This window comes from Psammomys obesus, unplaced genomic scaffold (assembly GCF_907164565.1).
Source record: "Psammomys obesus unplaced genomic scaffold, mPsaObe1.curated_primary_1811, whole genome shotgun sequence".
NCBI classification, from domain to species: domain Eukaryota; kingdom Metazoa; phylum Chordata; class Mammalia; order Rodentia; family Muridae; genus Psammomys; species Psammomys obesus.
In genome coordinates, this window is record NW_026595981.1 from 18,674,132 (window position 1) to 18,745,704 (window position 71,573).

The 71,573-nt window shown below is 44.4% G+C and overlaps 3 protein-coding genes across 4 annotated transcripts in view; 2 read left to right on the forward strand and 1 right to left on the reverse strand.

The window, feature by feature from the left end:
• The first annotated feature begins 24,612 nt into the window (after window positions 1–24,612).
• Window positions 24,613–30,389, forward strand: Ankrd40cl (ANKRD40 C-terminal like). 2 transcript variants are annotated; one of them, XM_055619757.1, is made up of 5 exons: window positions 24,613–24,752; window positions 25,579–25,704; window positions 25,919–25,993; window positions 26,752–26,927; window positions 27,858–30,389. In XM_055619757.1, the coding sequence occupies exons 2-5, from the start codon at window positions 25,644–25,646 to the stop codon at window positions 28,002–28,004; spliced, it is 459 nt and encodes a 152-aa protein (XP_055475732.1). In that variant the 5' UTR covers window positions 24,613–24,752; window positions 25,579–25,643; the 3' UTR covers window positions 28,005–30,389. The 2 variants fall into 2 exon arrangements, with proteins under 2 accessions (XP_055475732.1, XP_055475733.1); XM_055619758.1 differs by lacking the exon at window positions 25,579–25,704.
• A 2,935-nt stretch (window positions 30,390–33,324) lies between these two features.
• Luc7l3 (LUC7 like 3 pre-mRNA splicing factor) lies at window positions 33,325–59,196 on the reverse strand. The gene is given in 12 exon segments (XM_055619756.1): window positions 33,325–35,080; window positions 35,082–35,224; window positions 35,330–35,470; window positions 38,256–38,416; window positions 39,274–39,557; window positions 40,116–40,277; window positions 42,190–42,294; window positions 43,833–43,907; window positions 46,107–46,251; window positions 48,518–48,557; window positions 49,913–49,979; window positions 58,943–59,196. Coding segments are annotated over 12 exon segments (1,470 nt in total). The 5' UTR covers window positions 59,042–59,196; the 3' UTR covers window positions 33,325–35,032.
• A 5,751-nt stretch (window positions 59,197–64,947) lies between these two features.
• Ankrd40 (ankyrin repeat domain 40) overlaps window positions 64,948–71,573 on the forward strand; it is a 14,034-nt gene continuing 7,408 nt past the window's right edge. Inside the window, exons 1-3 of the mRNA XM_055619824.1 lie at window positions 64,948–65,324; window positions 71,042–71,190; window positions 71,517–71,573. The exon at window positions 71,517–71,573 is cut by the window's right edge and continues 426 nt beyond it. Coding sequence (XP_055475799.1) covers window positions 65,191–65,324; window positions 71,042–71,190; window positions 71,517–71,573 — 340 coding nt within the window. The 5' untranslated portion in view covers window positions 64,948–65,190. The remainder of the gene's footprint in view (window positions 65,325–71,041; window positions 71,191–71,516) is intronic.

Here is a 71,573-nt window from a genome sequence, read left to right on the forward strand (position 1 = left end):
AAGTCACAGGAGACCACCACAGCCCTAACCACCTGCCATCCTCAGAGGAATGTGTGTATGTGCGTGTGCAAATTTACTGACACACTCCTTTTTTGACCCCTTTCCTGCCGCCCAGACCTTGTCCACGGGGAACATGAAGGCTGAATCCTTGCTCACTCTCTTCTTGCTCCTCCTGACCTCCCACCACAAGCAGAGGCCTCAACTACCATTTGCTGTACGTTAGAGTCAACAAGAAAAGTTACTAAAAATTTTTAAAAAAAAATGCCAGCACCTGAGTGCCCTGTTTCCACCCTCCCCCAATTAAACCAGGGCCCTGGAGGGTCAGCCAGATGTGGCAGACCTAAAAAGCCCCCAGATGATTCTTATAAGCTGCAGCAGCTTGAGCCACTGCCTTCCTTTAAGTGTACAGATCGTGAGACATTCAAAAAAAGGCAATGTTCCCATCCCTGCGTTTTCTTCTCGGCTTTCTTGTGAGCCATTCCACAGCTCAGCACTGAAGTCATGAGGTGCCCCCCTAATCTGAATATAATCTGCATACTCATTTTCATAAAACACTGAGGAGCAGCGGTTCTGAGGCCTTAGCGGGATTCCAGAGCGAGTTCATTTCTTTTGAGACACATCCTAGGGTCCGGCTACACATCCTAGACTGGCTTGGAACCTGCCATCCTCCTGTCCCAGCCTCCCAGGTGCTGCGATCACAGGTGTAGGCCTCCACACTCAGCAACGTGGCTCTTTTTATTTTTATTTTTTTAACCTCTCTGGACTGCTGAACCATCTTGGCACCAGCTGTATTCTGAGCAAGTCTTCTTCACTCAGAAACCGTAGTATATGCAGAGGCAGCTGGGGAGGCAGCAGTGTGGCCAGGTGGAGGAGATTCACAAGGCAGCTCTGGAGAAGATGAACCAGGTCTGCCCAGGTTCCCACGGCTGGGTGGCAGGGAAGCTCCCCAGGACCACACAGGCAGTTGTGCTGTGGATGAAGGGGCCGGGCTCCTCCGCTCCACAGAACCTCCCTTGCTGGATGAGGCCTCCATTCTCCCATGGGAGGTTTTGAAGAAGCCACTTGATTCTCACCCACCATGAGCGTCCACTGTAAACCCTGTCCAGTGCTCTGTCAGCATCTCACTGCTGCAGCATCCGGAAGCCTCACCACGGGTTTGGGGAAACAGAAGAGGGACAGTAGGTATCTCCAGATCTGCACCATCATGGCTGCCTGTACGAGATCTCCGAGCACACACACATCTCCCTACGGTGGAAACTGAACCGCCTTCCAGCTCACTCGAAAACAGTGTGGAAATGTGACACGGCCACACAGTGAAAAAGGTTATTGAGCTATGGAAAAGGATACAATTCACGACCCAAAGATGCCATAGGAATGAGCCTCGAAAGCATGCTGAGTGAAAGCAGCCGTGGGTCATCTGCTTGCTTTTGTCTGAAATGTCTGGAAAAGGGTAAAACCAAAAGAACAGGCAGCAGAGGGGTGGACGTCAGGCCCTGTGAGGAGGGAATTGGTGACTGCTAACAGGGGACAGGTTTCCTTTTGAGGGCCCCAATCACAGGACCTGCAGGCCCCTTCCCCTTTTCCATAGGGGGTTGCCCTGGGAGGACGGAAGTGACCAGGAGTCTGGGTACATTGTCTCTCACTCCACCTCCATCGGAGACCTACCCACGGAGAGGGCAGTCCAGGTTTGCCTCCTCAGCAGGCATTACATGAAGAGGGGGAAGCCTTTCTCAAGGGCTTTTATCAAGCCCTCTTCCTTCCCAGAGCGATGGGGTGCTAATACTCAGCTCCCTCAGGCTGGAGGAGCCCCAGAGCTGGGATCTGCAGGTGCCAAGCCTTTTTGGGATTACAGGCGTGAGCCACCACGCCCAGCTTCCTGGTCCCAAATTGAACCAGCAAGAAGCAAATAACAGATTTATTGGTTATCACGTCTCTACTTACAAATCCCCATTCCTCTCCAGAATACTTGTATTGGCTCCCTTGATCTGTATATGCCATCGTGGCCCACCTTCCCCATAGCTGGAGAAGGATCTGGGTCTACGCAGACTCTGGGCAGCAAGGCTCAGCCCTCGGCAGACCAAAGTGTCCACTCTGATCACCACATGTGCCTCTCCCAGAAGGTGAGCTATTCCAGGCACTCTAGTCACACCCGCCCCTTAGTTTCCTCTTTGTCACATCATTCTGCCCCAACTTTACCACAGACCAGGACCATGATGCGCTTCTTGGCTCCTCTCTAAGGACTGTTGTGATTCAAGTGCCACTCAGCGCTGTCACACTTAGATGCTGACGACCTCCTCCTGTACCAGAAAGAGGGAATGGTGTTTTTCTTATTAAATAAACAGCTTTGGTGATGGCAGGGAGGAGGGCGCTCAGGGAGACCAGGCTACTGTGCAGAGCAAGTCTGTGGGTAGTCCATATTTCTACCTCAGCCGTGGTGTTTGCTTTCAACAATCTATTCCTATTCTCATGGACATCTTCCTGTTCAGTCTTCCCTGTATCTAAGATGGACTGTACTTCTGTGAAGGTAATAAATGCTCAAGACCTGTGTCTTCCCAATTATTCTACTGCACACCGGGAATGAAAAATGAAAGCATCGCGCAGGAAGTCAGGGCTCTGCGCTTGGAAATGAGGTCCCTGATGGTAGATGTTAGCACAACACCGAGGGCCTGCCTGCGAGGCTGCTCCTGTACCTCCTGATGCCTCCTTCCCACCCCGTTCCCCTGGAGCACAGCTGATAAGCACAGCTAAGCCATCCTGATAGCCTTCAGTCCCTGGCAAGTGCCACACCATCCTTCACACCTGCCATTTGTCGGTCTTATTCTCTCGCCAGCTTGTTCCTTCTTATTGACGGCTGCGTCTTGACGCAAACACCCCTTTCAGGAAGTCCTTTCTGGCCCTTTTTAGGATTCTTAAAAATGAGTTATTTGTTTGTTTATTTTTACGTGTATGAATAGTGTATGTGCACCATGCGTGTGCCTGGTGCCTGAGGAGGCCAGAAGAGAGCATCAGTAACTCTGGGGCTGGAATTGCAAACAGCTGTCAGCCACCACCTGGGAGCTAGGAACCTAACTTGGGTCTCAGGTCTTCTGCAAGAGTAGCAGGTGCTCTTGACCACTGAACCATCGCTGCACCCTTTCTATAGGTAGTTTGCACACTCTTGGCAAGGGTGCTGACACACTCCTGTAATCCCAGCCCTGGGAGGGCTGGAGGATCTCATGTTGAAGGCCGGAAATCCTTTGTCAAAAAAACAAAAACAAAAAAAAACAATTCAGGGCTTCAGGGCTGGGAATGTAGAGTAGGTTAGGCTGCTTTCCTAATAATCATGGAGCCTTAGAGCCTGTCTCCAATCCTATATAAACTATACATGGTGGCTCTTGTGTCTAATCTCAGCACTATAGAGGCAGGAGGATCAGGAGTTCAAGGTCCTCTTCAGCTCCACAAAGACTTTAAGCCTGGGCTACAGGGATTATGTAGACTTGAGAGAACCCGTGTTTTTCCCATCCGACAAATCTCCTGTCTAACAAATTGTCCTCTATCACCTAATTTGCACAAGTTTTGCCATTCATTTGCATTTCCCTGTCTGTGACCGTGTGTGCCTCTAAGACGGTTTTAACAGTGTATGAATCAAAGTCCACGTATCTTTTCGCTGGAGAAAAGGGAGATATTTTTGCCGGGTAGGGGTGGTGAAGCTCACATAACAGAATTAACCATTCTGAAGTGACCAGTGTCCCGGCATTTGTGGCTGTAGTGTTCTTCGGCTGTGAAGAGACACCACGACCGCCACAACTCTTACAAAAAAACGCGTTTAATTGGGACTGGCTTACAGTTCCAGAAGTTTAGTCCATTATCATCATGGCAGAAAGCATGGTATCCCACAGGCAGGCCTGGTGATGGGGACGGAGCTTAGAGCTACATCAGGATCCAAAGGCAGCGGTAAGAGAGAGACTCTGGGCTTGACACGGCTTTCAAAAACCTTAAAGCCCACCCCCAGTGACAAACCTCCTTCAACAACACCACACCTAATCCTTTCAAATTCTCCTCTCCCTGGTGACTAAGCATTAGGAGCCTGTGGGAGCCATTTTCATTCAAACCACCTCAGCACTGTTCAGTTCTGAACATAATCATCACCCCAAAAGGAACCCTAATCCCTACCTTCCTCTTACTGGTCTCTGGCAGGCTCTGATTGGCTGTGAAATTATTTATGTTTTTGTGTTTGTTTTGTTTTTGAAACAGGGTCTCATTTAACCCAGGCTGGCCTTGAACTCACTATGTAGCCATGGAGGACCCTGAACTCCTAATCCTCCTGCCTTCATCTCCTGTGTTCTGGGGTTGCATGTATGCACCAGAACAACTAGTTCTATTTATTTATCTTGGAGTCAAGGCACTGTGCTATAGCCCAAAAAGTCGACCTGGATCTCACAATCCTCAGGCCTCTGCTTCCCCAACGCCATGATTACGAGTGTGTGTTCCCACACTCTGTTTTCTTTTTTGTAGTTGTTGGGGTTTGTTGTTGCTGCCCTTTTCAAGACAGGATTTCTCTGTGTAGCTCTGGAACTAGCTCTGTAGACCAGACTGGCCTCAAACTCACAGAGATCTGCCTGCCTCTGCCTATCCAAGTGTTGGGCTCATTTTTATTTAAGAATTTTTAAACAAACTCGAGTAATCTGCGAATGAGTCTGTGGGGAAGCAATTCCCTTTGGACAGGCCGGCATCATCTCAATGGTACCCCCACTTTTTCAAGGCACACACTGAGCAGCTGAGGCCCAGGCCCATTTGATCTTCACCTTGTTAAGCCTCGCAATCTTTCCTCAAAGCCTCCAGCAGGGCCAGCAGATCTGGCCCTGGTCTTCTTGGAGAGCTGAGGCTTCTGAACTGGAGGATATCTTAGTCGCTGTCCTATTGCTCTGAGAGACACCATGACCAAGGCAACTATTATAAAAGAAAGCACTTAATTGTGGGGCTTGCTTCCAGTTTCAGTGGGTCAATCCATTATCATCATGGCAGTGGGCATGGTGCTGGAGCAGCAGTTGAGAGCTACATCCTGATCCACAGGCAGAGAGAGTGAATCTGGGTCTGGTATGAGCTTTTGAAAGCTCAAGGCCCACCCTCAGTGACATATCTTCCAACAAGGCCACACCTCCCCATCCTTATAATCCTTTCACACAGGTCCACTCCCTGGTGATTGAGTATTCAAATATATATGCCCATTGGAACCATTCTTATTCAAACCATCACAGAGGTAGCTCATGGTTCCGGGGAGGCCTCAGATCATCACAAATGAAGTATAACCAACAAAGGCTGATCTGGGTGGTCCTCCCTGCTTTAGGATGGACCAAGCCTGGCTCTCATTAGCCATGAAGTGTGAGCTGGGGGCAGAAGGGAGAATCCAGGCCAAGAAGTATTGAGTCAGAAGACTGCCCCTAGGACCTATCTCTTGGGGCTACAACACAAATCCTTCCTCAGCACTGGGCCTTATGGCACCCTTCCTCTGAGGGAAATGGGTATTGAGGATGAAGTCATGTGCATGCCAGGCCGGAGCTCTGCACTGAGCCACCTCCAGCCCTCGTAACCCCCGCCTCCATACACCATGCCCCAAGTTGTACTCTGGCTTTCATCAAGTTCCAGGCTTCTCTCTTTCTGGCCTGGCTTTTAGCAAACTTCAGGGACTGGATGAAAGTGAAGGCAGGGAATAGAGGGACAGAGAGTGTGATGAGGGCATTCCCACTGTCCCTCCACTCTTCTGAGAGAATGTTGGGGTGGCTGGAAAACGGTCGAGCCAGCCAAGCCCTACACTGCTCTAGGCCTGGCTGGAACCTCTTCCCGGGATTGTTCCCAAGTGAGGTTACCAGCAGGCTGTCCCCAAGGAGACAGACAGACACACACACACACACACACATACACACACAGATACACACATACACACACAGATACACACACACACACACACACACACACAAGCACCATTCACACAGACTTCAATTTGATTTCCTGTCACAGTGGCGAGGATCCTGTTTTGTTTTGTCTTGCTTTGTTTTGTTTGAGACAGGGTTTCTCTGTGTAGCCTTGGCTGTCCTTGCCTCACTTTGTAGACCAGGCTGGTCTCGAACTCCCAGAGACCCGCCTGCCTCTACCTCCCCGAATGCTGGGATCACAGGCGTGGGCCGTTGCACCCGGCCATATATTCTGTTATAGCAACAGGTGTAGTGCCTTTACTTTCGGCATCTACTGTGACAAATGACAACAGACCAGAATTTGTTCATATTTATTCTCTTAAAGGCCTAAAGAATGGAATTCCAAAGTTAGTTTCCCAGGACCAAAGTTGGAGCTGGGCTGTGCCTTCTGGGGTCTCTAAAAGAATTTAGTGAGGTCCTGTGGTGGCCAGCATGGGCTCCATGAGGCCTTGCCTCAAAACAAACAAACAAACAAACAAACAGAAGATTCAGTGATCAGGTTGAGCTGTCCTCTTCCTTCCTAGAGTGTTGTTCTCCTCCCCCCCCCTTGAATGAAGTGGCAGTCAAGCAAAGCCCCTCAAACTTCTCGAAGTGTTTGGGTGTTTCGCCTGCATGTATGTCTATGTGCGTGTGTGTGTGTGCCTGGTGCCAGAGTAGGCCCGAGTCGTTGCTGGTTCCAGACGTTTCCGACCATCCTGAAATGAAAACCCGGACTCTAATGTGTTTGTTCTTAGCAACCTCAAACCTGCTTTCTGTCTCCGTGGGTTTTTCTTTCCTGGGTGTTTCACATCAATGGAATTTAACAGTCTTGCCCTCCTAGGTCTGGCTTCTTTCACCCAGTGAAATGTGTTTGAGGGTCAGCCACGATGGAGCGTGAATAGGTACTTTGTGGCTTTTTATGGATGAATGATATTCTTCTTCATCCATTCATCACTTGGTGGAGCCTGGATTGTTTCTTCCTTGGGCTGTTTCTCATTGAAACCCACAGCCCCATCTCCAGCCCTAACTTTCATCACATCATATCACGTTCTGTACAGCACTGAGCGTGCAGCACGCCAGCAGCCTGCCTTCTGTCCAAGGGAGAGCAGCCTGGAGCAAAGGGGATCCTAAATGTCCATCCTCAGACCTGGCTCAGGATCTGCCTGCAAAACAGATTCTCTGTCTTTGGGCTTTCTCTTTTGGAGGTTTTGTGTGGTTTGATCTCTCCTTCCCTCCCTCCCTCTCTCCTTCCCCCCTCACTCTCTCTCTTTCTCTCTCACTGTTGCTCCACTTTTGAGACAAGGTCTCACTTGCTGTCCTGGGTGGCCTGGAACTCACTATGTAGACCAGGTTGGCCTGGTGCTATCTGAGATCTGCCTGCCTCTGCCTACCAAGTACTGGAATTCAAAGTGAATGCCACCACCCCTGACTTGGTTTCCTTTTTTAAAAAACAAACAAACAAACAAACAAACAAACAAGCAAGAAAAAAAAAAAAACCCAAAGTCTCATCAATGAGACTCATGATCCTTCAAACTCATGGTCCTTCTGCCTCAGTTTCATGAGTAGCTGAAATTTACACGGCCATACCCAGCGGCAAAAATCGATTCTTTTTTCATGGATACTTTACAGTTTTGAAAATGTCTGTGTGTAAGGGATGCGCCTGTGCCACGGTGAGAGAGTGGGGGTCAGAGGACAACTCATGGTTGGTGGTTCTCTCCTTCCACCACGGGGGTCCCAGGGATTGACGTGGGTCATTAGAAGCAGCAGCAAGTGCCTTTACCGGCTGTGGCAGCCTGTCACCTCGCAAAACAGATTCCATTATAGTGTTCCGAGTCCAGCTTGCCAAGTGTCCTCACTGCTCCTTGCAGGCAAGATTCCAGCAGACCCCCAAACAAGTTCCACCCAGTGAAACACACCACGGAAACCACGATGTTTGCGTTGCAGGGGTCTGCCTGGATCCAGCCCACTTAAGGCAGGAGAGCCTGAGGGTGCTCCCAGGGTTTTCAGAAAAATCAAAACAGATCCTCTGGCTAGGAACAAAATAAAGAAGGTCCTGGAGCAGTGCCACAGCGGTCAAGCGGGCATCCGGAGCCGCTGTCTGCAAGGGTGCCTTTTCCACCGGCCACAGGGTGCAGGGAGGGAGGAAGCAGGAAGAACTGAGCAGTCTCTTTCCACACCGACAAGAGCGCTCCTGCGAGGCACCTACCGATCTACCCGACTGCTTCCCTGCAGAAGGATGTCAAGGGCCCTTAGAAAGGGCACACATAAAACCCAAAGCAGAGAAAGAAAGAGTTAATTAATTAAGCTTTCGGTTTTTAAGTTGTTCACCTTCTCCTTCGCCTTCTCAGTAGACAGCTGCCTTTTTTTAAATTTCTCTTGACTAACAGTAGATAGATAGTAAATAGGTAGTTTCCTCTCCCGATACCAAACGCCTCTTCTTCCTGAACCCCATTCTGAGTGATTATTTGTTTGTTTGTTTGTTTGTTTACTGAGATAAGGTATGATAGTTAGCTCTGTCAGCTTGAATAACTTAAGAGCATTCCAGTGAGGGACTGTATATGTTGGCTTGGCCTGTGGGCTTGTCTGTGGGAGGTTGCTTTAGTTGTTGAGTGATGTAAGAAGAGTCAGCCTACTGTGGGTGGCACCATTCCCTAAGTAGGGGGGGTCCTAAACAGTGAGCACAAGCAAGCAAGCCAGCTGAGCCTGCACGCCCTTGTTTCTCTCTCATCCTGATCTCGGATATGACACAACCAGATATTTTAGCCTCCTGCCACCTGTACTCCCTTGCTGTGATGGACTAAAAGCTGGAATATCGAACTAAAATAAACCTTCTCTCCCCTACAGTTTCAGGATTTTTGTTCTGTTCTGTTTTTATTTGTTTTGAGTGATATATGTCATCACAGCAACAGAAATGAATATAGGACTCAAGGTCTTGAATGGAAATCCCCATCTTCAGGTAGCTGAAGATGGCCTTGAACCAGCTCCGGATCCCCCTGCCTCCACATCCCAAGCAATGGGGTGACAGGTTTGGGCCAGCACACCCAGTTTTATGCAGCGCTGGGGCTTAAACCCAGAGTTCTGAGCATCTTAAGCCAGCGTTCTACCAACAGAGCCACACCCTCACCCCTCTAGCCTACCTTCCATTTCCCCTTCCCATCCTCCTTTGCTGTAACACCCTGCTGCCTGCCACCTCTCACCTCCCTGCAGTGTCCATGCTCCCCAGCACCTGTCCTCTCCCTGATACAACCGCTCTGTTCTCACAGCTTTCTCTGTGCAGCCCTGGCTGTCCTGGAACTCACTCTGTAGACCAGGCTGGCCTCCAACTCAGAGATCTGCCTGCCTCTGCCTCCTGAGTGCTGGGATTAAAGGTGCGCTCCAGCACCATCCAGCTAAAGTCTGTTTCTTTATGAACTCTCCAACTGGTCTTGTTCCACAGTCAGGACAGGCATCTTTGACGTGGCTTCCAGGCTGGACCTGGGCAGCTACCTCCAGCCAGCAGTCTGGAGAGACCAAGGCGGACACTATGTGCAGTGGGTTTCCTGATGGACACGTGATAGGTTTTATTTCCATGTTGCTCCTCTGGTGGGACACTGGTTAACTTTGGTGAGTCATTTGCCAGTCTCTGCCACAGGCTGCCCAAGGTCTCCCAGAGAGCCTCTCACACACAGGGAGCATGCTCACTGCCCAAAGACGAGTTCCTCTCCACGCTGTTCCCTGGCACCTCCACCTCAGGCTGGGCCCTCCCGCAGCTGGGCGGCTCTCTTTCCTCCATGCCTCCCACAGAGCCTTGAAATCTGGGACAGCTGAGGCCCTTCCTCCCTATGCCTGCACAGGTGCTTCAGACAGGAAAACCACAGCTCCTATCATCCTCAGAAGAGCGAACAGGAAACGAGGCCCCAGGGCTATCTTTCTCTGCCAGGAATGTCACCATTCCATTCTCTGTGGCTCCGAGTCCGACCCTCCAGATCTCACCACTCCTGTCCAAGGCCACCTCTGAGGTGGCTGGCCTCCCCAACTAGTGCTCAGCTCATCTGTTGCAGCCCACAGTTCCTGCTGGCAGAGGTTTCAAGGCCCCGAAGGTGGTCTGAAGACCCAAGGGGTCAAATAGATTTTTCTGTTTCTAGTTCTGGCTCATGGCTTATTTGATGGCGTGGTTCGCTTGAAACCCGAAAAAGGCATCTTATCTATATGTTCCCAGTCATTCTAGATGCTAGCAACCACACACAAAAATGCACTTTTTGGACGTAATTTTCCAGCCCATGTGTTGCTCCCTATCCTCGGGGCCATCTCTTCTCCATGGAAAGTGGGCAACACCGGGCCCCGGGGAAGGACACTGGTTATTCTGACCTTGTGCAAAGATAAGGCTTAACGGCTCTTTGCTGATCAAGGGCCTCCCCCTCCCCCATACCATTTATTTATTCTTTTAAAAATACTGTGTGTGTGTGTGTGATGTGTAATCTGATGTCTGAAGAGACCAGAGAGGGTGTCAGATCCCTGAGACCTGGAATTACAGCTCTGAGTTACCTATCCTGAGTACTAGGTCCCAGAGGCGGAGCTCCAGTCCTCTGGAAGACTAGCAGGTACCTTTAATCACTGAGCCATCTCTTCAGCCTCCTGTTTATTTATTCTTACTTCATTTTATTTTTCATGCAAGTGATTGAACTCGAGGTCTGGAACGTTCTAAGCATGTGATCACTGCGCCACACCCCCACCTCTGGGTTCTAAAGCTTTCACAATACAGTCTCCTCACGGGTGACACCTAGAAAGAGTTGCTCTTCCTAACCAAGAGCCTGGGTTCTGCATGATGTCTTTCTTTCATTTCAGTTTTCCTTGCAAACCAGTCAGTTCTTGCCTGAGCCTGTCTTATTCTTATAAGGCCTTGTCAGATATTGCCAGTAACAACCTCCCTTGGGTGGAGGAGCAGTTCTCCAGGGAGCAGGTGGAAGGCGTGGAGACACCTTACCTGCTCTGCTGTCTGTGTGTTCAAAACTGACCATGCCCAATAAAGATGGTCTTAATGTCCATCCAGTTCCCGATGTAAGTGCTATAAAAGGCCACTGGGCAGGGCGGCACAGAACGGTCTCTCCCCTGAAGCCCTTCCCACTCCGGGGAGTTCTTTCAGTAAGTGTGCATTTGCTTGACTCACTCCTGTCTGTGTTTCCTTTTCCTTCTTGGGCTTGAGACAATAAGCTGGGAAGCTACTGGCTTGGGTGGCTGTGGTGGCCATTGAATGTCTTTTTTGTCAGTGTACTATTGCTGTGAAGAGACACCATGACCATGGCAACTCTTATTCTCTCTCTATAGATATAGATATAGATATAGATATAGATATTGTTTGTTTGTTTTTTGTTTTGTGTAGCCCTGGCTGTCCTGGAACTTGCTGTATAGGCTGATCTATAGAACTCAGGGATCCACCTGCCTCTGCCTCCCGGAGTGCTGAGATTAAAGGCTTGTGCCACCACTACCTGGCTAGGAATCCACTTAATTGGGTTTGCTTACAGTTCCGAGCTTTAGTTCATTATCATCACGGCAGGAAGCATGGCAGAATGCAGGCAGACATGGTGCTGGAGAGGTAGCTGAGAGCTTTACATCTGGATTTGCAGGCAGCAGGAAAAAAGAGACATGGGCCAGGCTGGAGCATTTGAAACCCCAAAACACTTCCTCCATCAAGGCCACACCTAATCCATCTCAAGTACCACCATGCCCTAAAGACCAAGCATTCAAAGATCTGAGCCTATGACGGCCATTTCTCTACAAACCACCACCGTGTCTGGCCACAGCTCTTCTAGTTAAGGTCATCAAGGTCCAAGAAAAGACCTGTTGCTCTCAAAGAACCCACATAACCCTGCTAACTTCTATTCTGAGCTAAAGTAACATGAACTTATATAAGAGATAAGTTCCCAAATTTCAGTTGCCGGACACTATGTGAGTTTATTTTTCACTTTGAAACAGGAGATACAGCCAGATGGCTCATCGTTAAAGGGACACCCTGCCAAGCCTGATGACCTGAGTCCCACCCCAGAACACACATGGCGAAAGGACGAACCAACTCCTGCAAGCTGTTTTTCTCACCTTCACAGTCACCCCTCCCCCAGGCTGGTACACAAAATCAAAACAAGTAAAACATAATTTTTCTTTTTCTTTTTTTTTTTTGAAACAAAAGACGAATAAGAAAAGCTGACCCATCAGGGCCTTATTGCTTCATCATTAGGGAGATGGAGATTTGCTGCGGCTTTGCCATCGTCAATACTTGGCCTGTGAATGAGATCTGGACCTAAGAATCCAGGCAATTGATAGAAAAGAAAATAATACGAACTTGGCCATGATGGTCACACACAGTAACCCCTCCCTTAATTGGTAAGAGCAATCAGTGCTCTTAACCTCGGAGCCATCTCTCCAGCGCCACCATGCCTGGTTTTTATAAATTTACATCCTGCTGATATATGCCTCAGCTTCATAGTGAGTTCAAGCCACTATGAGCATGTGGACCCTGTGATTAATTCTCCCAGGAGGCTAAATCAGGAGGGTGGTCACAAGTTCAAGGCTACCTTGGCCTACAGAGAGAGTACTAGTCTAGCATGAGCTATAGAGTAAGACCCTACAGAATGTAAAGAGAGAGAGAGAGAGAGAGAGAGAGAGAGAGAGAGAAAACAAACATGCTATCCAGTCAAGGATGACCTTGAATCTCTAATCCTCCTGCTTCCATCTCTTGAGAGCTAGTTTTCACTAAGACTGTTTTTTGTTTGTTTGTTGCTTTAACAATTTATTTTTATTTTATGTGCACTGGTGTTTTGCCTGTATGAATGTCTGTGTGGGAGTATCAGATCTTAGATCTTCGATCTTCCCAGCATGTGGGTGCTGGGAAGTCAACTAGGGCCCTCTGGAAGAGCAGTCAGTGCTCTTAACCGCCGAGCCCTCTCTCCAGCGCCACCCTGCCTGGTTTTTATAAATTTACATCCTGCCTATGGCTGTCCTCAGATGGCATTAGAGCTGTGATGGTCCCGAAGCCTCAGGACATGACTTCCTGGTCCTTACAGAGGAAATCACCAAGCCCTAGAGAGGAGGACTGGCCGGCTCAAGGTAGAGTTTCATGACCTAGAAGGAACATTATGGTGCTCCTTCCATCACAGGGGGCGGAAGGGCTCAGCCATCTGTCTCTGTTCTCCACCCTGCCGCCTTCCACTCTTCCTTGCACGGCGGTTTCCACCCTGTATACTCTGCTGCACACCCCACCCAGGCCCCAGTGACTTGGTTCAGCATCTTTAGATCCGATGTCCTTCCCATACTCCACATCTAGCAGTGGGTGGAACCTCTCACACTGCAGGCTCTGAGGAATAACCCGATCCATCCACCAAACCTTCCCTGTCTCATGAATCGGTGAACAGGGCATTCTCTCAAACGCCCAGTCTGTAAATCCCAGCAACGGCCACGGCGGTCGCCTCCACACAGCCTCCTCGAATCACTTGAATCTCCCACATCGTTCTGCCTCCACCCTGTACCCTGACTCAGTCCAGCCCAGATTCCTGCGTGAGCCTCCTCTCTTATCCCAGTGACCCCCCCATCTCTCCTGGAGCTGGTCCACAAGTGCTTGAGTGTGCCTCTCCAAACCCCAGTCTAATGAAATCGCCGTGGTGCTGAGCGCGCTGCTGGGACGTAAACACATTTCTCGAGGTCACCCATCTGCGCCGTGGCAGGACTGAGGTGCGGGCTTTGGTTTATGAGCCTTCAGAGACCCGTGATTCCACTCCCCATTCCTTGCAGGATAAAGCACCAGAAAGCACAAAGAAAATTCTTCGCATAGCAGAAACCCTCAAAAGAGCGCGGGGCCGGCAACCCCCTTTGCACACACTCAGAATCCTGCAGTGGGGTTGAGCAGCTTTGCTCGCAGGGCCCCAGGGCCCCCCCTCCCCCACACACCTTTTCCGGTCCACCGAGATTCCTGATCCCCAGAGCTTGGTAACCAGGCCGTTTTCACAAGAGAAGCCATGCTTCGGGAGGCTGTTCTTCCAAGGCGATCCTTTCCCAAAGATTCCAGAGGGTCACGACGGTCCACTCTGCCACGAGGGAGCCGCTTTGTGAAAACGAATTGGGTTGAGAGGAGTCTGGGGGTTTGGTCTTTGAGGCTGCCTGGGAGACCCTCCTGTCCAATCCTGTTTCCCCTAGGCACTCCCTCACGCACCTTACTGTAAGATGCATTTCTCTCCATGTTTGTTTGTTTTGAGACAAGGTATCGTCTTACTGCTCAGTCCAGGCTGGTCTTGAACTTACAATCCTGCCTCTACTTCCTGTTATGTCGGTGTGCAGGCAATTCAACCGGCCTGCCCTCAGGGGCCTTTAGGGTCCTGACAACGCCTATGTCGCCACCTGCGCCAGGAACGAGGGATGTAACCCGCCTGCCACCCCATCCCCCACCCCGCTCTCACACTGTTTCTCTCTGACTTTCTTTCCTAGGATCCATCTATCCCCTTCCCTTTCTGCTACGCTCCCACTGTCTGTCTCTCTGTCTCTAATAAACTTCTTTGCATCAGACCTGTTGCACAGTGTATAATTTATGTTACTACACTTTCGTTATTGTTGTTTTTGAGACAGGGTTTCTGTGTGTACCCTTGGCTGTCCTGGACTCACTTTGTAGACCAGGCTGGCCTCGAACTCCGAGAGATCCTCCTGCCTCTGCCTCCTTGAGTGCTAGGATCACAGGCGTTATTACACTTTCTATAATGGGATGATTAGGGTATAGCACTCTGCCCGCCTTAAAGTAGTCCCTTTTACAAGTATCAGCTTACTGCCTACCTGGCCCCTGACCGAAAGGGCAGGACACAGATTAGAAAGTAGAAAAGCAAGGCTGCTGTGTTTCCAGAAAGCTAGGAGGCACTGTCTCAAGAAAGCAAGGCAACACTGTCTCTTTGGGTGTCTCCTCTTTCCACGGAGTACAGGCAAGTGTCTCTCCAGTGCCCCCTCAAGTCTTGAAGAGTGGAGGAATGGGCACCATGCTGGGCGCATCTGTGAGGCAGTGAGCGCTATTCTGCTTTCTCTTGCTTCCCCAACACCATGGAAGGGCTCCCCAAGTCCCGTGCTCGCTCACCAGGAAGCCTCTGCCTCTAGGGTCTAGGAGTCCTCTCCTCTCAGCAGGATTAGTGGATCTGCCCGTCTATCTTTTTTTTTTTCTCCAAATTTGTGTTTATGTACATGAGTGTTCTATCTGCATGTACACCTGCAGGCCAGAAGATTGTATCAGATCTCACTATAGATGGCTGGGAGCCACCATGTGATTGCTGGGACTTGAACTCAGGACCTCTGGAAGAGCTGGCAGCTCTTAACCGCTGAGCCATCTCCCCAGCCCCAAACTAGTGAATCTAAAACAGTGCCTACCAGGTCTGCAAGGAGCAGTTCCAGTGTCTCACATGTTCAGGTTCACAGTATTAGCCACACCCCATTCCTGTCTCCTGTCCTCCTCCGCACGGGCGACCACCAGGGTAACAGTCAAAGCATTTCCTGATGGCCACCTCCCAGCTTAACCTTGGTGATGGCAACATTTCCTAACTGGGCTCCTGCTTCCCTTCCCTCCACGGTCCATCCTTCCTTTGCAGACAGGAACCTTCTGACAGACTCAGAGTGCCTCTCCGTGGTGCCCCTATTGGCTGCTCCTGACAGCTCTTCTTACCCTTGGAATAGAGTTCACCAGATGCGACAGCACCCAAACACACACACACACGCATGCACACACCCTCTCATTCACTCTGTTCTGACCATCTGTTGCTCAAACACATGTTGCATCTCCAGGACTTTGGCACTTTGCACTGACCTGGAACTTTCTTTCCCACCTGTGAGCTTGGCTCAACTCTCCTTGGTTACATAGCAGTTCAGACATGCCAGCAAACCCTTTCCTGTCTACCTCATCAAAGAAGGAACATCATTTGCTCTTTCTTTCTTTCTTTCTTTCTTTCTTTCTTTCTTTCTTTCTTCCTTCCTTCCTTCCTTCCTTCCTTCCTTCCTTCCTTCCTTCCTTCCTTCCTTCTTTCTTTCTTTCTTTCTTTCTTTCTTTCTTTCTTTCTTTTTCTGTAGCCCTTTCCAACATTGGTTTTCTCGCTGGTATCATTATCTCTAAAATGTAAGTGCTGCAAGCATGAATCCTATGCTGGCACACTTCAGTGACTAGAATTGGGCCCGGCACACGGCAAGCATGCCAAACATGCTATCTGGGCAAAAATGGAAGTGTCTCTGACAGACAGAGACACTTGCTGAGGCAGGTCTATTGGGTGGGAGGGAGGGACTTAGAGCACAGGCCCATAGGTCATCATGGTAGGCCACCAAGCTCTCCAGTCACAAGGCCATAGTCCTCTAATGCCCCTCTCTCAGAGTGTACTACCGATTTCTGCTGTCTCCCATATGGACTCTGACCTCGGCCATGAATTTCCTTTGGCTAGGGATATGTTCACAGAGTTCAGAGAGATAAGCTGAGGCCTTATCAGTGCTGGCCCTCTGCCCCACCGTGAGAACATGCCTGGGCATGCTGGCAGCCGAGAAACAGAACATTTGTGGGAAGCAACAGCCAGTTAAAAGCCTTACTGGCAGTCAAAGGAGCCAAGGACCAGCGTGGCTATAACCCAGACAGAAGTAGCCATGCTGCACGCAGGAGCCCAGATCTAGAAGGCCTGGGAGCCAGGCTGTGCTGGGAGGGCTGAGGAGTCTGCCATGAGACTTCAGCTACTGCCTTGAGGCCCAGGGAGACCCTAACACAGGGCCTGGGGAAATGGGGAGGCCTGTGAAGGGGGCAGGAAGAGGAGGCCGACTGTGTGGTCGGAGCTGCTGAGGGGGGTTGAGTCAGGAAAAGTAACTCAGAGGATTCCACTGCTTCCCATTCAGAGCCCTCTCTTACACACCCCTTTTCTCTCCTCAGACCCATTCGGTGCCCCCTACTTCCTGGTACACTTTCTCTTTGCCCTTTACCTGTCTAATGGTCTTAGCATTCCTGTCAAACTTCAAAAGCAGTTCTCAGGGGCCAGAGAGATGACTCAGGGAGTGAGAGCACTTGCCTAGCAAGCAAAAGACCCAAGACTGGGTCCCCAGCTCTCCCAGCTTGGCATGGCTGTCGGGCTGCAACTCCAATGCTGACGGGTGGGGACAGGTGATCCTCAGGGACCCTGTCTCAAGGGACTAAGGCAGAGGGCTATCAAGAAAGCTATCCACTATGCTCCTCTGGCCTCTATATGTGTGTGAGCATTGCCACTTCTGTAAGCGAGTGCACACAAACACACACACACATAAATAAGTGTAACTCAAACAATCAGATGTAGGACTCAATGCAATCATCCACATAAAGATTTAAGCCATTCCTGGCGCAGAGCTCAGTGCCCCCGACCATGGGGAGAAGGCTGGCACAGGGATGGCTCTGGGTAGCCAGCTGCCTACAGGAGGCAGGTTGGAGACTGCCTCTTGGCAACTGCAAATTCAGGAAGTTAAAGGTTGGTGTTTGTTGACTTTGGTTGCTAAGCAGCTACATGCCATGGTGGAGGTGGGGCTAATGTAAAATGGGAAGCCCTTATAGGAGTTCTATAGGGCAAAGGACATGCCTACAATGGGCATGGGGCACTGAGCCTGGGCCCACTGAGAAGCCAGGGCCATCAGAGATGCTGTGTCCCCAGCAGCTAGAATCCAGGGGGCATCAGACCCCGGGGGCAGCAGGACTGACCTCTAGAGTCCTTCCCTGTGGCTCTACCTCAGTCTTATGGGTTCCTGTGCAGCTTAAGAGACCGGTCCTCTAGTTCTTCTTGTGATTCTGTGAACTGCTCGTCACCTTTCCAGAAAATTCTCACAGGCAGAATCAATCGGAATGGTTTTCTGTTGTGTGCAACCAGTAGCTCTCACCCCTCAGAGCGCTGAACACCAGCCCTCGGAAACCTCATCCGTCCACCCCAGCTCCACCCTACACATTGGACAACCCTAGGGTGCTGGAGGGTATGAGTCAGCCTGTACCCAAAGTACCTAGACAACGGTGAAAGGTGTGACAGGCTGACGCTGGAATTGGTAGCCGGGCTTCTTTCCTGGGCGTATCACACCCCTGTGATGTCTCGTAGTGCCTTAGTGTGTCGTCCTGGACACACTAAGTGACGGCAGCAGGGGCGTCCTGTGGGAGCTACGTCTTTATTGCTGAGCTCTGGGGTTGAGAGCGTTGCCTCAGCAAAACCCCAACCGGGCAAGGTGTTCACCTGCCCCACCCCAGCCTCATCCCCTGGGTGTCACAGAACTCGGGGGACAGAGACCAGCATCCCAGAATACCCTACAAGTATCTTCACAGAAACTGGTTTGTCTGGAAAGAGAGGGCCTGAGATAGCCCAACACCCCATTTCCTCTTAAAGGGGCTGAGAGAAGGTTCTGGGGGCAGAAGACACTGAGGCTCAGTCTGAGGCCCAGATGGACCATCGGCCATGGTGGGGGGCATGGCAATGGTGGTCAACAATGTATCTGAAATGGAAAGACATCAGTAAATGATGCTGAGGCCAGAGGCCCTCTTTGTAGATGTCCATTGAAAAAAAAGTAAGTATCCAAAACCAGGATATATCTCCTCGATAGCTAGGACCCCAAGGAGAAGGGGGAAGGGAAAATCTTTTAGACTTCATCAAGGTAACCCCTGGATTTTTCAGAAAATGCTTTCATACCAGCAACGTGGGAAAGGGAGAAATGGAGGTTAAAATTTCTATGGACAGAAAAAGCTCACGTCTTGACCTTGAGGGCCCATGACATCTGCATCCACTATAGGGATCCCACCCAGGAAACTGTCCCCAGAGCCTGCGAACACGAAGGCCAAAGAGACTTTGAAGTCTTGGTAAAACGACTTGCCTTCATTAGGCACCTGGGGTGTGCTGGACAGAATGCTCAAAATGATACCCTGTTCCACACTCACTTGGATAGCGCTCAGGGCCATGCAATGGGAATCATTAGCATTTTGCTGTTGAGGAAAGTGCAGTACAGGGCGTGCTGAGTGAAGGCGTTAGAATGCATGCTTCTTCACAGGCCAGCTCAAATCACGTAAGGTGGCTGCATAGATGGTTTCTGGGAGAGCCAGGAATACAGCTCTGGAGCTTTAAACCCGAAGGTGGTGTTGGGAGAGATGGGAGGTTCCTGGAGGAAGGGATTAACTGAGGCGCAGGTTCTTGGGAGGAACTCAGGAAGGAATAGCGCGACCCCTCGTGGATGTGAGGGGAATGGCAGCGTGGGACTGCCCTGCCCACGTGTAGGAGGGAGGAGTTCAGTGGGGCGCAGAGGAGGTGAGGAGAGGGAGGGGCATTCTGGAAAGACAGAAAGGAAACAGACCTTCACCGAGTGTTTACCCACTAAGTGACTGTCCACATGGATTATTATCTTATTGATACACAGCCGCTCAAGCGGGAGGCCAGTGGAGGAGGAAGGTCTGTCTGGAGACTGCTGAGCTTCATACATTCATGCAGAATGTATGACACCCTCGAGGGTGTCGGTGCTCTGGCTGGAGGCAGCCCCTGGAGCGGCCCAGGTCCTGGGCTTTCCTCTGGAGGCCCATGGTGAATTTTATTGAAGGAAGCCCGCAAGCACATTTTTCTTTCTTCCTTATTTGTGTGTGCGCTTATCTCTATGTAACATGTGAAAGCATGCAGGAGCCCCTGGACGCCAGAAGGGGCATCAGATGCAGCAGAAATGGAGTTTACAGGCTTTTGCGAGCCACGATGTAGGTGCTGGGAACAGAACCCAGGTCCTATGGAAGAGCAGGAGTGTCCTTTGGTTGCTGAGCCGTCTCTGCAGCGCCTGGCCCCTTTGTTTTGTAGACAGGGTTTCTCTGGACCAGGCTGGCCTCCACCCCAGAGATCTGCCTGCCTTTGCCTCCCCGGTGCTGAGTGCTGAGATTAAAGGCTTGTGCCACCAAACCTGGCTCAGGCCGTTTGTAAGACCGACTCTCATGTAGCCCAAACTCACTATGTAACCAAGGATGACCTTAAATTTCTAATCCTACTCCCTCTACTTAAGCCGGAAATACTGAGATTACCTCCAGGATCATGTATCTTTTATTTACTGGATAACTAAATTTTGGGAAGCAAAATATTTTTGCTTATTTAAAAAAAATTGAGTATTTGTAACTTGCTGCTCCCAGGAATTTTATCCTATGATCAAATGTGTTTTTTTCCTCACAAATGCACAACCGCTAAGTGCAATGCTAAGTAAATACTGTCAGTTTAACAGGGTCTAGAGTCACCTTGGGGACAAATCTCTGAGTGTGCCTGTGTGCAAGTTTCTAGATTGGGTTAAAATGGGTGGAGGCCCCAGAGTGAAAAGGAGAAAGCTGAGCGCCAGCGTTCTCTCTCTGCTTCCTGACTGTGGACAGTGTGAGCAGCTGCCTCCTGCTCTCACAGTCATGTCTTCCCACCATGATGGACATGGACATGACCCGGAACTCACTGCAATAACCTTTCCTTCCTTAAGTTGCTTTTGACAGTTTTCTTTTTATGTGTGTCTGTGTGACAGCAATAAAAAAAAAAAAAAAAAGTAACTACTACATTAAGATGAGAAAATACAAGCCAAGCATGGTGGTGCATGCTTTTGATCCTTGCACCAGAGAGACAGTAGCAGGAAGAAGTTCGAGGCCAGCCTGGTCTATCTAGCAAGTTCCAAGACAACCAAAGCCTGACTCAAAAAAAAAAAAAGGCTTAAGATGTGCCCCACATACATAGTTTAAACCAACTGATGTGGGGCTGGAGATGGCTGTGTATAGAGAGGACCCCAGCTGGATCCTAGAACACACATGGTGGAAGGAGAGAATACACTCCCTCAAGTTGTCCTCTCTCTCACACACACAATTTTAAAAATTAAGAAAAAACAAGTAATGTTAAAAAAAATAGTACACCCTGAAAGTGTTCATGGCACGAATGTCTCACTCAGATGATGAGCCTTCTAATTTAGGACGTTTTCAGAAAGATCCTTTGATTGTAATTATCTTTGAAGATCTTAGCAATAAAATTTTGTGACTAAAAGCGACAGGAATGAAATCTTGGTGAGGAAGTGGTGACTGTCAGGGTGTCAGTGACACAGCAGAACAGCGGTTACTTTGAAAAGTTTGACAGTTCCTGAAAACATTAAACATAAGAATGATTCTGAACCCAAAATGCAATTCACACACACACACACAGGAATAGCCACAACCCTGTGAATGCACTTGAAATAAAGTCTGAACACTTTGAATGGGCCAGTGTGGGCTGGAGGGCTAGCTCAAGGTAGAATGCTTGCCCAGCATGCTCCAAGTTTGAAAAGAAAGACAGGTCCCGAGTTCAATTCCCAGCAACCACATGGTGGTTCACAACCATCTACAGTGAGATCTGGCGCCCTCTTTTGGTGTGCAGGTGTACATGCAGACAGAACATTGTATACATAATACATGTTTACAAAAAAAAAAAAAAAAAAAAAAAAAAGACACCCTCAAAAAGAACAAGAAAACAAGATACAGAAACAGCTTCCATGGTGCTCCGTCATCAGTGCAGGCTCGGGCACACCTTCTTTCAGTCCAGTGATCTCATGCCTAACAATTTTCCTGAAGACTTACATGGGTGTTTAGAAGTGTCTGGAAATGTGAATTTCAATGAGCAATCAGGCAGAAACCGCTGTAGCCACACCCTGAAATACTCTGGTGCATAAAAGAACCTACAATTCTCTCCCAGGGCTGGTAGTGCTCCTCCGTGGAGGGAATTTGACAAGCCTGTGTATAAATTTTTTATACTGAGTCTATTGGGGTTTTTTTTGTGTGTGTAAAGGCCAGAGGGGACTCAAATGTTGTCTAATTGGCTCAGTTTCATACCCTAAGATACGGTTTTTGTCTTGTCTTTACTGTCACTGGGACAAAATACCTGAGATGAACAACCGAGGAAACATTTCTCTTGGCCTCCGGTTCCAGAGGCCAAGTCCGCGTTCTTTGGTGCCACCCCTGTGGGGCTGTTGACGCACAACAGCAAGCGGAGGGCAAAGCTGTTCTCATGGCAGCCAGGAAGCCCAGGAGAGACCTGCCCTCTCATCTCAGTGATCCACTTCCTCCAACTAGGCCTCACTGCCTAGTTAGCACTCTTACGGCCCAATAACCTCTCAATGGCACCACCAGCTGAAGCAATGGGCCTTTTGCCGGGAGATTTCACATCCGAACCCCAGCAAGCTAACATTTTCCTGGAGCAAGTAGCCGGGGCCCCAACCCCATAGTGTTTATCAGATATGAAACTGTTTTGGTCTCAGACTCACTCTAGAGGCTTTAGGGCTCAGTGGTCTCATCACACCACTGGACCTTTTAGGAGCACCAGGGCTCCCCAGTTGTCTTTACCACACCTTGTGGTTATGCAGAAGGCTGTGAGGCTGCTTACCACTTAACCTCCATAACTTCCTCAGTCATTAGAAAACATTCCCCCAACCAACAGTTAAAGCAACAGCAGGGCTGGAGGCAGAGCTGTTGCTCGAGTGCTTACTCGGTGTGCAGGAGGCCTGGGTTCAATCTTCAGCACCACCTAACTCGGCTGTGGTGGTGCGCCCCTGCAATTCCAGCACGCGGTGGCTGGAGGCAAGGGAGTCACAAGCTCAAGGTCATTCTCAATTACATAGGGAGCTGGAGGCCAGCCTGGGACACACGGCATAAAAATAGGGATAACAGTAACAGCTTACAGAGGCAAAATCCTGGTATGAGAACATCCTGAAAACATTTTATTATTGTTGATAGAAGCACGAGGGGGAGGGGGCACATGTTCCAAAAGTAACTTAGAGCAGTCAGTTATTGCCTTCCACATTTCTGTGGGTTCGTAAGCTGGAGCTCAGGATGTAGGTTTGCACAAGCATCTACACTGATAAAACCACCTTGCTGCCACTTACATGTATGTGTATGTGTGCATGCTCACGCTCTACGGTGCACATGCTGACTTTTGCCTGCCCCGAAGACACTGCTTTTATTATAGTATATACCCTATGTTATACAACCTGGCTTTGGATAGGGGCGGGCATCAGTAGAGCATCTTCTGCCTTCCGAGGCTGACTGGCGCAAACATTCTTGAAAGACCAGTATAGAAAAAAGGGCAGCCATTGCCAATGCACTACCAAAAGGACTCTCCTGGGCTGGGAGTCTCAGGGAACAATTTAGTGGAGTTGGTTCTCTCCTTCCATCCTTGGCTGGGTTCAAGAAGTTGAACTCAGGCGGTAGGCGTGGTGGCACCAACTGACCCATGCCCCCTGCCCTTAGTATAGTTCTCAATAAAAAAAATTTACATGGGGAAAAAAAAACAACAGGAAAAATGTCAGAAAATAAAAGCTATGAAGGGTATATAGCTCTCCTGGCTTTGGTAATTACAGTATCATCTTCTATAATTAAACCTATGTCATCTTAGCATGAGCTAGACAGGACACCTGTGGGCAGGGAAGATACGGGGAGGTATGAACAGAAAAGTGGGTGCTGTGGGGTGACTGAGCGCATGCACATACAGGCTGAGTGAATGAACTAGTAGGTATGTGATGGGGTGAGTAGATTCCCCCTCAATGTGCCAGCTGCAGCCCCCCCCCCCCCCCCCAGCCTGTTTCAACACGTAGGATGATTCAAGTTGCCTGTTTATGGCTCCCCACACCCCGGTCAAAGGACATTTCCATATCCTCGATCAGGTGGGGTCAGGCAGACCTACCTCCTCCAGTCTTTTAAGCCCACCTTCCTCCATCCCTGGGGAGGCAGCCATGTCACCCAAGTCTATTGCCAGCCCTTGTCTTGCAGGTCATGTGACTGTCAGTTTCCTTAACTAAGCAATCTGGCCAAATTAGTGACTCTCAACTGTTGCTGTTCATTACAATCTGAGGACTTTAACCACTCCAGTGTCTACAGCACCTCAGATCACTTATCTCCTTGTAGGGTGGCCAGGCAGCCAGTTTTCTCCAGGTGTGCATATGATCTATGACCTCTAGGTTCCTCTAGTGTTTGGAGGCTGAAGACCACTCAGGTCCCTAGATGCCCCCCCCCCCCCCGCTGTCTTCTGTCACAGGAATTTTAAATATGAACTACCCATACATACGGTCCCAGCCTATGCCCCTCCTGCCTTGCAGCCTGCTTTTAAGAGTCTGGGACAGCAGCCTCACTGGGGACTTTGCCCAGACTCCCCATTTACTAAGTCTCCCATCCTTAGGCTTCACTAAGCCTACCCTTTGCACTTTGATGCTTCTAACCAAGGGATCACATTCACAAGACAGCCCAGGTACGGCTGGGGCTTCTGGCTTCTTTCTAGAGGAAGGGGCTGGGAGAGAGAGGGAATGTTCAATCCCAGGTCTTTGTTTTCGAGACAGGATTTGGCTGTCCTGGACTCCCTTTGTAGACCAGGATGGCCTTGAACTCGCAGAGATACACCTGCCTCTGCCTCCCAGATTACAGGTGTGCATCACCACACCCAGCTCAATCCCAGGAATTAAGGATTTGGCATTTAACCCGTGTAGATCAACAAATCTTTTCAAAGACGACCTCATAGTGGTGGAGGTCCTGAGGCACCTGGCTGGTTACTGCTACTCAGACCAGAGCAAAGGGCTCCATTCCCGTCCTGCATTGCATCCAAGGGCAACAGCCTAGGAGGGAGTGAGAAGCCTTGAACTTTAGTCTCTGCCTTCAATTGCAGCGTACTATAAATCACATGGCACACCTAAGCCTGTGTACTTAGCAATAAACACGATCTTGTCCACTTTATAGGTAACAGAACATACAATCTTACTGCCCATACTGGTGTTGAGGTGCTAGAAAACACTTTCATTGGGAGCTGGTATATAACGTGAGGGGCCTGTGAGCTGTCATGGAGGAGAAGCTGGCAGGTGAGTCTGACTCCTGTTGGCAACACAGCCCTCAAGGGGAATAGTGGCGGAGGGTAGTTGGGGAAGTGGTGGCTACTGGTGTAGGCAGTGGGCCAGTCATGAACAGGCAACTGGCACAGGGCTCTCTCCCAGGACCAGTTATACAAACACAAGCAGCAGCCAGCAGTGCCTGGTACTAACTGGTGCTAGGCCGACCTCCTGAGCATTCCTTTTTCTGCTCACCATCCTGTGAGCTAGGGTTTATTAACCTCATTTTCCTGGTCAGAAAACAGTGGGTACACAGCTCTCCCAAGGTGCCAAAGGAAGGATTCACCACCCAGTTACGTTTGGAAAAGTTCCTGGATGAGTTAGCAGATACACAAACCCATCATTCCACTTACAAACTAATGTGTGAGACACTGCTTTGGACAGATGCCGCAGCCTCCTGGGCACAGGGCTATCTCCTTGGCAGAGGCTGGAAGGGCAGACAAACTTCACCAATCCCTGTGTGGCTGAGGAAAGACATGCTGCTGTGTGAGGAGGGGTTGTGCTGGGCTTGAAATTACTCATCTCAACTTCTACACGGCCAAGTACCGTGCTCTCTGCCTTTCCTCACCTCACCTGGGCACCACTGCAATCTCCCCCTTACTGCCTTCTGCCTCTTCTACTGTCCATTCAATTCCAAAGACTTATTCATCTCTGGAGTTTTGCTATTGATCTGTGGTGTTGGAGATCAAACCCGGAGCCTCAGGCATGACAGGCAAGTACTGTACCACTGAGTGATATCCTTAGCCCTACAAGGGTCTTAAGGATGATTTTAATACTACTTTTCCTTCCTATTGGTCAGAAAGTTTCTCTGCATAAGTGGACCTTTCTGCTGGGTAGCTTCGGTAAAGACTTGGAAACAAAACAATGCATATCAAAAATACCAGCAGAAACTTAAGAGCACAGATTGTAAATACTTCTTTCCCAGGTGAGTCAACACACTTTTAGAATACAGACCTGGCTTCCTTTCATGATTTAGCTATTAAGAAAAGCCACCTAAAACTGAAACCATGGCTCATGGGATAGCCACTTGCCACACAAGCCTAAGATCTGAGTGCAATCCTCAGAGCTTCACACATGCACCATTGCACGTCCCACTCAGAAATAAAGCTTTTATTTCTACCTCTTTCCTTCTCTCCCAGGTGAAAGTCAACAGGGCACGAATCCACACTTGCCAACTGACCAACGTGATGGCAAACCCAACATTACCAGTCTAGGTAAGGACTAGCTCACCATGTGGCCCATGCTGTTCTTCAGAGAGTGTATTGACAAGAGAGTGAATCCTCACAGCTCTTAAGGGACGCTGTAAGGATCAAACCCAGTGAAACACACCCCTCTAACTTTTCTTCATGCCAATACCCGAAATATCCATGTGTACTTACAGGCAGTGCTCTTAATCACTGAGGCATCTCTCCAGCCCTCTACTGCATATTTCACATCTCTTACTGAAGTGTAGCTCAGGGTAGAGTGCTGGCCCTACAGGCATTTACTGCTATGGACTTAATTCCCACCTCCGAGACAGGAAGAAGCTTGGCGCAGCCTGCAGAATGAGGAAGCAGAGTCTTGAGTTTAAGTCATGTCTGGGCTATACAGTGAGACCTGTTTCCAAAGGCAAATAGCTGGAGAGATGGCTCAGGAAGCTTAGGTGCTCATTGCTCTTCCAGTTTGGTTCCCACCTGGCAGCTCACAACTGCCTCACTCCAGCTCCAGAGGCCCCCACTTTTTGTCCACAGGCGCCTGCACACACAGAAGTCTTTCTCAGACAAGCAAAAACACACCAGCTGCTTATAGCAGACCTGATGGGGGCACATCTCAATCGGGCCAGCACTTGCCAGTTTCAGCTCAGAATTTATCCAAAAGCTTCAAGTCTACTTATAGTTCAGTTTTTAGGATCATCTTTGCTGTGATAAATGTCGGCAATCTTTAAAATGGGCATTTTATCTATTAAAAACTGTTTGAATTTATGGGTGATCAGAACTGGTGCTTAAAGTAAGAATTCAAAACGCCAAAGAAAACGACTTCATTGAAATTGAACTGCACAGACAAGCATTGAGTTACCAGAACCTACTACAAGTGAGCTGTGGTGAACTAGGGATTCTACCAGAACAAGTGGAGAAGATGAGGAAGCTGCCAAACACACTGCTCAGAAAGGTAGGTCACACACCACCAACACACAATTCGGGTGGGAGGAATTATGTTCCCAAAGCCAACCATTCAGATTTTATGTTCAAAGTACAAAATTCAAGACGGTGGACACTGCTAGCGGAACCACAAAGCAGCTGGGTCACTTTCAATCAGACACTTCTGCTCAATCCACAGAAATTACTTTTCTTTGAATTTTTTTCCCTAGGTTGAAAATGTAGATCTCAAGTTTTAATATCAGACTTCATTCCTTAAGTCCCCCTCCCCCCCAAGCTGGACATGGTAGCACACACCTTTAACTCTAGCACTTGGGAGGTAGAGGCAGGTGAATCTCTATCTGAGTTCTAGGACAAAAATCAACCAACCAGCCAACCAAACAACAAAAAAAGCTATAAAATGACTGTCATTTTTTAAATGTCTTAGTCATTGATAAGATTCTTTGTAAACTACCATTAAGTCACAAAATAATCATACATTCCAGATATCTTTGACATAAAAAAATAAATTTATGCTGGGCATGGCAGTACACATCTTGATAATCACAACCCCTGCAGAAGCAGAGGTAGACAGATCTGAGTTCCAGGCACAGAGAGACCTGTTTAAAAACAAAACGAAAAAAAAAACCCACGAAAACTAATTTAGCCGGGAGGGGTGGTACAGCCTGTAATCCCAACACTCAAAGGAGACAGAGGCAGGCAGGTCACTGTGAGGCCAGCCTGGTCCACAGAAGTCCAGGAGAGCCAAGGCTACACAGAGAAACCCTGTCTCAAAAACAAAACAAAACAAACAAACAACAACAAAAACAAACCAAATTCAACTACTAACAGTTTACCATGGAGAGACCAAAGCAAGCCTGAAGTGGCTGTCTATAGTAGTAAATCTTATTTCAGTGATTGCACACAGTATTCTTAAATCATTAAATCTCTCCCCATCATGTAGGACAAAGACATTCAAAGACTCCAGGACTTTCAGGAGATAGAGCTCCTCTTGGTGAAGAGTGGAAACTCTGAACGGACTCAACACACAGCATCACCTCTGACAGAGAGACCCTGCTACAACAGTGATGCAGCAAAATTGACTTATTAGCTCCAGATTGAGAAGGTTTTGGAATCATTTTGTCAATTAATAAGGCATAGGCCATGTGACAATTTGGCTAACCACAGTTGAACTCTGGAAAGTTTCCTCCTCTGCAACCTTTCTGAGTAGGAACTGTTTGACAGTTACAACTGTGGTATCCACGTAAGGCCAAGTTGATTCTGAAGCGCTGAAGCACAATACTGACATTCTACTTCTGTGCCCAGCTCCACTTTCCTATACAGTGGGAGAACTTATGAACGGAGTAAACAACTAACTTCTCCAGGTGAGACTCACAACAGCAGCTCACATCACTGCAGCTGGCGGCAGCTTCATCAGCTTCTCAGCCTAGTCTTCTGAAGCCCACTTTTAAGTAGACAGCCGTGTCATGTCGTTATAAGCCCTCAGCTGTAACTTGCCCGTGTTCACTCACACATTCCTCTTGCTATTCCTTGAATGTCAAGTCACCTCCAATCCTTACAGGATGAGTTTAATTAAAACATCAAGGCTCCTCATGAACCAACAAATTCCACCTGCATTCCCAGCAGCTGAGTTTTGAGGGAAGAGAAAAGACACACAGGACGAGCACAGTGGCACAAGCCTTTAATCCCAGCACTCAGGGGAGCAGATCACTGAGTTCAAGGACACCCTGGTCTACAGAGTGAGTCCAGAGAGCCACGGCTACAGAGAAACCCTGTCCGAAAACCAAGCCCTGCCCCAAAGACACAGAGTAGGCATTACCCAATTGTCAGAGGAAAATGGTTTATTATAGCAATGAAGTATGATTCATATTGGAATGAGCCTCCACCTGCAATGGGCTTGGTAGCTAGGACTCTAATGGAAGGAGCACTCTCCTGACAGTGCTTTTAAAGCATGCCAGCTCCAGTGTTCCAGCAGTACCTGATTATGACTGGTCAGGATGATTAAGTGACAATTCCCCTAATTGTGTTTCCCCTTCAACAGTAAGGAAAATTTAGTAAGAAGCTAAAGGACAGTTAATCGCTAGAAATCACCACTTGCAGAACGTGGAAGATTGTTTTAAAATTAATAAATTTAATTGAAAAACAAATTAGTCAGGAAAGTACTGTTATCCTCTATTCTAATGGCAAAACCTATGAAGGTGTTATCCAGTGGCTACTTAACAGTTCAGACAATAATCCAATCACAAAGCTAACTAGCAAATTCTTACCTGCTCTAATAAGCACACTACTCCAAACAAAATAGGGGTGGGGATAGGGGTGGAGCATGGTGCCTACCAGCCCAGAGGGCTTTAGACACTCTGCGCAGCTGAGGGATAATCCTGAACCTCCCACATGCCAGCATCACAGATGTGCAGACTCTTTTCTGTAAGTCCCAAGGCAAACCCTGAGAGCTTCAAGCAGCAGCACAATTAGTTTTACGTCATAACTTGAATGTAAAGACAACCCCTGCACAACTAACAACTCCACTAAATAATTCCCAAATTGTAGTAAGTGAAATGAACCAAGCAGCAGAACGTTAGAACATACCTGGGTTAGAAAATTATCAACACTCTTGACTCCTAGCTGCATGCAGCAAGCTGCGTGCTTACAATGATGAAGACTGGAGGACAACGCACTTCCTTTTGTGCTCTTGTCAGCTAGTGGAAGAAGTCCTGCTGCAGCCCACTGCCGCACTGAGGAAGAGGGCATTATCGGCATGCATGTAAGCTCAGACACCAGCTCACCTCAAACGGACTGAGTTTCACCTGAGTAGAATGTGGTGGAAAAGGACTGAGAGAAAGTAATGCTTGGCTATGTGAGCCTACACATCTGCTGGTGCCCTTCAAGTCCTAGCCCCTTTTTCTTAAAGAGTAAACGTCTTTGTTAAAACTTCATGGTATTTAAATCTTCCTTGGAAAACTGTTTAGGAGTACCCATTCCCCGGCTGCGCCTAAACAAAAGATAACACACAGCGTGTGGCACATTCATCACGCAAGCAATTTGGGAGAAAGAGTCCCAACTCCCACAGCAGTCGGGTTACAGTGAGAACAGCTCAAGAATGAAAGGAGACTGTGTTGTATCTTTTAAATCTGTCATGCATTGAGGTTAACTAAGTTTACCAGTCACTGCCTACACCAAGACCTTTTCCCACTTAAGAAAATTTTATTAAGAAATAGTATATACACAAAAGCACACAAACATACAGTTCAAAAAGAAAAAAGCTTGAGAAAGAGCAGTAGCCATTTCTCTAAAACCCCTTTGCCCTCCAAGGTCATTCTCAAAGTAGCAGCTAACCATGATCTATATGTCAACTGTTTCCTTCATTTACCATGTATTTTTAACAGCCTGTTTTGACCTTTACCGAAGTGAATCTTAATAGATAGATTCTTCTGTGGCTTGCTTTTAAGGGACATATTAAAATCGTCATCCATGGTCACATGTGGAGCTGAAGTTCACTTTCACGCCTGTGGAATTCCGTGGTGGGGATGTGTCATACTAGTTATCCAACACAAATGCTGATGGGATCTTCCCAGGGCCTTCTCTTCTTCATTATACAAGATGACATAAGACATTTGTTCATCCTTCTGGCAACAAGTAAGAGCTTCTCAAGAGTATGTACCTAGGGCTGAGTTCCAACACACTTAGCTGTGCCGAACTGTTTCCAAAGTTGCTCCTAAACAAACCTGTTGACAGACAACTGATCTACTTGGGATAGCTAAGGGGAAGAAATAGATCAACTGTGAAAATCTAGAAATGCATTTTAATAGAAAATCCATAATTGACACAATGAAAATGCCATTTACTGTTTCAACTAGGTTACTTGAAACGTACTTTTTGAAAACATATTCAACTTCAAAGTGCTGTGGCCTACATCTCAAAATAAATGTTTCCAAATATAGTAACTGAAAATGGCAAATTCAGATCATATATGATGAACACCATCATATATAAAAAGACATCTATGTATATCTTATATTCCCACCTCCTACTTCTGCCCCTTCCCCAGTACTTAGAAAAACAGGCAACATCAGGATCTCCTAGAGAGGAGCAGACAGTCAGGAGTAAATGAAAACAGATCACTAAACACTTCAGCCATTGCTTTTAAACCAAGAATAAGCATTACAATTGTAATTACCAAACAAGTTAAAATGCAGAGCCATCCTGTGTCCTTTCACAAGCAAAGAGAAACCAGTCAGAAACACAAGCTTGAAAACCAACCCTGAACGAAGTGTTACGCATAGAATGTTTTATGCATATAAAAGGTATTGAAGGCATACTCACATCACTCATATACAAACAAAATAGATGTGAACTCAAAAAACAAAACAAAAAAAACCCCAAAAAACTTCCACCATAAAAATTTCAGTTTGTACAGCTCTAAAATCTTTAATAAGGTGGCTCAATTCAAAGGGTATGTGAGCCAAGTGTTCTCAGACCTTGGAATGACCTTTAGTCCCCTTCTGTGACATGATCTATATTCTTAAGGTGAGAAATGTTCTGGAAGAAACTAAGTGAAAAACCATGAACAATTTAACAGCTCATGATTACAAAGGTACAAAAGTGGTTTCAAATCCAACTGAAGTATAGCTGGAATATGCTGTAGAGGCCATCTCTCTAGTCTGTCTACACTCTATAGGAGACGCCTAACAGCAGGCTCCAGTTCTCTGCCCTCTTTATAAAGTAAAGAGACCTCAGTCGGAGAAGTAACTACTGATTAAAAGCTCACTGAGTTTTACAACAAGCTACTTAGAGAACTTCCTCTTTCTGAAACATGGGTTACATAGCATAAATGAGACTTGCTTGAAAACACAGAAGAGTAGACATGCACACACACACACACATCCACACATATGCACTTGTGCAATGCCCCCATTCACACAGACAGGATTAGCTACAGTTATGATTATTACTGGAGATGGGTCACCACAGATTGATTATACTCTTATACTTCCATGTGGTGAAAATTTCCAAAATAAAAAAATATTTTAAAAAATACCAACTAACTGCTTGCTGTTTTCAAAATTAAGAGTGGCTCTCCACAGAGACGTGACACATACACAGTACTCTCTCACACCAAATGACAGCTATTTCGTCTACAAAACAGAAATAAATTACTTATAGTTAAGTTAGTACCTAGTCTCAATACCTCACACGCTACAGAGCAAGCTTTCTCAAATCCTGTATCTGCATTAATAGATCTAAATGTCCAGAGGACACCTTTTCACAGCAGCCCAATTTGCCGTACTTCATTTAAATTCACCGTTGAGTCTAGAGAAGGCATAAAAAGCAATCTAGCATTTAATACTTGAGAAGATTTCTTACGTTATGTTGTTCTTAATACAACAATGTCATCAAGTTACACACTACACAAAGCAGAGCCTATCACTGAGTGGCTTTGTGTTTTGTCAGACTGTTGTTGACAATTACCTTAATCTTTACCTGTTCTCATCTCTCACAACTTCAGAGACAGCCTCCCCTCCTACATCTCTAGATCAGCCAGAGAAGCCAGGAAGGTTCTGTCCCCATTCACTTTTTCTCATCTAGAGCTTCTGTTCATGATTCGTCCAAGTTTGGTAGGGTATTTTACTTATAAATTCTGTAACGACCCACAACACACACTAGACAGAAGGAGCACAGCGGCACAAGTGAGAAAAGGCAGAGAGCCAGTCTCCATGCCCCAACACTGATCAACATGAGGCCACTTCCTAGATAAGCCACTAGCTCAGGTTCTTTATCTATAAAGTGATGGCAGTATAAAAAAACTAAGTTACAAGAACTGCTATGATATATAAACATTTGTAGTCGGGGATAGTACTTTATACAGTAGATGGAGCTAGATATAAACATGCTGCTACTTTCATGGGAAATATTACCTGCTTTATTTTTCAAACATCCTTGTTATATATACACTCCACACATGGAAATATATACATTTATAAATGGAAAACACTGGGTTAAAAAAAAATTTTGGTATAGGATTTAAAGGAAAAGAAGAAAAAAACTAGCTGAAAGTTTCTGAATGTTTGCCTAAATCATTTCATAGGTTGACAGAGAAAGACACTGTAAGGTTATTCAGAACCTTTTACTACTAAAGAAACCTCTTATGGGTGTAAAAAATATATTCTAGTTCACTGTACACCTTTGCTATTACAAGCAAATCCATATTTATCCATAACCACCTGAAATTGAAGCACCATTAAAACATCAAATGGGAAGTTCTATAAAAATTAACCTTCAACAGGACAAGTTAGAAAAAATTACTAACACTTGTATTAATAGCGTGCCTCGTATTTAAAAACAAGGGACTAGTTTGAAGCCGATAACTTTATTAGAAAAAGATCAATACTAAGACCCTTCAATGACACAGACAATCCACTTTGTAACAGAAAGTCAGAGATACTTTATTTTCACTTCTAAATCCAAAGGCTAAGGTATAGCAGAAGTGTAAAAATGGAATCCTACTTAGTCTGCTTCACATGAATACTAACGTTTAATCCTGTTTTCAAAGTCCGAGACTGAAAACTTGCAAGTAAACACTGAGCAAGCCACATGTTTAGGTAATATTTCTTAAAAAGTCTTAAAGAAAAAAAAATATGATACAGGACCTAAGTTTTCAAAGTGGCATATGTGCAATTAACACATGTTCTGAAATCTGGTAGGTCACAACAGTCCTGAATTAATTTTTAATAATAATAATAAAAAAAAAACCAAATAACTAACTGAGCTTTATACTTTTTCTATGCCACTATAGCTTTCTTTCACCTCATTTTAATGTTGATCTTCACTTTATGCCGTTTTCAGTATTCTTCAAAAAATCTTCAACAGTAGTCCTATAATGCAAAATTTGGGGAAAATTGATAATTAGACAGCATATAAAAGGTAAAAATTTATGACTAAGTGTTGGCCCAGTCGCTAACTGCTAACATGATACATGTGCATATGAAATGTTTGTACTGTTTTACATCAAGGCATCAGGGTAGTTCTTAGAGCCATGTGCCTGTGTGTGCTGCCTATGTGTGACTGGTTCACACGGAAGTAACTACACTACTTTTCTAAAACAGGAATGACACTGATAAGTAACTAATTGGTACTTCCTTTCATTAGGAATATATCATCCCACGCCACTAGCCCGAAGACTGAATAGTTAGGACGTTTTAAGAACACCTATAAAAGCTAGCTTTCAAACAGTTCTTTAAGAACCCAACCTCATCCGAGAGTCAATCAGTTCTTCATGTCACTGATCTAAGTGTCCTTGCTAAATGCTGTTGCTTTCAATGTCTCAGCCAGTGACTATTTCTCTATACTATGGCTGACTGCAAATTCTCCTACACAGTAGGAAATGTTAAGCACATACCTCTTAAAGACTTGAGAATTGCACTGAATGTAACAAGGCGGATAATATGAAGTGTTTATTGTATTTAAAATTCTTTAAAGATATCTAATTCTGGGCACCACTGCATCCCTACACACAGTTGAAAAAAAATTCCATTCTGTTAACATATGATTTGTAAGATCACGCAATACACAAAAAACCCCTCTGTGCTTCTTGTAAAGAACAAAAAGGATACACAACAGTTAAGCGTAAAGGTCACAGGCAATAGCATTCAAACACGGATGTGGGTAGAGAAAGGAGTACCTGGCATGAGTACCTGCTTAGTTTGACTGAATCCTTGATTTCTAATTTGGCTTTTCATGGGCCGCTCACAACACCAACGCTGTGTGAGGTATGGTAGTCAGCTGCAATAATTCATAAACCCTACACTTCCATCAATCCAATGCTACTGGCTCTCGAGTTACAGAACAAACTGCATTAGAATGCAAGGCAATAAAGCAAAAAACTAGAAACATCCTTGACAAAGAAATACTAGCAGTTTAATTAAAACAAAGTAGTCCAACATGTGCCTCAGAAATAGTTAAGTTTTTAAAGCATATGTTTCTGCCAATGTACCAACACAAGATGGACTTAATACCAAAAAGAAAAAAAAAAAACAGTTCAACCTTTTTATTAAAAAAAAAAAAAAAAGAAATGACAGCAAAATCCCTAAAAAAAGGATAATTAACTTTTCAATGGCGACTATATTACATACGTGGACAATAATTTCCAAAGAGGCACACTAATGGGGGCACGAAGTCTGCTACAAAATAGCTGAGACAAAACAATGTACCTCAAAATGTTTTGCAGGACTACACTGTCTTTTCCTTCAGAAGAGGCTTTTGTATGTCTTCTTACTCGGCTTAGATCCATCTTCATCTGTGCATACTTACGCTGCACTGTCAAACAGTAACAAAAAGCCCTAATCAAAGTGAGAAACAATACACTTACCTCTGTCTGATCTGAGGTCTTATCAGATCAGTTTTAATTGGACTGAGTGTCACCTTCAGATTTAATGTCTTCACTGGTCCCATTGACCTCATTCTTAGCATCACTTTCCTTCGATTCAGTGTTTGTGTCTTCACTTTGTTTTTCTCGACTACTGGACTTCACACTACTTTTTTTATCATCAGATCCCCTCTTTTCTGCCATAAAAGAAGACATTGACCATGGAATTTAGAGTAAAGCACACAAATAATTACTCTTTAAAAAGGGAAATAACAGAGATGAAAGAACCATTTCCCACAGCCTGCAAAATTCACCAGAGATGTCGTTTGTAGATTATAGAGGAAAGGACAAAAGGGGACTGTAAGGAAATAGAATATAAACGGGAAATTTTCTCAAACTTGTGAAAAGTTGAAAAATTCACCCCATGACTTAAAACTTCAGTAAATTTCATTCTAGATAAAGAACATTCAAAGGAAAGGTACAAAAGACAGCACACAAAACTGTTAACATGAGTTAATTAAAGCTGCAAGGGCAAATGGCAACCAGAAAGAACATTTAACATTTAAATAATATGCTCACCCAATGATAGGCTTCGTTAAAAGAATATTTAGGTATATTTAAATATCCAAGAGGGACACATGTAATAAGAAAATAGTATCTTTAAAAAAAAAAAAAAAAATCCAAGAATCTAAACGTCTGTTTTCACTAGATGGCACCTAAGAGTTTTTCCTAAAGGAAAAATTAAAACTCAGTTTGGCTACAAATAAAAGTAGTTTCCAGCTTTCTCCTGCTGTTGTGCTAGAAAGGTAAAGCCAGGCTAAGGTGAAGTGGCATACTTTGCCTTCCAGTTCTACATATCCCTCTAGAAAAAAGATTTTGCAGAAAATGTTAGACACCGTCTGTAAAAGCTGTTTTTCCCCTTAAAACTAAGAATAACTAATTGGTCTAGCAAAGTAGGTCATGACAGAAAGATGTCTGAAGAGAGGAACTCTACATGGACAGTCATTACAGAGACAACACCAAATACCCGGGAAAAGGATGGAAATGCAAACAGTGTCATGAAAAGAACTCACATCTTACATAATGGAGCATGTATTAGGTCTAACATTTGTAAAACAAGCAGAGCAATGTCTACGTGGTTAACCATAAGACTTGCTTCACACCTGTCTGTCCGCTCATGGGAGCTGTGCTCTAACTGACCTTGTGGAAAAGTCCTCCCTTTGTGCCTTATGGGCTTCTCCGGTGCACAGGTAGCTTCAATGAGGAAGAGTCGTCTTGTTCTCCGTAGAGGACTAGTAGTCCAAAAATCTTATCTTCTGGCCTATGTAAATATGGTAGATCTTAATAGTCCTAAGGATATCCATCATGTGTGGTGGAGTTTTAGAGTTATGGATTAAATGGAAACTCTCTGAACAAAGAGAGTATGGATAGCTATGTGTGGAAAATGACTTCTCATTTGTTAAACTGTTTCTGTTACGATTACAGCACCTGGAGCAGTGAACAGTCTTACTCATCTGCATTATCAAATGTTTGTTAGTACAGATGCCTGATCCCAAAGGCCAGAATGCTACCATATGCATACTCAGAAGGGTCTAGAACCATACTCATCATTTCTAAAAGTCACACTAAAGGTTAACTCTGTAACAGCATGCCCAACCAACATAAGCCTGATAAAGTTTTTTCAGCATATAGTCTTCTCTTTTCCCAAGTCTCACCAGGAAACTTATGAGTTTTACTAAATTCATCTTGTCACACAGGTTAATAATTCAGGACACATTTTTGCTTTACCTAGAAATTATACAAATGTGTCTAAGTGGCATGACTGGAAAAGAAGAAGTAATACAACAACAGGATTTGTGATCAAAAGCCTCACAAAACAGACAATTGATTTGATCTGATACAAGAGTCACCAGGTGATGAAAACTGATACCGCACTCCAAAAATATACCAAAGCCTTGCTAAAACATAGAAGAGGACCCTCTCAAATAAAATCAGTAACCCTTTAACCCCAATTGCCATTTAAATCACAAAACCAATCTCTGAATTCAAACACTAAACGACAAACACTAAAGCTCCTGAGGTGTTTCATGTGCCCATCTCTGTAAATGAACAGATGCAAAAAAAAAAAAAAAAAAAAAGTTTGTTTATCTTCCTAGTTATTAACTTAAATCTAGGAAAAAAGCACCCACATCTAGCAAAATAGCTATAAAAAGAAAACATGAGTGGCACACACAGGGTCAGTATAACATACAGCAGCAAACAGGTATGTGGAAAGGACAGGATGAAATCAGGACCGAGGAGATCAGAAACAGGCCCTTTCTCTCATCCTTAAAACCATACACAGTAAAACAGACCAACTAATGTAAGAAACAAGGATGCTAAAATAATCCAAAAACAAAATTAAGTTTTAAAAGAAGATCTTGATGATTAAAAACATTATCTTCCAGTAAAAGCTAAAAGAACATTTTTGTGAAAACAGGCCAAAGGTAAAATTGACAGTCCATCAGTATCACTAACAGTAACCAGCTACTGAGAGCTACAGAACACCAAAAGAAAGCATGTGGCTGCCAACACAAAACACTGTTAAGACACAATAAGGTATTCAACTTCTGGGAACACAGAAGTTAATTGCTGAGCTACGTGAATGCTGCACAATAGAACCAACAATGTACATGTAATTTGTGAGACAGTATGGAATATTGCAGTTTTAAAAAATGAACAAGGTTAAAAAAAAATCCTACAGCCTCATCATCCTCAAAGGTTTTGCAAACTCAGAAGAATCTATACCAAAAAAACCCTTCAGGTTACCAACTGAATAAAAAGGATTTATTTAATATGATCTTAAAACCTTAGGTCAACTTCCATTTTCACACATCAGAGGAGGAAGAGAAAGAAAAACAGCTTGAAATTGAGCTCTGACTGTTCTGAAGCACAGTAAGTGGGGACACAGGCTAGCGACAGCACCTCTCATAATAAACCAACCTTTCTCCTTGGACTTTCTATCTTGCTCTCTGTCCCGACTTTTGCTCCTGTGTTTATAAGACTTTCGATCTCGGCTTTTTGACCTTCTTCGATCCCGACTGCGAGATCTATGTTTTCTTTCTGATCTGTCATGGCTTCTGCTTCTTCGTCGATCTCTACTTCTTAATAATTTAAAGAAAAAGGAAACAACTTCAGCTGACATTACTAAAAGGGCTCAAAAAAGCATATACTAATATCTAATAATTTTAAAGATTTAAGTAAAAGTTTCCCTAAAGAAACAAACAAGACAGGCGGCAACAGTAGTATACACCTTCAACCCCAGCACTCGGGGAGGTGGAATCAGGCCGACCTCTGTGTGTGGAGTTTGAGGCCAGCCTGGTCTACAGAGTGAGTCCAGGACAGCCAGGGCTTGTTACAAATAGACCCTGTCTTGAAAAACCAAAGTTCTTGCTCTTAAAAAAAAGTACTTCTTGCTATTAATCCTAAAAAACAAGAGATATACTATCTGGTGTCCTGAGTCCCTGAAAAGGTTTTCTCAGACCACAAAACAAAAGGGACTTAGCCAAGAAGCTTCCCTACAAATGGAAGCTCACCGTTCAACCCTCATAAACCTACGTGGCACACAAAGATGCAAAGACTTCAACATAAAATAATTTGACTTTATGACATCACAAAAGTAATATACATTTATCATTCTATTCCAAATTTAGGATTTTAATCATCACCCAGGGTAGCACCACATGCTAGACATTTGAATCTTGAGGGGCAACAATCACTCAGCTTTCCATCAGCCATGCATTCAGCATTCAACAAGGACAAGCAACCATCTCTGCAGGGTACTTACTACAATGTCACTGTGAGACTTAGTGACTTAATTAATTTCCAACTTACAACAGTTTCAATTTGTGACATTATATAGGAATTCCACCCATGGTAAAAGGCCACTTCGTATTTTTTGCTGATGATTGTGTACTATGGTGTCATCACGAGCAAGACACTGTCAAGAAGGTTCACATACCTGCTCCGCCTTCTGTCTTGACTCCGTGATCTTTTATGGTCCCGAGACCTGCTGCATCTCCGGTCAGAAGTTCGACTTGAATGTCTACTCCGTGAACGACTTCTCTTTCTCCTTTCTCTGTCACGAGCTCTTTCTTTCTCTCTTTCTTCCTCTTCTCTTCGTCTTTTCCTTTCCCGTTCTTCCCTTTCTCTCTCCCGCTCTTTTTCTCTTTCCTCTCTTTCTTGCTTCTCTTTTTTGAGACGCTCATCCCGATCAGGTTCCTCTGTTCTTTTTCTTAATTTCTCCTAAGGAAATCAAGTTGTGTTTTTCAGCTTGTTGTAGTGCTGGGAACAGCCAGAAGGCCTTAGGAATATATCAGTGAGCCTCCTCCCACCTCGAGGTGGAATTTTATACAACTTTAGTCTTTAAGACAGTCTCAAAAAAATTTATAGACTAAGTTGTTTATGGAATCTCATATCCTCAGGAAAAAATGCAGAAAATCTGGCATCTTGTGTATACATAAAATACCACTATTTGAATAATTCTTTAGGTAAAGTCTCAATTTCTGGTACTTAGAAAATGAAGGAGATAAAATATTTTGGTGAACAAGAAATTTTCACAGGAATGATCACTGCTTGTTTTCTTTTTCCATTTGATGATCAAACCCAGAGCCGTGTGCATGCTAAACAAGCACACTATCAAGCTACAGTCCCTACACATCACTGCTTTAAAGAAACATAAACATCAACAAAATGCCACTCAAGGTTTCTACAGTTTGACTAATTTTTAACTATATAAAATATAGCATTTTCAGTAATATAAGTATCACTATTGCTAAAAACTACCAATTATGAGGAACTTACTTTTAATTCTTCCACTGTGGCTTTAATTTTGGCATAGCCCATGTGCTGTTTTCCCATCAAATGGTCATCTACCCGGGACTGGGCATCTCCTACTATCAAAAAGGCTCCACACACTTCACAAACTTCCATCTGTTTTTCTTGGGCAGCAAAACTTTCAATCGTCTGAAATGAGAAGTCAGTTGCTATAAGAGTATCTGAGGAAGGGAATAAACAAACTCCAAAAGGAACTTAACACCTATTTATAACTGAATACCAACTGCTCAACTTTTAGAAAGGAAAGGCTAGAAATAAAGCTACCAACTTGCCTTTTCCAGGAAAAAGGACAGAACCACTGTTCACCTGACCTAACTGCTGAACACCAAACCTCCTTGAAAAAGGTAATGCTCAGAAAGCTATTTTAGCCTAAATGCTTTCAAACAGATCTGTAACTCAATCACTAGGAAATTAACCTCATGGTGAACAATGTGAGCTCACAGCACTGAGAGACAACAGCTCACTCTTCACAGGAAGGCACTGACTCTTCACAGGAAGGAACACTTAAAGACTTTGCCCATTTTAACTAAGGTAAATAGAAGAAGTACTGAACAATTTAAGAAAAATGAAAATATAATTCAGGCTCAAATGAGCATTTATAATTTAAGGCAGGGCTCAGCAAGAAAGCCACTGAAAAGTTGTTTTAATAATTTTACTAAAGGAGCTGGCAAAATGGCTCAGTGGGTATGGGAGGACACGAAAAACCACGTGGAAGGAGAGAACTAAAGGCTGATCTCAACACACATGCTGTCACAGGACCACACAAAGACACTGAATAAATATAAAAAAATATAGAATGCAGTCTGTTTGCAGTGAAATAACATCTAGTGATTCTTTCTAGCCACTGTTTTTATTTTTTAGCTCAAAACTTGCTCCCCAAGGCAAGCCACAGAAACTCTAATCTCCCTTTACCGTTAAGACTTGGAACAGACCATCAAGAAATGCACTGACCTACTTGTCTGATCACAGGCTATTAAAGGGATTCTACATAATAGGTAAAGGACACTGAAGGAGGTCACAAAATGATGTGGACAGACAGGCTGCTGGGTTCCCCCACTTGGTCTATTGCATTATATCATATTCTTTTTGTATAATCACATTTCTACCCAGTCGTCCATGTTTGCATAATGCTTATTACAGAATTAAGTCTCCAACACGACCCAGAAAAGGGCCTGAGAGCTTCCAGATACCTGAATACATGGAGGTTCCTAGAAGGTGGTGAACCTGAAGAGGAGATGGAAGCTTCGCAACCCTTCTCCCATACCTATGCATCTCTTCTTCATCTGCATCCTTTGTAATATCCTTTATAATAAGCTGGTAAACGTGTTTCAGAGATCTGTGAGGTACGGGAGCAAATTAATTGAACCCGAGGTGAGGGTTTGTGAAAGCTCTGAATTTTAACGTTAGTCAGAAGCACAGGTAAAACCTGGGGCATGAGTGACATCTGACATACATGTGCCTGGGACTGTGTGTGCGTTTAAGACAGGTAGAGGGGAGAAGGGGGGGGGGGGGGAAGAAAACAAGGAAGACAGAGCAAACACAAGCTGTAGGACCGAGCTCCTAACTTATGGAATCTAATGCTATTTCCAGACAGACTGCCAGCATTAAACTGTAGACACTCAGCTAGTACCTGCTATTGAAGACATTTCTTGCTAGGTAGTGGAGGGAAACTAATAGCTGGGGAAATAGCTCAGAGGCAGAGCACTTGCCAGACAGTGCTCAATATCCCAAGTCTGGTCCTCAGAACTATGTGTATAGGGGGTCAGGGGCAAACAGAACAAGCACACCAGAGCAAACTAATTTTGAGGGTTTTTGTTCTACATCTTTATGTGGTCTGAGGATGAACTCATGATGTAATGCAAAAATGTAATAACCCTGTAACCTGCCAACCCAACACACATGGCCTTGTAAGAAAAATGCTTGCTTGACTAAGCCTGAATTTAGAATAACAAAAAAGGTATTCAAAGATTCTTCAACAAGAACAGATTCCAAGTAATTCATAATTAATAGCTTCTTGAGAATTTAAAAGGTTAAAACTCACCGAGGTTGTAGATCTTAGCAATTCTCTCTCTTCTTTTAACTGTTCAACCAATTTCATCATTCCCTGGGCTTCTTCTACCTTTCCTTCAGATCCCAACTCTTCAATCTAAGACAGAAAAAAAAAAAAAAAAGTTAAGACTCCTTTTCAATCACGCTAAGAATTTTACAGCCACCACACTTCATTAGCATTTAGTGAATGTATCTTTTTGCTTGCTAATATTCGACCCTTGTTATTATTTTTAACAACTTAGATGATGTGGACTTTAAGTTCACAAAGATTTAAGTGGGGATGCATGGGAATAACCATGAAAAGTCACCATTACCATTTAGACATACCTTCCCCATCCCAAAGGGTTTCTTCCTGTTCATTTTAGTACTTCCTTCAACCTCAGTCCTATACATATAACCAGGCAGGCAATCAATAATTTGCTGTCACTATATATTAGACTGCATTTTCTAAATTTTATATAAATGGTATTATAATATGGCTTATATTCCTTTCTCAGTCTAGCTTCTTTTACTGAGACAGCTTAAAAGTTTATCCACGGGGCTGGAGAGATGGTGGTTAAGAGCACTGGCTGCTCTTCTACAGGTCCTGAGTTCAACTCCCAGCAACCACATGGTGGCTCACAACCATCTCTAATGGGATCCGATTCTCTCTTCTGGTATGCACAAAAACAGAGCACTCTAATATACATTAAAAAAAATATTTACATATATATTTAAAAAAGTTTATCCATATTATTACAAATATTAAGTTCCTTCACATTGTGGAATATTATTTCACTATATATACCATAATTTAATTTTGGTTTTCTTAAGATAGTATTCTGTCTCCATAGCCTTGGCTGGCCTGCTACTCACCATGCAGCCCAAACTGGCCTTAAATTCAAGGCATTCCTCCTACCTTAGTCCTGAGATTATGACCCCCACAGCTGGCTTGCTCATCTACTTGTTGACGAACATTTGAACTGGTTACAAGTATTGAGTATCCACTAGGGTGAGGATGAGTGATTTTAAATAGTGGTATGTATATTATATAGACACGTTTTGAGTAAAGGTTCATAGCACATTTTTAAGCTTTTAAGAAGCAAACTAGCACACACACACACAGAGCAGATTAAAGCCTTCTGGGGTTTACCTGAACCATTTTACACACCCACCAGCAACTGTAAAGAGTCTAAATCCCTCACAACACTCAAGTACTTTATATAGTTATTCTATTTTTGTCTGATTTTTGTTTTTTGAAACATTGTCTCTCTGTGTAACCTTGGCTGTCCTTAAATTCAAAGAGATCTGTCTGCTTCTGACTCCCATGTGCTGGGATTATAAAGGCCTGCGCCACAATGCCTGTCTAGTTTTTCTTTTTAATTAAAGCCATTCAAATACTGTTAAATATCTCCCTGTGAAATTTCAGTTTGAAAAAAAAAAAAAAGAAATTTCAGTTTGTATTTCCTTTATAATCAGTGAAAAAAAATCTTTTCACGTTTATTTTCTAACCTTATCAATCGTGTCAATCTCTTTTGTTTTCTAGGATAGGTCATGTTCCTACTATCTCCACTATCCCGACATGCTGGGATTAAAAGTGTTTGCCACAGTACCCAGTTCCAATTATTTTCTCACACTTCTGCGGACAACTCTCACCTGCTGTAGAAGCACATCAATTTTGTCTGTCAGAACCTGAATTTTTTCTTCATTTTTGCCTGTTGGACCAGCAGCCTGTTAAAGAGTAAAGTGTTAATGTTGTCATCGATAAGTAAAATACAAAAGAAAAAAATTCAAACTTAAATCCAGGGATGAAACTTGGTGGTAGTATACAACAGGCCTTGGGTTTGATCCCAGCACTACCCTCTACAGTAATAAAACATTCAAGTTCCCATGGATACAGATAGATGTATGTATATATACATACACACATGTAGATGTGTATATATTATATATCTGTATATATAATATATAAATAAAACACACACACACACACACACACACACACACACACACGTATAAACAAAGAAAAACCAGGGTCTTTCTATGTAGCCTAGCAGCCTTGAACTCGAGATCCTCTTCTATCCCAAGCTCTCAAGTGCTAAGAATATGGGATCATGCCACCATGGCCATGACTATTCCTAGCTAGTAATTAAAGGGAAAGAGGGGATTGAGCTTCATGGTACATCTGTTGGAAAGTAAGTGGAAGTAGAGAAGCAGGTGGATCTCTGAGTTTAAGGTCAACCTGGTCTACAAAATGGGTTCCTGGGCTACACAGAGAAACTCTGCTTCAAAAACAAACAAAAATGACTTCAAGGTCCTTCTCAGCCACACAAGTTTTAAGGCCAGTCTTGACCACTGGAGATCCTGTCTAGGCAAAACAAAAGTGTTTAACTACTGGATGCTAATCCAATTATCTTTGATCTCTGATAGGCAATTATATACATAGTTACTGACACTTGAAGAGAAAAATCCTCAACTGAGCATGGCAGTGCATGCCTATCACTGAAGTACTTAGGAAGTTGAAGGGCGAAAATTACTGAGTTCTAGCTAGGGCTACATAGCAAGACCTGTCTCAAAAAAAAAAAAAAAAAAAAAAAAAACTATTAGTAAACCCAATGATATATTTACTAATGAAAATTGTCTCAGACCTACAAAGATGCTCAGTAATTATTTTCTACTCCAGAAAAAGGGACAGAAGGGATTGAGGCTAACCTGTATCAGCCACACACCATCTATACAAGATCTAAGGTCTGTATGTGTATTTTTAGCAACCCCATGAGCTTCAGATTCAAACAGCTAACATCTGCTGGGCATCTAACTATGTGTTACAACTGGTCACAAAATTTGACTTGTTCAATAGCTACTTTATTATTTTCACTTAACAAGAGACAAAACCAAGGCATGAGGCCAAGGTTAGTAATTTGCTGAAAGAAATACAGTTGTAGGAGTTTGGATTTATGCCCAGAAAGACTGACTTCCAAGTGCAAGCTATGTCACTTCTCACCTCCTACTTAATGTCTCCACCTGGGTATTTTGAAGGCATCTTAAATTTGACATTTCTAAGATAGAAACTGTAAGAACAGAATTTCCTCCAGTTCCTATCTACATTAAAATTCTGTTCGTCACCTGGCTGCTCAAACCGAGAACAGTTCAGGTAGAACGGATTTCTCCCCTCCCTGCTCACCCAAATCCTCGCCCCAGCAAGCTGCTGTTTTTTTTTTTTTTTTTTTAAACCATCCTCCCCAACCCACCACAATCATTACAGAGGCCCCCAGACGACTTTCTGCTTCCACTGTGCACCCTTCAGGCCATTTTCCATTCTATATCCAGAGTGAGCCTTTAAGAAATGTACTTAAGATCTTTTCACATCCTGCACCCTGACTCTGCTGTGGCTCTCCTTTGTCTTTATGCTTACTGCACCCTGTCCCTGAGCCCTGGTGTGGCTTCCTTTGGATTATGCGCACTAGTTCCTTGCTTGTCTTCAAAGGTCACTGTTAGAACTGTCTTTTCTAGTCATGCTCTTCTTGGAAAAGCAGCTCCTGTAGACAACCTGGGCCCTCTGCTTACCTCATTCTCACCATGGAGGTAGAATGAGTCACTGGGTTAAGATTCGTTACCAGGACGGGATGATCACCCGTCCTGGTTTTTTTAGGTTTAAGCAAGTAGCTAGAAGACTTGACCATGTGTGTAGTAAAGCACTTGTTAGCTTGATCAACTCCAGCAACTACCACCTCCACCAAAATCAAAAAAAGCTAAGAGGTGGAAGATCCTTCCCTACACCTCAAGTAACAAAAAGAAAGGTGCTTCTTCAATTTGCTGTAATTTCAAAGGACAAAGTAATGAATGGAAGACAAGTTTAAAAAAATATAAGATTCCTGATCTCCAGAGAACAAAAGTACATTACAGAGACTAAGTTAATTTCATACTTACCCCAGAAGACTGCTGATTTTGAGACAATGCCAAACGAGCATGACCTCGTCTAATTCTACGTTCTACCTCGGCAAGTAAACTCTGTAAGTATCGCAAAAAATCTCTCTCATAGCCAACTTTCATAAAACGAGAACTCTTCTCATACCTGGTTAAGAAGAAAATAAACTTTTTAACATTACAAGTCATAGATGCTCAATCACCCTATTTCAAGAACTGAAGAATAAACAAAACTTCATATGAAATTTCTGGCGGTTCCTTTACCCTATCAAAGGGAAAGGCAGTGCATACTGCATTACTATTAGTTGATAATCAGGGTGTTGTTTATTTGACCTGGTGGTCCTACCTATGCACTGAACCCAGGGACTTAGCATATATTAGAAAAGTGCTCTATCACTGAGCTATATTCCCCAGCCTTTTCTTTTTTTCTGATAAAGGGCCCAAACTGGCCTTGAACTTGCAACTTCCTGTTTCAGTTTCCCAAACAGCTGGTTTTATAGACCTGCGGTATCAGGCTCAGGTAGAAACATAAGCTTTAGGCACCAGCTCTACCACTACTTTGTATCCATCTATGATCTAGAACCAGGATGAAGCGTATCTATAAACATGGTCTGGGAGCAGGGAGCCTGCTCAGCAGATAAAGGTACTTACTGCTAAGCCTGACAACCTGAGTGGATTCCAAGGACCCACACAGCACAAGAGAAGTAACGCCTAGAGGCTATCCTCTCAGCTCCACAAATGCACCAAGGCACTGGTGCATGTGAGCTTACGATAGAACAAATTAAATAAAATGTAATTAAAAAAAAAAAAAGTCAGACAGTAGTGGTACATGCCTTTTTCAATTCCATCATTCGGGAGGCAGAGGCAAACAGATCTGAGTTTGAGGCCAGCCTGTTCTACAGAGTGAATTCCAGGACAGCCAGGGCTATATAGAGAAACCCTGTCTTCAAAAAATCAAACCAAAAAAAAAAAAAAAGAAAAGAAAAAAGTTGAGACTACTAGCAGTCTGTTCTTCCAGACGCCCTGAGTTTAGTTCCTAGCAACTACATGGCAGCTCACAAACATCTGTACTGGGTTCTGATGCCTTCTTCTGGCATGTCAGTGTACATGCAGATAGAGCGCTCATATATGTAAAGTAAATAAATCAATCTAAAAAAAGATAGCTGGGGATGGTGGCATATGCTCTAATTACAGCACTAGAGACAGGTGGATATCTGTGAGTTTGAGGGCAGCCTGGCTTACATAGTAAGTTCCAGGCCCGCTAGGCTAACATAGTAAGACACCTCAAGTAATAATACATTTTTAGTAAATAAGCCAAACTTGGTGGCTTACGCACACTGGGAAGGCAGAGGCAGCTAGGTCTCTGTGAATTCAAGGCCAGGTTGGTTTACACAGTGGGCCCAGGACAGCCAGGGCGACAGTGAAACCTTATCTCAAAAAACAAAACAAAACAAATCCAACACAGCCAAGGCTACACAGTGACCCTGCCTGAAAAAAAATGAATAAATAAAGCTGGAGCTGGGCTGGGAAAATGGTTCAATGGATAAAGTGCTTGTTATACAAGCATGAAGATGGAAGCCTGGCTTCCTAGAACGCATATAAAAAACTGTGCAGACACTGTAGTCACTTATATTCCTGGTGACTGAGAAGCAGAGAGAGGGGGATTCCTAGAGCACGCTAGCTAGGAAGAGTAGTCAGAATTAGGCAACAGGAGACTTTGCCTCAGTAACTAACGTGGACTGTGACATGATCAGAGCACAGCGGGTTAAACTGCTTACTGTATATACATGAGGACCTGCGTTTGGGTCCATACAAGCTAGGTACAGCAGTATAGGCTTATAACCCCAACATTCTTATAGTGAGATGGAAGCAAACACAGGAAAATCCCAAAAGCTGTTGGGCTAGTTAGACTGTCACATGGAGTACTAAACAAGAGACACTATCTTTTTTGTTTGTATGTTTTTTGGTTTTTTGAGATAGTTTCTTTGTGTAGCCATGGCTGTCTTGGACTCACTTTGTAGACCAAGCTGGCCTCACAGTGATCCACCTGCCTCTGCCTTCCCAAGTGCTGGGATTACAGGCATTCATCACTGCACCCAGCAAAAACCCTATCTTAAACAAAATAGAAGGCAAAAACAGACAATCGAGGTTGTCATCTGACACAGTTACAAAACAATTACAAAGTAAAATTTAAGAGGGCAAACAGGGAGAAGTAAACATAATATAAAAAATATGCATTCATATGGAAGCTAATACCATTAATGAAGTTATTAAACTTTACTATGCCAAGCCAGTGATTTAGATTTAATATGCAACATTATTTTATATTAGTTTCAATTATTTCTTCAATGCTTGTCTCTTTAGACTAAATAACTAGGAGAAGGTGAATAACAAAAAGAAAAAATACAACTCACTGTTTTCTTAGATTTTCATCATGAATTTTTTCACATGGACCTGAGAGAGAGAAAACAGGATGCATAAATTACTTGTGACATTAATAACCTTTCTCTAGCCAAGTTTTATTTTTCCTTAAATAGCATCTTACTACATAGCCCAGGCAGGTTATGGATCTTCCTTCCTCAGATTCCATGACCACTACACCAGGTTTTTTCTTTCTTTCTTTTTAAAAAGGTTGAAGGCCCTTGAGTATTTTCACTCATGTGGCCTGCAATCACGTGAGCAGGGTATCCCTCTAGTAAGTACACCTTGTTCAAATAACGTATGCTGCTAGTTGGGGGTGAGGTGGGGTAGAGGAGTAGGAGAGGAACACTGAGGCTATAGGTCAGTGGTAGAGCACTTACTTTAACATGTAAAATGCCAGGAGTTTGATTCCTAGCACCCATGTGAAACAAAATACAGCTGCATACAGTATCATTGTGGTTAGTACAGAATAAACAGCCCTTTAAAATCAAAAATATAAAGGAAAGGGGACACATTCTATCATCAAGTAGACTGCAGACACCAAAATGGATCCTACGGCATCATGAAACATCATGAAAATTGATCTCTTTAGTCTTCAAGGTCAACAAAGGAGACAGGAACAGTGAAGAAAAAAAAAAAAAAAAAAAGGAAACAGTTCCTTACTGCCACCAAACAACACTTAGATACTGCAGACTACTGATCTAAACCAGTATTGATTGACATGACCTTCAAACACCTGCACATCAAGTAACACCAAAGTTCCATTCTCAACCCCAAATGCTTTTTTACTTTGAGCATTTTCTTCTGAAATTTAACTCCATAATTTTGTGCTTTTGAAAATTCATTTTCAATGCAGGTGTGACCTGCTGAGACTATCTAGAATTGTGCTGACGCTGATGTCACTGCCTATTCCACACTTTAACACATTTTCCCATTGCAGCCAGCTATGGTTATTTAACCCTATGATCCCAGAATTCAGGAGACATATGGAGGACTGCTCTATGATTTAGGCTAGCTTGGTGGACATAAATTTCAAGCTAGCCTGAGCTACAGTAGAGAGAGAGAAAGTGGGTATGTGAACAATTTCACTTTAAGGTTTTAGAAGTGTAGATGTGAATACTTAGTTATGTTAATATGTTTAATCAGACTGACATTAATTAACATTCATAATTTAACCAAGGAAGAAATTACTTATTAGCAAGTTTTTAAGGGGAAAAAACCTTCAGGATTACAAAGTTTTGAATTTTGTTTGGACACATACACTGGGCTGGCCTTCAGCTCAAGATCCCCTTTGCCTCCTGCTGAGATTATAGGTTCATGTCACCAAGCCTAGAGAAGAAATTTTAATTCTAAGTATGATCAAAAGGTAAACAGAAAAAATTACTTACCAAGATCAGAACGGGTATTTGTGAACAATTCCGCAGGACAAAAACCACAGAGATAATATTTACAAACCTATTGAGAGATAGAAAAAAAAGGTGCTCAACATTTAAAAACTGCTGAGTTCTAAAAATTCCATAAGAAAGGGCACAAAATAATATTTTTATGTCCTGATGTATTCATCTTTTGACCAAGTACAACTTTGTCCGCTAAACTGTGACCTTTATACTCTTAAATTTTAATAAAAATGAATACAACATAGAATTTTCCTATTAAACACTATTTTGTGTTTAAGAACTGTTGTGAGGGCTGGAGAGATGGCTCAGTGGTTAAGAGCACTGACTGCTCTTCCAGAGGACCTGAGTTCAATTCCCAGCAACCACATGACAGCTTATATCTGTCTGCAACTCCCGTTTCAGGGGATCTGATACCCTCACACAGATAAACAAACATGCAGGCAAAACACCAATGTACATAAAAAATACAAACAAATAAATTATATTTAAAAAAAAACCAAAAAAACAAAAAACTGACTGTGAGGGGCTGGAGAGATGCTCAGAGGTTAAGAGCACTCACTGTCTGCTCTTCCAGGTCCTGAGTTCAATTCCCAGCACCCACATGGTGGCTCACAACCATCTATAATGAGATCTGGTGCCTCTTCTGGTGTGACTCGTACCTGCAGACAGAATATTGTATACCTAATATTTAAAAAAAAAAAAAAAACTGGCTGTAAAGCTGGACAGAGTGGCATATCCCTGTAATTCCAGCACTCAGGCGGATCGCAGTAAGTTCAAGGCCAGCCTAGTCTACAAAGTGTATAGGATAGCCATACACAGAGAAAAACTGTCTCAAAAAAGACCAAAAAACAAAACAAAACAAGAAACACCAAAAACAATACAACAACAAAAAACTGGCTGTGAGCTGGGTGTGGAATTTGGGAGGAGGCAGAGGAAAGTGGATCTCATAATAAAGAAAAAAGAAATTGGGAGGGTAGTGTACTCAAGACAGGGTTTCTCTGTGTAGTCCTGGCTGGCTTGGAACTTGTTTTGTAGACAAGGCTGACCTCAAACTAAGAAACTGCCTGCCTCTGCTGAGATTAAAAGTATGCACCATTATGTCTGGCAACTTTTTTTATTATCTCAAGAGAAACAAACCAAAAACCTCTTAACAGAAGCTGTAGAGATGGCTCAGCTCTTAAGAGGACCGTACTACTCTTGCAGAGGAACAGAATGCAGTTTCCAGAAACCCAAGCTGAGAGGCTCACAACTACCTGTAACTCCAGCACTCTTCTGGCAAGCATGCATGTGCATATAACCTGTGTGTGTGCACATACACACAACGCCTCCCACTCACACAATTAAAAATGCAATATTAAAAAAAATTCTTGAAAACCCCTTTTTTGTCATTTTTTGAGGTACATTGTGATATTTCAGTAATATACATGTATATAATGTGTAATGATATCATTCTAATCTTTTCTTTCCCATCTTAACTTTTTTTGAGACAAGGTTTTTTTCTGTGCAACAGAGTCCTAGCTGCTCTAGACAGGGTGGCCTCAAACTCACCGATCTGCCTGCCTCGGCCTCCTGAGTACTAGGATTAAAGGCAAGTACCACTATGCCTGGCTTCCCATCCTAACTTCATTTCCTCTTCTTGTAGTACCTTGGTCCCTTGTACAGCAAGTTCTTAACAATCAATGTTTAAGCTTTTTAAAAGACTAAACTACAAATTAGGACTTGGAACTCTGTGGTCTAAATCAAAGATAACACTTATTTAAAGTAAACTGGATTACGTATCATTGTGAGCCACCATGTGGGTGCTAGGAACAGAACCCAGAGCCTATGCAAGAGCAACAAGTTTCTTAAATGTTAAACTGTCACTCCAGCTGCCATGCATTAGAAATGTAATGTTTCTTCAAATTACTTCTGAACCTCTCAGTTGGATAGTAGCACATTTCTGTAATCACAGCACTAGAAAAAGAAGGCAGAAGCTCTAAGCTCAAAGCCTACAGTGATCTGCCTTGCAAAATGACAAAAATAGCCAGTCATGGGAGCTTATGTCTGTAATCAAGCACCTACGATGCTAAGGCAGGGTCACTGGGAGTTTGGGGCCAGGGCTACAGAGGCATGTCCAGAAAGACCAATCCAGTGCTGGCACAATGGCTCATCAAGTAAAGGTTCTTGCCACCAAGACTGAATACCCGAGTTTGATTCCCACAACCATATGGTGGAATGAGAGCCAACCTTTACCAGCTGTCCTCTGAACTACAGACACACACATAGACAGCACAATTTCTTTAATCATGAAAGTTTTTTTCAAAAATCAAATAAGCAAAAAAAAGTGCTTTATACCATTTAGTAGTATATCAAAACTATGCTGTTTTATCCTGAATGTTCTCCTTAGACTTGTCCCTCCCATTCCCCACTATGCTGGAATAAACCCCAGAGAATGGCATGTAGCTGGCAAGTTCTAACCACTGGGCTGTACATATACTTTCAGCACCTACGATTGCTTCTGATTCTCCCCAGGAATTGGTAAAGTTTAAAAGCCAAACACATGAAAACACAGGAAAGCCGGTAGTACATACCTGAGTGTTTCAAATGAAGCTATTAATGCCCAATAATATAAATAAACCCACATAATTTATTTCATTTATTGTATGCTGTATGCATGGACATGTTTGTTTATGTGCAAATGCATGATAAAGTCAGAAGTGAATGTGGGTGTCTTCCTCTAACATTCCTCACCATTTTTATTTGTGTGTAAAAGCTGCTAACACCAGCTGTCTCCTGCAGCTGCTCTCTACCTTAGTTTTTGGGAGAGTGTCCTTTGCTGAATTTAAGAGCTTGCTGATTGGCTAGTCTGACTGGTCAGCAAGCCCCAGAGATCTACCTGTCTCTGGCTGCCCATCACTGGGGAACAGAGGCACTATGGAGCCCAGCGGCATAATTAGTATCTTTCTTTGGGATATAATTATGCCAACTGCTTGAAATTTAAGATATTAGCCTTTGGCATTTAAAATTAGTCACTGAAAAATATGAACACTTATCACAAAGTAATATCTGTAAAAGTACTCTCAATGCCTACTAACTCACTTGGCCTTTTACTCGCCTATTCTTTATTCAACAATTCTTTACTCTATGTCCACCATGGACCCAGCAATGTAGTAAGAGAAAGCAGGAGTAGGTGGGAGCAACAATTCTCACAATGGGGGAGAGGGTTGATTCGAAACATTCCACCCAACAGGGAGGTAAGCAACTCAAAATATCTTCAAAAGTCCCTGAGACCGACCAGATACACTAATGGATGCCAGGCGCCCCCCCCCCCCCAAAAAAGTTGATAGTTCCTTTCATACTAGCAAAGCTGAGCTGCAAAGAGGGCTCTTGAGAGCAGAAGACTGAATGGCGTAAAACCCAGTCAAGTTGCCTAAAATTAACTAAATCACTTGGAAAAGACACTCGCCAACCTGTTGAGCTCCCTGCAGATATTTAACATTTAATCGTAGGCATCTCGAACTACAGTAATTTTGAAGAGTTTGCTTATTTTTGTGTATGTATGAGCATGCATATACTACAGCATGCACCTGGAGGCCAAAGAGCAACCTGTGAGTGTTGGTTCTCAGCAGTTAGGAATACTTCCTGCACCTCTGGTAAGGCAGCTCACATAGGCTGCAAACAGTGAGGCACACACACTCATATTGACAGATCAATATGATTTTTCAAAATTTTAGAAATGTACATTTAAGTCAACGCTCTTCCTAAAGTGTTAACTTCAAGGAACAGGTTACGCTTTAATTAAGGTATGTGACAAAAGGCAACCACAGTCCCAGGAGGTGAGTGCACTCCTATAGGTGAGAGGATTACTTAAGGACAGCCTGGAAAACTATTTTGGTCCCAGCAAATAAACCAACTACATTTGACTCACTGCAGACATTGTAAGTCAGTTACATCATCCATAGTTAAATCCACTTTTGGAAGGAGGTTCCGAATTTAAACTGCAATGTGAACTACAAAAGTCCTATTATGTAAAAATATACTAAAAGTTCCAAATTAGACTTTGTAATTCCCTACAATCTTCTGTTTCGTGGCTTCTAAAGGCTTCGGCAATGGCTGAAGTCTTCCATGCAGACCCAACTGAAAGGCACCTCAGGCAGTTACCATTACTACTGTGGGTACTCCAGGGTAGTGTCAACACTAATCAAATCTGGGACAAACCGCTTAGTATAAAAACAGCAGAGACTGCAAACAAATGCGAAACACAGACATGCGGCAAAGGAGTATGTTACTCAATCTTTGTAAGAGTTGATGTTGGGTGAAAACTAGTCTCAGACTAGGCAGCCAAGAGCCTATAAAGCACTAACACCAGTACATGCAAGACTCAACAAGGGCAGATTTGCGGGTCCCCCCACCCCAAAGCAAGGGCCATCACGATGGCTTAGCGAGTAAAAGTTTTTGCAACTAAGCCTGAACAACCTAGTTCAGTCTCTAAAGCCACATGGAAGGAGAGAACTAAGTCTCAAACAGGCTGTCCTCTTTCTCACAAGTGGCCACCCTCGAGGGTGCAACACACACACACACGTAAATAATCAGAACTGTAGCCAAAAATAGCTTTGACATGCTTGTAAATCCAGCACTAGGGTGGTAGAGATCAAGAGTTCAAGGCTGCTCTGATACATAGGACCCTGTCTCTAAAAACAAAAACAAACAAGTTTTATAAAGCAACACTTTTTTCATAGTACAGATGAAATTTTTTGTTTTTCAAGATGGGGTTTCTCTGCTGTCCTGTACTGAAGATGAGACCAGGCTGGCCCTGAACTCAGAGATCCACCTGCCTTTGCCTTCCTGAGTGCTGGGATTTACAGGCATGCTCCACCACGCCCACCTTCAGATGGAGTTGATTTTAACAATGTTCTTTCCTAGTACTTGAAGGTAGAGGCAGGAGGATCAGGCACTCAAGTTCATGTTCACTTATATATCAATACAGCAAAGACACCCCACAAAACAACAAAACAAAAACCAACCCAACCAACCAACCCAGGAGCAAGCTAGATGGCTCATCTTGTAAAAGTGATGAATAAGTAAATAAATAAACCCCTGGAACCAAAAGATGGAGAGAACCAACTTTCCTAAGTTGTCCTCTGATTCCAGTCACCACATACACACAAATGAAAAAAATAAATAAATAAATTAGTGTGTTGGGCTGGAGGGATACAGAAATATGCATGTAAACTAAATTACCCAGGTCAGTCAAATAAAGCTATCTTAAAACTAGATAAATAGCTCAGTGTGGCACACACCTTTAATTCCACCACCCAGGAGGCAGAGGCAGGCAGATCTCTGTGAGTTAGAGGCCAGCCTGGTCTACAAACAGAATCCAGGACAACCAGGGCTACACAGAAAAACCCTGCATGGGGCAGGGCTTACTGTTAGCGGGTGATGGTAGATAATCCTTGGCCTTGGGAGGCATCAGGCGGATCTTTGTTGGACTTGAGGCCAACCTGGTTTACAGGAGTTCCAAGACAGCAATAGCTACACAGAGAAACTCTGTGATGGAAAAAAAAAGGGGGGGGGGATAGCTTAGTAATTAGGAGTACTTGCTATTTGGTTCCCAGCACTTACATGGAGGCTCACAACCATTCATGCTCCAGTTCCAGTGGGGTCCTATTTCTTCTTCTGGCATCCATGCAGTGCATGAACACACATGCAGACACATCACATAAGACAAATGGATATGTGTGTATAAATACACAAATATGTTTTAGAAAACCTATTGTAGGACTACTATTACCACCAAGGTAAGGTTTCCTTTCTTTTCTCCTTTATGGCTGCTCTTCCAGAAGACCAGGGTTCAATTCCCAGCATCCAAAAGGCAAACTACAACACAATCCCAGTTGCAGGGGATCTGTGTGCGCGCACACACACACGTTCATGCAGGCAAAGCATATATACAAAAAATAAGCGCAAAACAAACAAACAAACAAAAACCAAAGACATGGTCTCACTGTGTAGCTCTAGCTAGCCTGGACCTTGCTGTATAGAACAGACTGGCCTGAAATTCAAGAGCGCTGAGATCAGAGGCATAAAAGGAACACCATCATTTCCATGTTGCCTGCCAAATAGCTACAGATGTATAATAATAATAATAATAATAATAATAATAATAATAATAATAATAATAATAATAATAATTGGAATTTAATCTCCTTTTTGCTTTCTTTTGTTAGAGGAAGGGTTAGCCTAGGCTAGCCTGGAACTGTTTTCTCTTGCCTTAGTCTTCAGAGTGCTAAGATTATAGATTTGATTTTCAGTTGTCTTCTTTTCTGATATTTTCTCATCCTTATCAAAGAAGACAAAACAAAATGGCTTTCCCAGTTGTGTGGCTTTTCTCCATCTAATCCCAGAACAGCAGGGGGGAAAAATTTGAATATAGGCCAAAAAGATGGCTCACTGGTAATTGCACCTGCTGCCAAGCCTGAGGACAGATGTCCATCCACCCCCATCTCTGCATACACACAAATAAATTTCTGAATGTAATAAAAAAAAATTAAGAAAAAATTACAACTGGAATGAAAATGCGAAACTATGTTGCAGTGTTGGGCAGCAGTGATAACGATGGTGAACCCTTTTCCACTCACAGGCTAAATTTGTTCATCTCCTGAGGTTTTTATACACAACCAAAAAGCAAAGAAATGTAACTGACTGGAAGACCTAGAGCTCCCTTCTCCACGTTCACTAAACCTTACAGTATCTGCACATTTAGAAAGGTTACTTGCTTTGTTCCTGGTCATGATCACCAGCCCTGCCTCCTTAACCCTGAAGACTGGAATGTCAGTATCCGCCTGGAAATCCTTAAAACTAGAATACAATTCAACTTTGTCATTAAAGGCATGATGACAATCACTAAATGTTGTATCAATAAAAAGCATTAAAACTACCAGGTGTGGTGGCACATGCTTTTAATCCCAGCACTCAAGAGGCAGAAGCAGGTGGATCTCTTTGAGTTCAAGGCCAGCCTTGGTCTACAGAGTGAGTTCCACGGCTACACAGAGAAACCCTGTCTCAAAAAAAAAAAAGAAAACAAAACAAACAAACAAAAAAAAAAACTGTTTGGGGATGGAGAGTTGGCCAAGTGGTTAAGAGCACTGGCTGCTCTTCCAGAGGACTCCAGTTCAATTCCCAGCAACCACATATGTGGCTCACAACTATCTATAATGGGATCTGATGCCCTCTTCTGGCGTGCAGGCACACATCCAAATAGAGCACTCATATGTATAAACAGTCACCAAACAGAACAAAATAAAACAAAAACTTTAAATTGAGACCGCGAGAAAAAAAAAAAAAGTAACATTGTAACAGAGGCCAAAAGAGCCAAGAGGGTCAAGATATAACCAAAAGTCTAGATACACTGTAACAAAGAAGGGGATAATAAACATTTAAAAATTCACAGGAGAGCCAAAGGTGGTGTTGCTCGCCATTAATCCCGGCAGGAAGGGGAGCAGGGAGGGGGGAGGGGCAGAGGCAGATACATCTCTCAGTTCAAGGACAGCCTGGTCTACAAAGCCAGTCCTACACAGAGAAACCAACCAAAAAACAACAACCCCCCCCCAAAAAAAAATTCAGAGGAGACTCACATGTCCAAATCAATCAGAAGTAGATGAATCAATATGACTAATAACCAATACCATAAATTATACCTTAAGAACACTTTTGAAGTCAGGTACCATTTTCATACAACTTTAGCCAAACATTTTTTTATGTTGGTTTTTAGAGACAGAGTTCTCTGTTCGAGCCCTAGGCTGACCTCGAACTCACAGGGATCTACCTGCCTCTGCCTCCCAAATTCTGGATTAACTGCGTGCGCCACCACTAACGGACGCCAAACACGTTTTTAACATAAATCATACACCCTACACCTTATTTCTTCTGCATTGCAAAAGAGAAAATTTTACTTTACTCAAACCCTGTGTTTAAAAACAATGCATAATTTACTTTCCTAAAAAACCTGTTACCAAACGCGGCAACGCCTGTAACTCCAGCACTCTGGGAGCTTAAGAAAGATTTCAAAAGTTCGAGAACCACCTGACCTACAAAGTAAAGCACTGTCTCAAAACAAAAACAAAGCAAAGCTGTTCTTGAACCATGTCCTCACATTTTATTGGCAACTGATTTAAAACTGCTCTTTGATTGTAAACCGCAAAGTAAGAGCAAGCGTGCATCTATTATTCTCCGGTTAAGATCTAAGCGTGCTCCAAGTACAAAACTAGATTTAAAATACTTGAAATACAGTACAATGTTTGCACGGAGCCAGCTTCAGAGAAGCATGCAACTTCAAGAGTGCTACAAAAATTAGACTTAGCATTGCCGGTTACCAAGAGACGCCGAAGGGGCTGCTCTGCTCCAGTCTCACCTGTAAAGCTGGAGTTATAGTTAACCCTTCTAAGACGGGGGAAAGGATCGAATGAGTTTATGTGAAAGCAAAAAACCTTGACAACCGCCAAACTGAGGGACTCAAACACGACTGCTGGCAAACAGTATTAGCAAATACGGTTTACGATCAACTGTGCTAAATTACCCGTTTCAAATGTCTACCTTCCCAAAGAAGTGTCGAAATGGAACCACTCCTAAATAATGCACTGCCACGATTTTTTTTTTTCTTCCACTAATACCGGTCAGAAATCAGGCCAAATACGATGGCTGCACCCAAATAACGGAAGATTTTGCCCTTCTTTCTCACACGGCAAAAACCCGGAGCTCCGGGGTGATAAAACGAGCCCTTCCTTCCTTTTCCCGCGTTTCCCGGCTTCACCATGGTGCTCCCTTGGCCCCGCCAGGCGCAATCCCGGACAACAAACCACCGTATCCCCGGGGTTCGCGCGGAACCCTCCCTCCCGGGCCACCTTCCCGCCTCCCTCAGCCGTCAGGTGCTTCGGGGTGCGTGGCCGGGACCCACCCCGGCCAGGCCCGGGGCCGCGCTCTCCCGTCCCTTCCCTTCCCCTCCCCCAGGCGCTTGGGCACAGGCCCAAGGCCCACGGGACTTACGCTCTCGTGGTCCCACCGCACGTTGCTGCGCTTCTCATCCGGGGCGAGGTTTCGGTCCCGGCCCATCAACTCATCCAACAACTGCGCGGCCGAAATCATGGTGCTTTCTCCGGGCGGCTGCTCACACCAGCCCTAGCACCCACCAGCGAAAACCACCAGCCACTCGGCCGCCAAACCCCCTTCGGCCCACTCTCAAGCCGAAAAGCCTCTTCCAAAGAGGAGCCGACAAGACAAAATGGCCGCCGCCCGGGCACCTTCCCAGCATGCCGTGCGCCCGCGGAGACACGCCTAGGCCCGGACGGCGACGGCGGCGCGGCGGCGCCGGAGAGGGGGCGGGACCTCCGGGCCAGGCCCGGGGGAAGCCGGGGCCAGCCGCTGACCCCGCCCCGCCGGGCCTTCGTTCGCGGAGCCGCGGTTCTCGCTTCGGGACACAACAGTCTAGCTCTGGAGCCTTTGACGCTGCCCCGAAATGGAGAAAATGTCCCTTGGCCCACGTGGTGCCCAGGGTGCCATCTTCCAGTGAGGGAAACAAGAAGAGAAAGCCGCGTTCGTGCTCAGACTCCATTTTCCTAGTCGCTACAGTGACTGCCTCCTCTACCGGGGCCTATTTCTCCGGCAGCACCCACCCAATTCGATGCTGGGGACCGAACCTACGACCTTACGCTTAACGCTCTACCACTGAGCTAAATTCCCAACTCCTTCCTGGTTTTGTCCAGATTTCCTTCACTTTTGGGGTGGAAAATCGAGGGATAGGCTTTGTGCGGCGTGGAAATTATTGTCAGGAGCCCCCCCCCCCCCCATCCAGGAATTTTATTTTCTTTCCTTTTGTGTTAAGTGCGAGTGTTACTGGTAGAGGAGACGAGAGGTCAACCAGTGTCCGTACCGCAGGAACCATCCACTTTTTGTTTGTTGTTTCCGAGACAAGAGTTTCTCTGTAGCTCTGGCTGTCCTGGAACGCTGTAGACCAGGTTGACCTCGAACTTAAAGCCTCCTGAGTGCGGGGAGTAAAGGTGTGAGCTAAAATGTGTGTTGGAGCATGCCTTTAATCCCAGCGTTTGGGAGACAGAGGCAGGTGAATCAGTCCGGGGCCAGCTTAATCTACAAAGCAAGTCCAGGACAGCCAGGCTACACAGAGAAACCCTGTCTCGGAAAAAAAGGAAAAGAGAGCCAATTCATGAAAGTTGTCCTCTGATTTCTACTTCTCCATGCACATCCACACACAGAGATGCTGACACATACAATAGAATGTAATAAGAAAAAAAAAATTAAGGTTAAAAATTGGAGGTCAGAGCCAGGCACGGTGGTACACGTCTGTAATCCCAGCACTCTGGCAGGCGGAGGCAGGCAGACCTCGTGATTTCGAGGCCAGCCTGGTCTATAAAGTGAGTCCAGGAGAGCCAAGGCTACACAGAGAAACCTTGTCTCTAAAAACAAAACAAAAAAATTGGGAGTCTGGAAATGGTGGCCTATGCTTTTAGGCCCGGCCCTTGAACACTTGGGAGGCAGAGGCAGGGAAATCTCTGAGTTTGAGGTCAGCCCGTTTTCAGTGTAGGCAAGGACAGCCAGGCCTACACAGAAAAACCGTGTCCCCAAAACCAATCAACCAACACCAACAACAAAACCTCAGCAAAAACTCCCTCTGTACCTCTGTTTCCTCATCTGTAACATAGGGTTTATGTGTCCTCATCAGTGTTAGCAGATTAAATGAACCGATACACTGCACATTGATAGAGGAGACCCAAAATTTTTAGTTCCTTTATTAGAAAGGGAGAATGAACTTTTTTTGTTGTCAAGGGTAAGAGTCAGCTCCCTGTGGAACTGACTGAGGAACATGACAAAGCTCCAACCATGCAAAGTGGGAAAAAAAAAAAAAAAGGCCTCAAGGTCAAGACTGATCTCAGCCTCCCAGTGTGTTCCCCAACCAGAAATCTGAAGAGCTTACAGTTAAGGAAAGAAAAAAAGTTTTAAAGCATGAATTTGATAGCATTGATGTTGAAGGTATATGGTAGGGGAGGAGCTTCTGAAAACATTCTTTGAATCTTAGGAACGGAAGCTAGACTAGAATAGGTTGAAAAATTAATGGGAAGAAAAGCTAAAAATACAACACTTAGGAAGCTGAGGCAGGAGGCTCAGAAATTAAAGGTAGTTCTTGGCTACATGGTTAAAGGCCAGCTTTGGCAGAAGGAGAAAAACTAAGGCCACTTGCACTACTCTGCTGCAGCTTTCCAAGGTCACAAACTTAAGGCTAAATTTACACCTTTTAGTCATCGGTTCTGCAGCCCTTGAGCTGTGAGTCACTCATCTCTAGCCCCGCCCACTCCATCCTCTTCCTCTCTCTAGTCCCTCCCACTCCATCACTCTTCCTCCAGTTATTCATCCTCAAGCCCCTTTGCAGCTTTCTCTCCATCATTAGAATTTTGAGTGTTCTTCAGAGTTCTGTCTGGCTGTCTTCTCTCAGTACTCACCAACTCTCTTGGGACTATCTCTTCCGTTCCCATAACTTCAGCTGGCACCTTTTGCTGATGAGTTTCAGATCCAAACCTCCAGCTCAGCTCTCCTTTCTGAATTTAGTATTCATACCAATCCCCTTTACTGGGCTACTCCATTTATATGAAAGTCAAAAACAAACAAACTACACAACAAAACAGAAAATAGCTTTGTGGGCCAGAAGTATAGCTCCAGGGCAGAGAGCTACCCTGGCATGTGTGAAGCTGTAGATTGGATCCTTGGCACCAAAAGAGACAAAAAGAAAACCAAATATAGGTCAATAGATTTTAGTTAATCGAAGGCTAAGGAGATAGCTCATCAAAGTGCTTGCCAGGAATTGGTGAGGACCTAGTTTGAATCCTGTCTTAGTTTGCTCCCAACCACTACCACCACCACCACCACACACACACACACACTCGGTTTTTCGGAGTAGTGTTGGCTGTCCTAGAATTCCCCTGTACCACAGGCTGGCCTCTAACTCAAATCTGCCTGCCTCTGCCTCCTGAGTGCTGGAACCCAGTTCTTAGTTTGTTTTCTGTTGCTAAGATGAACACCATGACCAAAAGCAACATAGGAAAGAAAGGGTATATTTCACTCTTCAGTTTGTAGCCTATCATAAAAGGATGCCAGGGCAGGAAGTCAAGCAGGGTAGGTCTCTTGAGGCAAAACCACGGAGGGATACTGCTTGCTTCCTGTTGGCTCGCTCCTGGTTCAAGTTCAGTTGTCTTCTTTCTTTCTCTTAAAATTTGTATTTGTTGTGTTTTGTTTTAGGTGTATGTGTGTTTTGCCAGCATGTATGTATGGATGTCCACAGGTGTGCATGCTAAGAAGAAGCATGAAGAAGTCAGAAGAGGGCATTCAATCCCCTGGAAATGGAGTTACATATGGTTGGGAGCCACCATATTGGCACTGAGAATCAACTCCTGGGCGTTTTTACAAGAGCAGCAAGTGCTCTTAACTGCTGACTTATTTCTCTAGCCCCCAATATAAATATTTTAAGGAAAGATTTTTTTTAAGATTTTATTTATTGTATGAGTCCTCAATCTGTATATAGTCCTGCACACCAGAAGAGAGCACCAGATATCATAGACGGTTGTGAGCCACCATGTGGTTGCTGGGAATTGGACTCAGGACCTCTGGAAGAGCAGACAGGGCTCTTAACCACTGAGCCATCTCTCCAGCCCAAGGAAAGAAAATTTAACAAACTCTTATTTTGTAAACAAAAAGAAGACATAAATTTTGGAGTGCACCTAATTTATGTTGCTGCTTCTGCTGTTGATTTGTTTGTTTGTTTGTTTGTTTGTTTTCCCCACTTCCGAGGATGAACCCCAGGACCTTGTGTGGGTAAGTACTCCAGAACCACTAATTGATAGCACCAGCCCACTATTTTTTTTTTTTTCAAACAGGGTTTCTCTGTATAGCCTCAGCTGTCTTGGAACTCTGTAGACCAGGCTGGCCTGGAACTCAGAGCCCCGCCTGCCTCTGCCTCCCAAATGCTGGGATCAAAGGCGCGCGCCACCACAGCCCAGCCACTACTACCTTTTCTTTTCTTCCTATTTTTTTCTTGTTGTTGTTATTGTGGGTGTAAACATGTGTTTGTTCCCCACAAAGTAGGATGTGGGACTGATTCAGACTGTCTGAAGCAGCAGACTATTTGCTTCATCTGGGCTCTGAGAGGGGCTCTTTGCCAGCTAGCTGCAGATAGTTTAATTCTGAGGACTCCAGAGAGGGAATAAAGGACATTGCCCAACGAGTGTTGAGAGAGCTCTGAGAAAGAAGAAGCCTATTGGTGCTTTTCCTCCTCTCCTCCACCTGATTCCTATTGACGCAGTTGGATGCGAAGAAGTTGGAGACATCCTGAGTCAATGAGTGGAGTTGCTCTAAGGAACCCGACCACCCTAACCAGCAAAAAGTAACCAAAGAAAACTCCTCCCATCCCTCCACTAACCTTTTTCTCCCACCTGGTATTGGTGTTGGAAGGGATTGTGGTGGAGAAGGGAAGAAGAGGCATTAAAAAGCCAACATAAAACAGTATAAAAAGTAATGCCTTCATTTGGTTTTTGAAGCCTGTTTTCTCTGTGTAGCCTTGACTGTCCTGGACTTGCTTTGTAGACTAGGCTGGCCTGGAACTCAGAGATCTGCCTGCTTCTGCCTCCTTGAGTGCTGGGATTACAAATGTGCACCACCTTGCCTGGCCACTACTATCTTTTAAAATTGCCTTGCCTTTCTTTCTTTCTTTCTTTCTTTCTTTCTTTCTTTCTTTCTTTCTTAAGACAGCTTCCATGTCTTTCCAGGTTGTGTTGATCTGGGGAACCAATAACATTCACATTAGCCTCAGAGGAAGTGCCATGCTGGATCTGAGAATTAAATTTTATATTGGGGAAACAAACAATAGTATAAGCTCAAGCAGCGTTCCAATTTGCCACCGGGGTCAACTTAAGTGTTTAGTCAGTTGCTATTCATCACTCCTGGTGTGCAGTGTGTACTTGGTGAATTACTGTATCATAATAAACAGACATTGCTTTTTCTTAAACAGTAACAAGACAAGTGCTGTGCGCCCTTGGCAATCCCGAGAAATGGCAATAAAGACTCTATACCTAAATTTATCCCTTCCTAGTTCATCTCCTCTTTGTTCAGGCCGTCCTCTCAGCCTCCCCAGGGCCTTTTCCTTAATCTCACCCCATCTGCAAAGTTCTAGCCAGTGGCCACATAAGGGATCTCTCCAAAGCACCTGAGCTCAGCAAAACTATTTTCTATTTCTCCCACTGGGTAATAGAACAGTGCCAACAGAGGCTCTGAGCCTCATTAGCTAGATTAGGCAAGGAGTACTGCACACTGCTGTTTATAAACACCCCAAAGCTCTACCCTCAGTGCCTAGGTTCGGGACCTAGATGACTAAGCGCTTCCTGTTCCCCCTCTTTCCTTACAGGACTTTTAGAATAATTACTTATAATTTATAAAATACAATGAGTAGCATTTTATAAACTATAAACAGTGTTCCTTTTCATAAAAGCCAAATTAGAAATATTTCTGCCTAAAAACGATAAGGGGTAAAAAAGTAACAACTGAAATAAATATTCTAGCTGAATGGTCCCAAGCACTGACAAAAATAAAGAATAGTGTCATCCATCTCTGCAAATAATGGGCATATTATAGTAGGATCGTTTTCAGCGCATTTCCCGTCCTGCTGGGTAAAAATTGGCTCAGATAGAAAAAGAGCTAACCAAACTTGGGGGAGTGGGGGTGGAAACCCACCAATTATTTTTAATGCCAGCTAAACAGCCTGCTCCAGAGGATAAGGCTTTTCTGGCTCTCAAACATGTCGGGTCCCTCCGCCCCGCAACTATTCCTGTGTCTGTCCTCCTTGGTGGAAGCTGCTGGGTGGGTGGTCTAAAAATAGCCAATGAATCACAGCAGATAATCCAGTGCAGCGGTTACGTAAACAGCCGGCCGGGGTGGCGGGGCCGCGGGTCGGAACGAAAAATATCTGGGTCAATGTTGTCACACTGAATAGGGTCCCCCGGAGCCGGCTTTCGGCGGCGCGGCAGGGGAGGAGGGCCTGGGCCTGCGGGCAGCGAGCAGCTGGGGGTCGGCCGGCGGGCGGGCGAGTGCACAAGGCCCTGGGTCGGGCGCGGGCGGAGGCGCGAGTGGGGCGGGCGAGCCCGGCACTCCCTCCCCATGGCCCGGAGCGGGCCGCGGAGGCGGCGGCGGCGCTGACAGGCTCAGGGCGGGGCGGCCGGGGGCCCGGGGCCCTGGGGAAGATGAGCGCCCTCCTAGAGCAGAAGGAGCAGCAGGAGAGGCTGCGGGAGGCAGCGGCCTTGGGGGACATTCGGGAGGTGCAGAAACTGGTGGAGAGCGGGGTGGATGTGAACTCCCAAAATGAGGTCAACGGCTGGTAAGTGGCGAGCGGGGGAGGCCTAGGGTTCAGGGCTGCTAGCTCGGGGAGTGGAGCAGTCAGCCGTGACCCAGGACGCAGGCTAAGACGAAGCCTGGTACCTTCAGGCCTTGCAAGTTGTGCCCTTTCGAAACTAGCCCTGACCCCTTTGCCTCGTGCAGTCAGGAGCGCATCTTTCCCAAATCATACCTTATGTGGTTTTCTGCGGCCAGGTCCCTCAGGGACACTGGAGCCCACGCCATCCCCCGCGCCCCTTGGCTAACTTGGCCCGAATGGTGATGCTAGGAGGCTTTGATTCTCAGCGACGCTGCTCTGGATTTCATCTGGCTTGAATTATTTTGCCCTGGGCGCTTCTGAAGAACACTTCGTGCAGAGATGAAAGCATAAGCAACCGATCAAATGCCAGTCTTAAAACCAGCACAATTTCTTTAGCCAAGACCAGGAGAAAAGAAACAACTGCAAAACCCCACCACTTGCATAATAATTTTGCCCCTGTTGTTTCAACACAACAGTGATCTGCTGTTGCCTACAGCTGCCAGTTGAGAGGAGACTCATTTGTTTGCCCTGTAGAGTGTTTTGTTTCCTTAGTACAATTTCCAATAGAGAATTTCACCCCCAGGCTTTAGATGTCTGCTTGCAGATTGCCTTCTTCCCAATTAAATAAGGAATCTCATTTTAAGATGTGATCAAATTCTTTAGTTTCGAGTTACCGAATGTGGTATTATTTTATGCTTTTTTTTTTTTTGGCACTTACATTTTATTTAGTCCAAGTAATGCTTAGCCTCATTTGCTAGTTTAACGTTAAAATGAGTTTGAACCCCCCACCCCACTCCCCTCTAAATCTAGTTATGCATTTTGGAACTGAAAGGGCACTGAGGAACATTTGAATCCCAGATGATGTCTTGCCATGGTTGCACAATTGTTAATATGATATCAGAGTCAGAACTGAGGTTTTCCTCACTTCCTAAAAATCTACCTTGCTCCTTTCTGTAAAGAAACTAGTCCAGATAGCTGTCTACAGCCAGGAGACAGTGGTCACTACTTTCTCCTCTTGTTTGAAGCGTTTGCAATCAAAACACTTGTAGTTGTGTTTGCCTTGCCCTGGCATGCAAAAGCTGTGAATTACTGTTTTGGCACTGGGAGGCAGTATTTTACAGAAGAGTGAGCTGGGCTTGCTGCAGGTTCTGCCTGCCTAGCAGTGTGGTCTTGCCTAAGTCGCTTTATTTTCTGGTTATTTCAGAAGTGTTGTTGTTATTTATTGAGATGAAGGACAGTAAGTAGCTACTGTGTATTACTGAACTTGCTCTATGGCACAGAGTTCTAAATACAGCACAGCTCACAATTATCGGGGAACATAAGTTATTGTTGTTCTCTCCATCTTAAAGATGAAGAAACTGAGGCCCCAGGGAAATTAAGTAAACCGTCCAATTTTCAAAATGTTCCTAAATTACTGAATTTAGGATTTAATAACTCTACATGACTGTTAGTCTTTAAGTAACTGGTAGAGCTGAAAATGAGTTCAGCATCTATCGGACCCCTCAGCACAATGCCTGCCATGTACTGATATACAGTGACGGTCAGGTGAGTCTCAAGTAACATGATGAGGCTTACTTTAATGTAATTCCAACTCCAATCAATTCAATCCAGGAAGAGTGGATTTGTAGATTTCCTTTATCCTGCCTTATGCTCTTGGCCTAGTGCTTTGAGTCCTCATCTCTGCCTCTTGTATGACCAGGCCACAATGCAGTCCTTTTTCCTTGTCTCTCCTTCACACCACGTTCAATAGTCAGTTCTGCTGCCTCCAAGTTCAGATAGGATCTGACTACCGCTCACAAGCTCTACTGCTGCACTGTCATACAAAGCCGCCACCATGTATCTTGCAAGATAGTTGCATAGCCTCCTTAGTAGTCTCTTTGCTTACACTGCAACCTTATCCCTGGCTTGGAACAGTTGGATCACTTCACTCAAAGTCCTAGTGGCTCTCATGTTACTCTGAGAAGAAGCCAGTTTTCACTCCTTGACTTGACCTTCGGCCCTCATCTCTTTGAGATTTGCTTCCTTGTTCACTTCTTTCCATTCCCCTGGTCTCCTTTTCCTGGGATAGCAGCACGGCCCCAATTCTAGACTTTTGCACTTTACCTTCCTTCATGTCTAGAAAGCTTTCCTTCCATATACCCATGGTTTGTTTACTCTGCTCTCATTCACATCTTAGCTTGATGTAAGACTTTTCCTTGGCTGTCAGTTAAAACCTGTACAACTCCCTCCCAAACCCTGCCATTCCCTAATCTCCTACTCTGCTTTATTGTCCCATATACTTAATATCCACCTAGTATACTACATAATTTGCTTATTTGTTAGCTAATTACCCCAGCCTCATTGACTGTAAAATTAGTGAAGAATGTTCACAATGCAGGTTTTTCTTTTTCCTTCCTTCCTTCCTTCCTTTTTTTAAAATATTTTTTATTTTATTTTATTTTATTTTTTTTTTGAGACAGGGTTTCTCGGTGTAGCCTTGGCTGTCCTGGACTCACTTAGTAGACCAGGCTGGCCTCGAACTCAACAGAGATCTGCCTGCCTTTGCCTCCCAAAGTGCTGGGATTACAGGCGTGTGCCACCATACCTGCTTGCATTCTTCCTTCCTTCCTTCCTTCCTTCCTTCCTTCCTTCCTTCCTTCCTTCCTTCCCTCCCTCCCTCCCTCCTTCTCTCCCTCCCTCCCTCCCTCCTAGACTGGTCTTGCTTTGTTGCCTGGGCTGGCCTTAACTCTTGTCCTCAAAGTTACCTTCTTCCTACCCTAGTCGACTGAGTAGTTTAGACTACGGGCAAACCCCACTGTACCCAGATCCTCAGGGGATATTTTGAAGATTAAATGAGTAGAGCCTTTAGAACAGTGTTCAACATGTAAAATATTATGTTTGTGTTAGCTATTGTTATTTTCTTATTATTAGGCAACATGATGGGAGACATATAAAGTTACCCTGAAAAAAACAAACAAAGCTCTTTTCAACATTAAAAGCTTGACTGTGACCGCTTGCAATTCTTGGTTGCTCAGTAACCACGGTTTCAGCAGTGATGAATGACGCCCAGTTGATGAATGATGCCCAAAGCCTCTGGTCTAAAATACTTCTCAGCCCTAATGGGATATTCTGACTGCAAATATAAAGTTTAAAGAGTTGAAGTTCAAAAATAGAGTTTCCACATCAGTTGTAATTCAAGTGTCATGTGTTCCCTTTGGCTGTAGAAATAAGTATAATGGTTTATGAAGAAGTTGAAAATACAGCCTGGCTACAATGGTTGTGAGTTATAGCTGCCCATAGGCACTTGGCTGTAGTCTGCAAATGATGGTCACTCAGGGTACAGGGTGGCTGGGACATGCCGTGTTCGCTTAACCCCAGTTACATGGTGATGCTCTAAGTAGCTGCTTTTTTCCAGAGTCTGTCTGACCCACTCACAGTGAATTATTCTTTCACTCTCCAGCTTGCCTCTACCAGCAAGTAAGAACTTTCCAAAAGCAAGCATATTTTTTTTCTCAGCCAGACCCATTCGATTTTGGGTACTCACTTATTGTAATTATTCACTTTTCAGACCTATGCCACAGATATCTCCATACAAACCCCCCCCTGAGCTTCATTTTGCTCAGAATCAAGGAAAATTTGGATCCCCTTATGCTAAGCAATGTCCATTTTTATCCTGGGTCCACTAATTAAGTAATAAGAAATAAGTACTTGGGCTGGAGATGTAGCTCAATGGTAGAGTGCTTGTCTAACATGTGAGGCCATTGGTTCAGTCTCTGGTACCACATATGCATGCATGCTCACATGTACATACATGTGTACACATGCACACATCCAAATGCACACACACACAAGTACCTGTATATGTCAAGTAGACCCTTCTGTTCAGCCTCTGCCGGGGGTGTGGCTCAGTGATCAAGCACTTACCTAGCATGTGTGAGGCCCTGGGTTGCAGCATCACAAAAGAGTTTTCAAGCGCCTTCCCTGTTTTTCCTACATGGGCAGTCCTTTTTGTCAAAGAGTACACTAAGGGCACCTCGGTGGAATGAGTGCAGGCTGTCACTTTAAAACATTAGCGGCCCCCACCCAGTCCTTCAGGCTAGAGCTCTCTAAGTCATTAATGTAAAGATAAGCAAAGCAAATCAGCTTTTCCTTGAAATGAAGCAAACTTTGCAGGTGGTTGAATTTCTCAGGTTAGTAGCCTCTCTGCTGAGCCTCTGCTCTGTCCATTATCTCATCTGGGTTTGGCTCTAAGGTCTGGAGATGCTTACCTTGGTTAAATTAGAGAGTTGGTGAGTGAGGATGTTCAAAAGAGGAAATGAATGAGGAGTAAATGAGTCCAAAATGGGAAAAAACGTATTTTCCTTCCATAGCATGCATTCTACTTTGCACCTGAGGATGCAACCAACTTCTGTTAAGATAGCATGAATACTAATTAAATTTCTATATGGTATTAAAGTAATAGTCCTTTGGACTGCACAGCACCTCTGTGTATACAATATTAAATAATTCTGCTTAAGTGAGGCAGTTATGTTAGAAAGGTCTGTTCTTGAACCACTTTGCTTGTTGGTACCCTCATTTTCAGTGACTCCAGAGTAAAAAGTATGTGTGCAGTGTTTCATTTGATCAGAGGAGGATATGTTTGTAGCCTTCTGGAGAGATAGAGAAAAGCCAGCATTTTGAAAAATGGAAATTTGGAAATTGTGTGTGTGTGTGTGTGTGTAGGTGTGCATAAGAAAAGGGAGTAAGCAGCTAAGATTTACGCAGTAGTCCCTACTGTAGTAATGACAGACACAGCCAAGGAGCTGTAGATAGGAGATGGCTATTAACCTGGCTGCATTTACTCTTTGACTGGCACTTGGTACACATAAAGTTTTCATAGATTCTAAAATAAAAGAGGTAACGCAGAAATGTGTTTTTAAAGAGAGCAAGACTTAATGGATGTTCCTGATAGGGTAGCTTCCTGGAGTGTCATTGCAGTCTGCAGCCAATAGTCTCTTGAACCTTGGAAACTGAAGCTCCTGGGATAAATTGATGTTTCCTGTGGACTAGAAATTAAAACTTTATTTATTTTGCAGTGTTAGGATTAAATCCAGGTAGGTTTTGTGTGCTCTTGGCAAGCATTCAACCACTGACTTATAGCACCAGCCCCAAGAATGAAACTTAAAAATAAAATTTAAGAATATTAAAATATGGGGCTAGAGAGATGGCTCAGCAGTTAAGAACACTGGCAGCTCTTCCAGAGGACTTGGGTTCAATTCCCAGCACCCACAGGCAGCTCACAATTGTCTGTAGCTCTAGTTTGAGGGAATCTGACACTCTCACATAGATATACATGCAGGCAAAACACCAATGCACATAGAATATTTTAAAAAAAAAGAATATTAAAATATTCTTACTGGAGATCATGGAGCTCTGTCTGTCCTAGAATGCAATATGTAGGCCAGACTGGCCTTAAAGTTCACAGGGATCTGCCTGCTTCTGCTTCCCAAATGCTGAGACTAAAGGTGTGTACCACCATGCCTAGCTATATTAATGTTTTGATCATCTGCTTTGTGAAATGAAAAACTGAGATTGCTAGCCTAGATTCTGGGCTCTGGCTGAAGGCTAACAAGCTTCTGTGCATTTACTTACTGATGCTTACAGTTTGAAATCTGAATGACCTTTTCTCCTTTTCAGTCATTTTTCTCCTTTCTTTGGGACAGGACCTGTTTACACTGGGCATGTAAACGCAACCATGGGCAGGTGGTCTCTTACCTGCTAAAGTCAGGGGCTGACAGAGAGATTCTGACAACCAAAGGAGAGATGCCGGTGCAGTTAACATCAAGGAGAGAGATCAGGAAGATAATGGGAGGTGAGTCTGGGGAGCCTTTAGGATGTGGTGTTGGTGGCCGCCTTGATGCTGATCAATAAGAGGTCTTATTTTCCTAAGTTGGTTACTATGTCAAGGTTGTGATTCCATTTTTAGGAGACCAATATTATAATTTTTTTTTTTTAATTTGTAAAATTGAACACAGTAGAAAATACGGTAGTCATAAACCTAATGAAATGTTTTCTTCTCTTCTGACCCGAAGAGGCAGTAAGTCCTGATCAAAGTGTTAGGCACATCTCAGATGACAGTAGCTTCCACCATGCTCTTTTTTTATTAAGTTTTATGCTCTGTGTTTTTCTCTTTTTAAGTGGAAGAAGCTGATGATGATGACGAGCTCCCCCAGCTGAAGAAGGAGTCAGAACTGC

Coding starts and splice junctions, on each gene's coding strand:
- Ankrd40cl (XM_055619757.1), top strand. CDS start 25,644: ATGCATATCAAAAATACCAGCAGAAACTTAAGAGCACAGATTGTAAAT. Junction 25,705..25,918: donor TGTAAATACTTCTTTCCCAG/GTGAGTCAACAC, acceptor CTTCTCTCCCAG/GTGAAAGTCAACAGGGCACG. Junction 25,994..26,751: donor ACCCAACATTACCAGTCTAG/GTAAGGACTAGC, acceptor ATGGGTGATCAG/AACTGGTGCTTAAAGTAAGA.